This window comes from Microtus pennsylvanicus, chromosome 8 (assembly GCF_037038515.1).
Source record: "Microtus pennsylvanicus isolate mMicPen1 chromosome 8, mMicPen1.hap1, whole genome shotgun sequence".
NCBI lineage: Eukaryota > Metazoa > Chordata > Mammalia > Rodentia > Cricetidae > Microtus > Microtus pennsylvanicus.
In genome coordinates this window covers 99,650,139-99,722,227 of record NC_134586.1, presented here as the reverse complement: position 1 = coordinate 99,722,227, position 72,089 = coordinate 99,650,139, and positions in this window count along the sequence as shown.

Below are 72,089 nucleotides of genomic sequence, written 5' to 3'. Positions count from 1 at the left end.
AATGATAAATGTCACTTCCAGGAGTATTAATATAGGTTTTAAAATAACATTTTTATGAAGATAATAAAAGTTCTCATGAATTATCGCTAATGTAAAAAGCATTTCTCCAGCATCTACATCACTCAGTATTTAACTACAACACATATCTGATGCTGGCAGACGGCTGGCTAAATGCAAGCCCTGTCCCAAGTGATTCATTTACAGCAGTTTACACAGAATTCTCAAGTCAATCCCGGGAGGTGCATGCTAGTATCCCCATGTTTATTTTTTGGTGAAAAAATAAAGTAAAAAGGCTTTAGATATATTGATAGGTAAAATTGCAACTGCTAATAAAAGGTAAACTGAGGCAGAAGAGCGCACAACCTGAACCTTACCACAGAGCCAGCAACCTGCAAAAGACAGTAACACAGGTCAGTGTGTTGTTTGGTCTGTTTGCTCTCTCTTCTCTCTCTCTTTCTCTCTCTCTCTCTCTCTCTCTCTCTCTCTCTCTCTCTCTCTCTCTCTCTCTCTCTCTCATGCACATGTGTGGATGTATGTTAGGATCTAGGGCTCACACTGTGTGTCTTCCACCACTGTGCCCCAACTTAACCTTTTGAGACAGGGACTCTCACTGAACCTGCCTTCCTTTACCTTCACAGTGCTGAGACTGCAGACTGGCACCCCCACATCTGACCTCTGTGTGGAGGTTGGGGTCCAAACTCAGACCCTCTCGCTTGCGCAAGCAAGCCCTTTACTAACTAGTCTCTCTCCAACCCCTTTAATTCCATTTCTAACGTGGCGTATTTTGCAAGCAGGTTGGAATTTGGAGTTACAGGCAAAATCGCCATCATCTGATGCTACAGGCTAGCTTCTGTTCATGCTGACCATGAACTCTCTTCTGTGCATGAAGCTATTGCTGACCTCATCCACTCCACAGCTAACATGCACGCACATACACTCATATGCACACACATATCCCGGGAGGGAGAGGGCTCTCTTTTTCCCATTAAACCATTAAGTCTATATATTTGCTGCCTATGGCCCATTAGATATTTCACATAAAGTGGCAAAATTCTCTTTCTAGGAAATACCAGCGTTTCCCTTTCAGTCTTGTTATGTTCCCTCTGACTAATGAGAATTTAACAGCACAGCCTCGTGGCGCCTGGAGAAGGCCTGTGATGAGCCAAGGACTTCCTTCAGCCCTGCCTTCTACCTCTTAGACCTACTTTCCTGTTTGAACTGTGGGCAATTATCCATGGTCTGTCTGCCCTTTGGTCCAGGCACCTCCCATCTGGCTTTGATTTGGAAGCACTCAATTTATCAAAATAGTTTGTTATGTTAAAAAACTATTTGATGTCAAAAAGCCATATGTCCCTTTTTATGTCTGTGCTGTTCCTGGGCTAGGAAATCAATTTGCCCATTTTAAATAAGGCCGAGGCCCACAGAGACTTGAGTCAGCACTGCATTAACCAACAGGAAAACTTCATTGGAAATGCATACACTCTGCTTGGTGGCCTCAGGGGTACTGGAAACAGAGGGACCCATATACATGGGGCTCTCCTTTACCATAGGCCTCAGACTCCTTGAGGTCTTGGTGTAACAGCCCGTGAGCAGGCAGAGTTTAACTTTCCTGCTTGACTCGTCAGGGATCTGAATTTGTTTAAGTACCAATATCAATTCTTGGAGTCTCTAGACCATGCCATGAGAACCTAGTTTCTCTAAGTATACCGTTCCCCTAAGGTCTTAACCTTTCTGCTCTTCAACTTCCTCTGCTGAATGTCTACTTTGTTTTGTCTTCTGTTTCCCAAGTCTTCTCCTTTCGCATTTTATGCTAAATATACCTGATGCTTTCCCAGTTTAGAGGTCCAGTTGGGTGGAGTCCTTGCTAAACTTCAGTGAGAAAATCCCCCACCCCTGCCGGCGGGCGCTGCTGTTGCTCTGTGCTGAAACAACCAGAACAGAAATGACAGAAGGTGTTCGCTGCTAGACAGTGATCACAGGGAAGGACCTTTCTGCACACTGGTGTCTTCAGACCATCAGCGTGGACTCTGATTCGCTGTAGCAGGTCCTAAGCGTCAGAATATGCCAAAAGTCATGTTCTCAAATGGGTCTTCTGTGGGCAGCTTGAAGCCCAAAACTGTTGCTAACATCCAGCAAGAAATGAACCTGCACCTCTTGAATGCAGAACAAGAGGATGAATGGGCAGAATATACCAGAGCCCCTAGGCTAAGCCCTGCCCTACTTTAGCTTCCAGCTTTGTTGTTGGAAGCTGCTTGTTCGTTCCTGGCTACTCAAACTCAAAACAACCACACAGAAACTATATTATTCACAATACTGGTTGGCCAATAGCTTAAGTGTATTTCTAACTAGCTCTCGTGTCCTAAACTAGCCCATCTCCATTAATCTGTGCATCACCATGAAGTCATGGCCTACTTGTAAAGTTTCACCAGGATCCAGTGGAGGTGGCTGTCTCCTGTGGCAGCTACATGGCTTCTCTTTGACTCTACCTGTTCTCTCTATACATCTTTTTCAGCCTGGCTATGTTCTGTTAAGCTATTGGCTGAAAGCAGCTTTTTTATAATCAATAAAAGCAACATATATACAGAAGGGCTAGAATGTTGAGCTCCAAAGACACTCCACTTGGAGCTTATTTTCTTCTTGGAAAAACTGGCCTTTGGAAAGGAACTACCCATGCCTCGACCACTGACAGAATTCATGGTGTCTGTAATGGACAAACAGGATATAAGAAAAAAGACTACCAAACCTTGCCAAGACAGGGTAACACGGTTTTAAAAAAAATTTCCTGCCTCTGAAAATTGTCTGTCACTTACTATAGGCCTCAGCCAAATTTGGTTGCTCCAACATTACAAATGAGACTTTGGGTGATTGCCCAGGTAGTCAGTTGTCTCTGTTATCTACTGCGCATTCTAGAAGCTGCTTGATTGCACTTCCTGCCTACTCAAGTAATATTATCTCCCTTCTCAGACCTTCAATGGAGTTGAAGATTAGATAGTCGTAGTTATTGTCCTCTTATGATTTAACCAAGCCATTTCTAATACAAGATTTAGACTCCTTAAGATAGAATGATTATTGGAACATTTTAGCATATGTTCCTTGCTTAGTATTTTTTATGCTGGTTGTAATTCTAATTTTATACTTGATATCTGTTCTTATTGAACATAGTTTTTATTAGGTTTGGAACACTCTATTAGACAAAAGGAAGAGATGATGGGGAATATTCTTCAGCCAATGGCCTTTGAGAACCTGCACAAGCTTAAGGTATGGTTTTGGGGTACCAAAGAGCCACAGTCCCACCCACTCACCCCTCTCTTCCTGTGTTCCACACCTGGATGCTGGACCCCTGTTCCTGTTCCCTGAGTTTTCCCTTTTAATAAAGAAAAGCCTTAATATACCCTATTCAGAGGTGGTGTGGGATTGTTTGATTCATGATCCTCCCATCTGAGGCATTCTGCTTCACAGTCCTTTCAGAAGCCAGGGATGCTTACTGATGCAACTGTGCATCTGGATTTCTCTATAGATAAAGCTTCTGCCAGTGTGGAGTGGGGCTTGAGATGAAAACACAATAGATCCTCTAACATAACCTAATCTTGCTGCTTCCTAGGGAACTTTGTTTGCCTTTGTAGACCAGTCTACAATCACAAACACTGAGAAGATCCTACTGTGTGTACTGGGCTTTATAGTTAGTACACCATCTACATTACAAAGTAATCCTTTCAAAGTATGCTTTTGATTGCTCCTTTTAAAGTCTCTGCACCTGCTAGGCATACCATGTGTGTGTCTCCATCAAATCCATATTAATACGTCAAGGCCCCTAAGGCCCACAAGTGTGTTCAACCTGTAACTTGTGGGCCCCACACACAGCATCATGAAACTAAGGCATTAGAAATCAATCTCACCTCAAAAATCACAGATTAAAACATCATGAGGTATTAGTGTGTGTGTGTGTGTGTGTGTGTGTGTGTGTGTGTGTGTGTGAGAGAGAGAGAGAGAGAGAGAGAGAGAGAGAGAACACATATGCAAGGTTGTGTGTTTAGCTCAGTTGTATGATTCTCAAACACGAAGTTCAGTAGATGGCAACATCATGTTGCAGTGTCAAATTGTTGACCTAAAACCCTAGATTAGACAAGAAGAGACTCATAAAGTCCCACCACTAGCTGAGAAATCATGGACTATTGATGGCTGTTAGGAGAAGTAGAGTCAGTTTTCTGCCTGCCCGACACTTCATGTCCATGCTCCACTTCATGGTCCTAATGGACCAGACCTCTGAACTGTAAGTGAAGTCCCTCCATTAAATGTTTTCTTTATAAGAGTTGCATGGTTACCGTGTCACTCCACAGCAATGTAAATCCTACCTAAGACACACTCATAGCAGCTTCCGGTTGAGGAATGATTGCTCCTCAACCAATCACTTGTATCTTGTTGGTCTCTTCTTGGATGGTAATGTGATGCAATTCTGTAAGACTTATTTTTAATTATGAGTGTATGTTTGTGTGCATCAGCATGGGTACCCCATGTGCAGGTGCCCATGGTGACCACAAGATGGCAATGTATCCCCCAGAACTGGAATTAGAGATGGTTCTGTTCCCATGCCAGATGCTGGGAATGGAATCCAGGTCCTCTGAAAGAGTAATGAGTGATCTTAACCGAGAGAAACATCTCTCAATTCCCCCAGTATTTCTTAATCAGCATGGCGATTTCTCTAGCTTCATTTTCAAACTAGTTGTTCTTTCTTTTATATCTAGACTCCATTTGGTAATTCTTTTATATACTGTTGTGATTTTGAAAATAACTACATTGAGTTTAGACATTCATTTGGGAATGACTTTTTTACACCACATTGGAAAAGTATATTCTCTATGACTCTTTTTATCCTTTGATGTATTTTTTGGCAAAGTTTTTGATTTGTCAATCCTTTGATATTTAGGCATTTTTTTTCTGTGATTACATATAGGTTGTTTGATATTATTTGTCAATTCTCATATATTTGGGGCATTTTATTATTACCCTTACTTAGACTGCTTAATGTTTTATTTTCTGATCAGTTGTTTGCAGTAGTGGAGGTAAACTTTTGCATTTTGTGTGATGATCACGTATCAGCAAAACTACTCAACTGTACATTTCTCAAAAGATCACTATTGTCATGCATGTTTGTAAATATTGCATCATGCACAAACAAATTTTTCCCTTCCTGTTATATGTTACTTTTCCATTGCTGTGATAAAACATGGTGACGAAAGCAGCTTATAAAAGGAATAAGTTACTTTGACCTGTGGTCCCAGAAGGTTAGAGCCCATCATTGATGAGAGAGTTAGTCCCAAAGACCACCCCCAGTAAGATACTTTCCTCGTCACAGTTGTGCCACCTCAAGATCTCCCTCAACAATGCCACCAACCAAGAAACAATCTTTCAGATACCAAAGACAACAGGGAACATTTTTCATCCAAACCACCACACCTGCTGAATCATTCTCTGTTATTTTGCTTGTCTGATTATCTGGCTAGACTGTCTGACACACGATCAGATAACAGCAACGACTCATTTTCTTTGAAACTGGAAATTCTGTCTTTGTTGAACACAGCATCAGTTGGAATTTGAGGGGAGAAGTCCTTCACCGATGCTGCAGGTGAAGTTCCAGCGGAAGACTGGGGGCGCAAGCTCGTGGTCAGTCAGAGATACCGTTCAACTCCCGAGACGAGGCATGCAGCAAGGTGTAAAGAGAGCAGCGATAGAGGCGATGAGTACTGAGCCTAGATCTCAACAGACCACACCGAGTTCCCACTCTCCTCTCTCGCCTCCACAGGGATTTTGGTTGCAGAGGTCGAGAGATGAGCAGAGGTAATAGTGGAGCAGGCTGTCGTTGAAGATGCTGGCAAAGCTGGAGTTAAGCCACATGCAATATAGGCTCCTTGTCTCAACAGTAGGACAAGATACAAAGTGGTTTCTTTAGGTCAGGCAGATGATTCCGAGACCAACCAAGACTGTAATTTAAGCCCAATGTTGAACTGTAATTGCATGAATGGTGATATTTCCCCATAACCTGTAGAGATGCAGGAAGTGAAAAAGATTGGGAACAGGGTGGGTGGCATAGTACGTTGATGAGCTCAAGAGGACCCTTGTATGAAATGGGAAAGAAATAGGCAAGTTCCAGTTGCCTACATACAATGGTCAGGCAGAGACAAGGACAGTCCTTCTGGATGCCCTTATAGAGGATGGGGCAGGGGTGACTACAAATCAGATCTCATACCCCTGTCTCATGACATTTCCCAAAACACTTAGAAATTAAAGGACACCCTAAAAAGATTAGTTTTTCACTATTTCACTGAATATAAACGTATAAACAAAACAAAGCTATAGAAAGATAAACATAAATGCAGCTAAAATTAAAACAACTGATTAGAAAACAAATTTGTACCTACTTTTAATACTCAAATCAGCATCTCTGGGTTCATGGGCCACCGTCACCATTTGGCATTGATAGAGCCAAGTCTAGTGACTGGTGTAAGAACATGAGAAGTAGAGCCAGGAAGTGAACTCAGGAGGATTCAAGAGTTGGCTTCATTTTAGCCAGAATCCCCAGCCTATCTACTCAGCCAGGTAGTAAGGCAGACTCTTCCCTGATGGTTTACTCATGAGTGTTCTCCGACCTTCCTTTCTCCTCTTTCCCATGGTCATGCTTGTTCACGGGCACTCAGTCTCTTTGAGGACCATTGAAACAATGGAACACTTGCTTCTCAGTTATTTGCTCAGATTCTCTCCTCCAACCTGGTTTTGTCTTATAAAAAGAGACATCACAGTAATAGTAATAATAATAATGACTTAAACTAACTATTAACTATGGTCATTAAATTTTGGATTAATTACCTTAGTCTCAGGTTACTCTCATGTTATTTGTGTTTGACCTTTGAAACTTTCATATCCATAAGCAATGTATTTTAGTCGTATTATTCCACTGCTACCTCATTCCTCCAAATTCTTGTAGCAATCCCCACTCATGTCCCACCCAACTTCACATCTGCCTTTATTTGTTGTTATTGATAACCTTCTGAGTCCAGTTAGTGATTTCCCATATGGGCCAGAGTGTAGAGCTATCTAGTAATGTGTGGGCAACTTCAGCTCCCAGGAACCAAGTCCTCAGAGGAAAAGGGCTCTTCCTCCATCCATAGCCATCAGCCACCAATACCTCCTCCACAAGGGGTGAGGCTCCGTGGCCTCCTCACCCACGTTGGAATTGTACTGGCAGGGCTATAGAATAACCCTTCTGCACTCTGTGAATAGGTTTCGCTCTCATTGGTTAATGAAGAAGCTGATTAGCCTATAGCAAGGCAGGATAAATCTAGGCAGGACCATCAAACTGAAGATACTGGGATGAGGAAGGGCAGAGCCAGAGAGTCATCAGCAGATGCAAAGAAAGCAAGATAGATACGCTGTACTGAGAAATGGACCAAGCCACTTGGCAAAACATAGATAAGAAATATGGGTTAATTTAAGTGTAAGTGTTAGCTAGTAACAAGCCTGAGCTAGCAACTGAGTATTTGTTATTAATAGGGAGTCTCCACGTCGGTTATTTGGGAAGCGGCTGCAGCACAGGGAAACCTGCCTACAGGCAGGCACTCACAGTTATGAGTTGATGTGTACATCAGCCCTGTCACATCTGGAAGCTGGCATTTCATGGGTATTTTTCCTACTGCTAACATGGTCTAAATTCCAACAGGTGTAGAAAGCAAGTCACTTACAGGATGAGTCAGAACAACATTTTTTATCTCACTGGTTAGACTCACTACCAGACTTTTTTACCTTCATGAGAAAATCTCTAACTGCATCTACAGATCTCTGACTACATCCATTTCAATGACCTCTTCAAATAAAAACATCCCCTAAAAGCTCCAGAGATTTGTATCGGCAAAACAGAAGTACAAGAAAAGACCCCATTGGGAAGCTGGTAGCATTCTACACAGAGCCCTGTTAATTGGTTTAAACTGAGCACAGGGAACACTGTGCAGACCATTTCCACTGTCTAGGGGTATACCAGATACACCTGGTCAAGTTAGGGTCAAGTTTGCATTGCAAAGCCTGAGCCTCAGAGCTCTGACTCCATGGTTTGGGATATGGTAAATTACAAGTGTTAGAAGCTCCACAGTTGAGGCCACCATGCTCCTTGGTCCAGATAGCTCTGTCCCCAACAGATTTAATTTTTCAGAAAATTGGTCTGTATATCAGAGACTAAGCAGACATGAAAAGTCTGAGTATGATTCTGTATCCATTATCCCAACATTCTAAAAAGCCCTGCAACCTTGAAGGACTTTGTATTTGACAGACAATGACCTGGGTTTCAGAGCATACTCACAGTTTCTTCTTTTCAACAGTTTTATATTAAAGGTGGGAGTTAGTGGTTAAAATGTTTAAGTCAAAAAAATATTGACTCCCTAGTGCTACACCAGAAACTCAAGGCAAAGGGCATCTGTAATATGAGGGAAAGTGTCTACTACCAAGATTACAAGCCAGAGAGAATAGACTGACATCTGGGAATACTCAGCTCTCTAAAGATGAGTGGTCCATTGTGTGCATAAAAACCTTGGGGCAGGTTTTCAAAAACCAGCTAAAGAAGACAAGAGAGACCTGCATCTCTGTGAGAATAAAACTCAACTTTAAATAAATGGCAGTTTAGCTAGGGGAGGTCCATGCTAATGCTCATTGAAATGTTATTTTCAGAGCAGAGGAAGAAGGGACAGTCCTTCCAAACCAATGCTCTAACATGGTGGAAGAGAGGGATAGCAAGAGGATTTAGCTCATCTCATTGCCCTTCACAGTTCTGAGGACTTGCTTTCCTCGGGGGTCACCTATATGGCATGTATATGTTTATTATGGGAAAGCTAATCAAAGTAGATTGGTTACCTGTAAAATGTGCTGACAGCTTCCGAGGCAGCTCCATTTTTGAAAGAGGCTCTTGTAATTCAGATGGGAATTCATGGTGTATAAGCCCTTAATGCTGCCTTTTCTTCCATGAAGGATGAAAACGGAAAGAAACTCTAAGGATGACATTGGAAAAGATACTGATATCAGTTTTATGATTTGAAAACCTAAGTGTAAAAGCAATGTGTTAACATTGCCTGATAGTGCTCTTTTACACACCCACACATGGTCATGTGTTTATACATGCAGTAGATATAGGCAGCACTTATATATTTATCTGTCCTGGTGAGATTTATTGTCAAGTTGACACAATCTAACTCCTGTTGGGAACAGAAAAGTTCAACAGAAAAACTGCCTCTGTCAGATTAGCATGTGGCTGTGTGAGGGATTGTCTTTATTGATGATGTGGGAGGGCCCAGCTCACTGTGGGCAGCACCATTCCTGGAAAGGAGGACTTGGGCTGTATAAGAAAACTAGTTAAGAGTGAGCCAGTGAACAAGCCAGCAACAGCATTCCTCCATGGTTTCAGTCCAAGCTCCTGCCCTGGCATCCCTCAATAATAGGCTGTAGCCAGGAAGATGAAATAAACCCTTTCTTCTCCCCTCCCCCATAATTGATTTTTGTCACATTGTTTATCACAGAAACAGAAGCAAACTTGGCACTCTCTGTTGTGGGAGCTCCTTCTGCTCCTCCAGCCAATAGCCACTGAGATACCAGCCCATTGGGGCGTGGTCTCTTTTAAAATGCAGCCATTTCCCTCCTCTCTTACTTCCTGCTCTGCTTCTGGCGACTAGACTCCCTTCCTGATTGCACAGAGGGCTGTTGTCTGGAATGGTGATCTGTAAGTTTTTTCCCCTTTAAATAAATAACCATTCTATTAATCATAATTCTAAACTGGTGTGGGATTGTTTTTGACTTACGCCTTCGCCTTCAACTCTCTGTTCAGTTAAATAGTCCATTGAACTATAATTCAAACTTGGGAAATTGATCACTAGAGAGCAGGGTAATCTTTAAATCCATCTTTGTGTGTTCTAAATCACTAAGTAACAAGACTCAATTTTAAGACTTTTTCAAGAATTGACCAAGAGCACAGATCCATTTAAGAAGTCCTCATCTCATATGCATAAATAAGTAAATTTTAAAAGAGTTTTCAACCAAGAGCCAGATATTCAGGAGGAAGGTAGAAGATCGGTGCAGAGTCTTCCGGTTGTCCATTCTGGGGCTGTCTGGTGGGCAGATGAATGACAGCTGTACCTGTTCTCTCCCCTTTTCTGTTGTGTGAGCATCCTTGGGGGCTCAGCTAATATACAAAGCATTATGAACTCACCCACTCCAACCCCCAGAACATCCCAAGGCAACCACACACTGCTCAGGGAAGTATTGATAGTATAGTAGAGTTGAGTGGGCTCATGTCTAAACAATGACCCATAAACCATATGTTTTCTGTTCAAAACCTTTGAGGTTCTCCTTCTCTAGCCTTCTACTTCCCTCCTTCATCTTCTCAACCAACTATTTCTATTTTTAATTTTTTTATTGATTTTTATTGCTCCCTTCCTTGCCTCTCCCCTCTGCTTAAACCCTCCCCCAAGGTTCCCATGCTCCCAATTTACTCAAGAGATCTTGTCTTTTTTTACTTCCCATGTAGATTAGATCTATGTAAGTCTCTCTTAGGGTCCTCATTGTTGTCTAAGTTCTCTGGGATTGTGATTTGCGGGCTGTTTTTTTTTTTGTTGTTGTTGTTTGTTTGTTTTATGTTTAAAAACTACTTATGAGTGAGTACATGTGATAACTCGTTCTGGGTCTGGGTTATGTCACTCACAATGATGTTTTCTAGCTCCATCTATTTGCCTGCAAAATTCAAGATGTCATTATTAGCATAGCTGCAGATTCAAAGCAGAAATCTGACTGAACACTGACTGACCAGGGCTCACTACAGAGCAAGAACGATGTACACTGTCCTCCCTGGCTGGGAGCTGGTCAGGTGACCCCACGGTACAGTCTAGGAAAAGACAGCTTGGTCCCCATGACTTACCAACATCTTCAGATTGACGCTGGTGATGCAGAAGCTCCTGCTTCATGACGATCGCATGCTGGGATAGAGAGGTAGCCATCATGTGAGATTCTCCACTGGTTTCCATTTACCTGCTAATGTTTCAACCACTAAGGAAGGGGGAAATAACAGAGTTTACAGAGGCCGGACTGTGCGTATGCATGCAATAGGGATTTTGTTATGCTTTTCTTTGCCTGCGATCCTTCCAATTATTTTTTTTATAAAAATGAGATTAAGGAACCCAGGACTTTCAGCATAATTGACAGCTCTGATTTTAAAAAGAAATGACAATATTTTTTTCTAAAATTAAAAAAAAAAGAAATTCATGGTACCAAAATTGTAACACCTTTGTTCTAGCATGATATAAGCCTAGGAGGTCTGAGGCTTTTATTTATTCATTTTGAGAGAAAAAAAATACATTATGAGATAGAAATTTTCAATGCTGAGTTTATTGACAGGTAAGAAACGATGAGCCAGTTTATTCCATAAATGGTAACAAGGCCAGATGGGGAAACACATTCAAACATATTATATCCCACTCAGATCTGGGATAGATTTGTTCTGTCTGATCCCAGAAGGGACACTAGGGAAGTGAAGTCATCCAGCATTTACATAATAGTTGAATGTGCTAGACATGTCCCAAAAATCTCACTGTTCTCCATAATCCTATAATGTGTTGCCATCTCCAGTCCCTGGAGATGTGGAGTCTCAGGAAAAAGGAGGTATCTGTTCAAAGGTGCATCTCTAGTGCATTCTACAGACAGGACCAGGAGTGGGACAAGGCTTGGTGACATCCCATGAAGGCTCTTGTTAGTGTGGTACACCTCTAGGGTGATATACTGTGGAGCTTGTCACATGTGAGGTGCTACAATTGGGCATCAATTCCCTTTTTGTTCCTTGAAGAATGGTTTCCTCTCATCCTGGAGGCCGCAGCCCAATCTCCTCCTCCTCAGATCCCTTTGTTTTCAATCAAGCAATGTTTGGCCTCCACCTTCCTTATCCCTCTCATGTTACACTGTGTGGAGACTCCTGTAAGACCATGGACCATGTCTCTGTTGCCGTTGTAGCTTATTGTGTAGTGTTTTGCCCATGGACGGATCTATATTAGGGTTTCCACAGAAACAGAACCAGTAGGAGATAAACATGAATCAATTTCTCTTAAGCTTTGCCAACTGTCGTTAATGGAGGTTGTGAAACTTTTGTCCCTATGGTGAGGCAGTAAGTGGGAGGGCCTGGAATGCCCTCCAAGGGTGAAGGCCAACGATTTCACCTTGAATGTATTAGTTATTTCTGATTCTGTAATAAAACATCCTGATAAAAGCAACTCAAGGGAGAAATATTCACTTTGGCTCATGGTTTGAGGGTGTAGGAAGTTACTGCAGCAGGAGCTGGAAGCAGTGGGGCCCTTCACACCCGAGGGCAGGAGACAGTAAGGTGTTCACACCCACAGGCAGGAGACAGTAAAGCACTTCACACCCACACGCAGGAAATAAGACTTCACACCCACAGGCAGGAGATAGGCACTTCACACCCACAGGCACAAGACAGTAAGTCACTTCACACCCACAGACAGTAAGCATGTTTATGTCCAACAAGTTCCTTTCTTATACAGTGTGGGACCCAAGCCACCCAGGAATGACCAAGATGCCACCCTCCTTATGGACCATATTCCTACCTTACTTAAGTGAGACACACCCTCACAGGCATGCATAAAACTAACCTAATCTACACAATCCCTGAGAGGTGTGACTGGACACTTGTCTCTTATGTGAATTCCAATTCTGTCAAATTGACTGTTGCACAAATTCTAATTAATCTTAATAATAAAACCAGGAGTCAGATATCAGAGTAAATACTGAAAGATCAGAGAAGCAAAGGGGCCAGCCTCTAGAGAGACTTTTTTCCTCTACAGAATCCTCAGACCAAAGGGGGCAAGATGCTGTCTCCACAAATCCTCATATTGAATGTGCTTTCTCCTCCTACCTCATATTCCTCTCTTTCCCCAGCCATATCCCTTCTTGTGTCCACGTCCTTAAGCTGGTATTAAAGGTGTAAGCCAACACTGCCTGGATTTATTTCTCTTTGAGACTGGTTCAATCTAGAAGGCCAGGGTAGCCTTGAACTCACAGAGATCAGTTTGCCTCTGTCTCCCAAATGCTGGGATTAAAGGTGTACCCCACCACTGTCTGGCCTCTAAGGCTAAGTAGTAACTTAGCTCCACATTCTGATCTTCAGGCAAGGTTTATTTGTTAGATCACAAACGAAATATCACCACAGTTGGCCATCAACACTATCATCATACTGAGGGTATATGCAGTCTGATAACAGAAAATGCTAACATCCCACTTGAAGGCAACCACACAGAAAGACTTCACTCCCTTTAGAGGTTAGCATCTTTGTTTTCCCTAGACTCTCAATTGATTGTATATGACCCATCCATCCTAGAGAGGGTATCTACTTTGCTCAGCTACTAATGTAAATTATACGCATACCTGAACAACGATTTCTCAGAAGTAGATTGGACAGACCACATTACTCACACAGCACTGTGTAGGAAGAAGACAGTTTATAAGAAAGTCCAGACAAGATTGGTGAAGCCTTCCCTCGAGGTCAGATGGTCAGATAAAGTGGTAAACGGCTACTGCAAAAGAGGGGACTCTTCAGCAGACCTGACTGTGTTTAGACAGGGACCTCCAGCCAGGCCTGCAGCTTTCAGTAGTCCCATCGATCCCTAGGCTAGACTAACAAGGAATTGTGTGTGTGTGAGAGAGAGACAGAGATAGAGAGAGACAGACAGACAGACAGACAGAGACAGAGAATGTGAGAGAGAGAGAGAGAGAGAGAGAAGAGAGAGAGGGAGGGAGGGAGGAAAAGAAAGACAGGAAGAGAGAAGGAGAGCTTGCAAACCTGAAACATAACGGACAGACAATCACATTGAAAGCCCTTGCCAGATTTGATCCTAGGGCTGTTTGAATTCCAAGGATTTCAAGCCAGCTCTGAATCTAAGAGCTTCCTCTTTCTTCTCAGAGGTGCTACTGATCTTTTCTCTTAAAAGACGTTCAACTGATTGGATGAAGCACACCCACACCCTGGAAACTAACTTGATTTACTTATAGGCCACTCATTAAAATGTTAGTTGTGTCTGAAGATACCTTCACTGATATCTGATCAAATGGTTTTGACTATATTTCAACCAAACCCACACAATTGATTTTCAGTGCAAAATATTGACCTCACTAAAGAAGCACCAAGAGCCAAGGATTACACAAAACAGCAAAATACCAAATAGAAAACCCAAAGCTAGCTGATAAAACCTCAACCTTATTTATCTTGACAAATTAAGATAACATTAAAATGTATATATGTCCTTCAAATAAGATAATTTTGATCTCTAAAAATGACAGTGTATTGTTATGGTAAAAAAAAAAATAAATGCTGAAGTTCCCCAAGTGGCAGCAGTGGGCAGTTGGCCACAAAGACAGTCAGTCCCAGGCAGGGAGCCATGTAGTGGATTAGAGACAGGGATGAATAGGCATGCCATGCAAAATGAGGTTGGATATTTATTTAGTGGGTTATGGAAGGGAAGGAGAAAGGAGAGAAGGAGGGAGAAGGGGGATGAGGAAAGAGAGACAGAGAGAGAGAGAAAGAGAAACAGAAGGAGGGAGGAGAGGAGCCATGGCAGCAGCTACCTCTTTGGGAGAGATAAGGAAAGGAAGGATTCAGGCTGGAAGCAGAAGATGGCTTGCCTCTGCATACAGGAGGGGAATGTGTGGTGCTGGTCTCTTAAAGGAACAGGGCAGACCATTACATTCCCATCTCTTTTTTAAAAGGAGGGAGGTTAGGCACAACAGGTTAAAAGAATTGGGATGGTAGTTTCTCAAGAGTGCTTCCTGCTTATTTGTGGTATTGTTGGGGGTGGGCAGACCTAAGAAAGCTGGGTGCTTGTCACATCCTGGGCTGGTCTCTTGCTCCTGTCTGGCGTTTGTGGTATGGAAATGTCAAGTGTCTCTTACACCTGTTTAAGGTATTGGCAGAACAGAGGACAAACTTAAGTTTAGGAAAAAAAAAATAGGACCAGAGAATTGAGAGAAGTGTATCTGACCTGTTTAAATTGGATCCTTCAATTCAGCTCCCTGAAACTCATAAGAATTTTTTTTGGGTTTATGAAAACATAAGTTTTAACATACTTATGTCAGAATGACTGTGACAGATGTTTTGCATAATGAAAAGTATCGTTAAGACTATAAAAGGCAGTGTGAGAGAGAATAACTATTGAAATTTGTTTGGTGAGGCTGTCCTTTTAAACAACAAACCCTCTCAGCTGTCAAACTGCATCAGAGATCTTTGAGAAGGATAAATTTTTACTTGAGTTATTGATTAAAAACAACAGAGAACTTATTTTGTTGGCACCGAGAGCTAATCCTCATGGTCCCCCATGGTCACTGAGGGTCATATTTGCCTTTTCCTGTTTAGCACAGGGCCTGCCAGGCTCCAAAAGATCCTGTAGGCTAAGAAATTTGTAGTAAGACAAACCTACCTTGACCTAGGCTGTCGATTCCAGCAATTCTGTTCATGTCTGGAGATCTTCAGTTTAGATGAAAGGAAGTTTCGAACAGTGGTCAGTGCTTGGCAATTGAAACAAATTGCAGATAGACATTGTTTTGTGCCCATCTGTCTTCTATCTTCTTGGGAGGAAATAGAGGGCTGCTGCTAGGAGCCAACCTGTCTCTTTTTGTTATGAAAAGATTTTTTTTTAATAATTAAGCATTTAAATGCCATATTTGCCCCAGATCTCTGAGCAGTTAAGGACTGCTTACCAGATATAGATAAGTTATAGAATTTGCCTGGAGAGCTGGGTCTGAGCTTGACTGTACTGGCTCTCAACAGGTGAAGCAGGGTTGGATTAAATATACAGCATTATTGTAAGAGACTTAAAAGTACACACCAGCTTAAAACATGAGAGTTATTGGGTTTTTTTTATTCTGGAATGAGATGTAATGGACAGTTACAACATTTAACAGTAAACATAAATGCATCTAAGTTATATTATGCACACACCACACACACACACACACACACACACACACACACACCACAATGAACAAGAATTGGGTGAAGTGGATGCTCTTGGTGGGCCCTACCAAAGGCATGCCACTGCACAAAACACACATGTAACAGAGTCAGCAAGAGGAATTTAGAGACAAAAACATAAGTAAACCAGGGGACCAGGCAGGGTATACCTCAGTAAAGATGGCAGAACTTGGTCACCTGACCTGGCTATCAGTCAAAATGGCAGCGGTCACATGTTGTATGGAGAAGCTATGTTTTTGAGCTGAGGGAGTTTTACACATAATAACAAGAGAGACCTAGAGTTGTGATCCACCAAAGGCTGGAATTAAAAGCAGCTGTCTTGTGTTTCCAACTAATCTTGTCATTTTCTGTGGACCCAGCAGTAGTAGTGGCAGGGATAGTTTGAGGAAAGTGGGGCAGGAGGGACACTGGCAGAGCATTCCCAGGTGGGTGGCTGACAGTTTGAGGGTTTATATTAAATAGCTGAAAACATGAAAACAGTGAACTAACACTGCAGGGCCGCTAGAAGAATTTCTCCTCTCTACAGTCAGGGTGTTAATGAAACAGTGACACCACAAAGCCTATAGAAAAAGATATTTTCTCTACAGGCAGGGTGTGGAAGCCTGACAGGCTACAGTCTGGGCGACTTGGAAACCAGAGAGGCTAGAGGCTGCTCAGAAAGTTCTGTCATAGTGGGGACAACTTACAAATGGTTGAAAAGAAAAGAACAGAAAAGAAAAAGAAAGAAAAGAAGAGAAAAGAAAAGGAGAAAAAAATCGAAGGGACTCTGGGTTCCAAATTAAAGGCACTTCACAGTGTGTGCATTGCTAGCATAGGAGGACCAACCAAGTTAGTCCAGTCACGTTTTTCACTATGGAAAGCAACCAGAGATAGCAAAGGTCTCAACCATAGCTGTGAAGGCTGTGGTTGGGGGCCAGAAGGGGAAAACTCACCATCAAAGCTGCTAGTGTACATAGAGGTCAGCATTCAGGCAAATAGAACACAGAGCTGTTGTAAAGAAACCTGATTCCTGAGCCCAGGGTTGCATGCGTCTACAAAATGCAGAAAGAGCCTGGCCGAGTCATGAGCACCAAATGTTATGGTAGGAATAAAACACTGAAGTTTCCCAAGTGATATCAGGCAGTGGGCCATGAGTTTACGGTGGACCATGAAGGCAGCTGGTCCCAGGCAGGGAGCCACGAGGTGGGTGAGAGACAGAGACAGATAGGCACATGATGCAGAGTAAGGTTGGATATTTATTTAGCAGGTTACAGAAGGGAAGGGAGAGGGAGGGAGAAGCGGGATGAGGAGAGAGAGGCAGAGAGAGAGAGAGAGAGAGAGAGAGAGAGAGAGAGAGAGAGAGAAGGAGCAACAGAGAGAGAGGGGGGAGGGGGAGCCATGGTAGCAGCTACCTCTTCAGGAGAGAGATCTAAAGGAAGGACTGAGGCTGGAAGCAAAAGAAAGATAGCTTGCTTCTATGTACAGGAGGAAGTGGGGGGGGGGCTTGTCTCTTAAAGGAACAGGACAGACCATTACAGGTATAATATCAGGATGGAAGATATTTGGTTTTAAAAGTGTCCAGTTGTGCAGGACCAACAAGCTTTTACCAGTATTCACTTCAAGGCTGCACCTGCTTTTTCCAACATGTTCAAGCCTCCACAACACACACTAAAGAGGAAGACAGACTTGAATCTCTCTTAGCTTCTACAGCCAGTTCTAAGAACAGGGACTTTGCAGTTGGGGGCTTTCTCCTCTGCAGAAGTCTGGGAACTCTAGCTAGAAAGAAGGTGTATCTCACCAACATACTCCAGGTGTATGCAGATGAGAGAACAATATGACGATACAACAAAACACAGCCTCTGATCTCTAAAATATACAAAGAACTCAAGAAATTGGTCAGCAAAAGAACACGTAATCCAATAAAATTATGGGGTACGAACCTAAACTCTCAACAGAGAAATCTAAAATGGATGAAAGACACTTAAGGAAATACTCAATATCTTTAGCCATCAGAAAAATGTAAATCAAAACAACACTCAGAGTCCATCTTATACCTGTAAGAATGGCCAAGATCAAAAGCACTGAAGAAAAATTATACTTAAGAAAATGTGAGGTAAAGGGAACATTCCTCCATTTCTGCTGGAAGCCCAAGCTGGTACAGCTGCTTTGGATATCAGTACAATGATTTCTCAGAAAATTAGGAAGGAACCTACCTCAAGATCCAAAAATACCACTTTTGGATATATTCCCAAAGGATGCTCAATCATACCACAAGGACATATTCTCAACCATGTTCATAGCAGCATTATTTGTCATAACCAGAACCTGAAAACAACCTAAAACCCCTTGACCGACTGAAGAATGGATAAGGAAAATGTGGTACATTTACAAAATGGAGTACTTCACAAAGGAAAAAAGATAATGACATCATGAATTTGCAGACAAATAGTTGGATATAGAAAACATCATACTGAGTGAGGTAACCCAACCCCTAAAGGAAAATATAATACATACTCACTCATAAGTGACTTTTAGACATAAAGCAAAGAAAAAACAGCCTACAATCCCAGAGAACTTAGGAACAAAGAGGACCCTAAGAGAAACTTACATAGATCTAATCTACATGGGAAGTAGAAAAAGACAATATCTCCTGAGTAGATTGAGAGCATGGGGATCATGGGCAAGGGAAGAAGGGGAGGGGAAAGGAAGGAGGGGATCAGAGAAAATGTATAGCTCAATAAAAACAATTTTTAAAAAAACATATCCGCTCATTTGGCCAAAGGAAGCTGATGGGCTCAGGGTGGTACAGAATCTGTGGGTGGCTTGAGCATCTCATCAGCATCCCAGTGTATTTCACCTCTCCATCACTGCTGTGGTAACTTTTGTAGCAATGGCAAGGACTCCCTAGAAAATTCCCCTACTCACCATTGGAATTGAGAGATGTAAAAGCTGTGTTAGACTTGAACAATTGTCCCTTCCTAACAGGCAATTGATCAAAATAGCTGTCTTGGGGTTTCTATTGCTGTAAGGAAACACAATGATCTACAGGAACTCAGGGAGGAAAGGTTTTATTTGGCTTAATCTAACATATTGCAGTTCATCACTGAAAAAAGTCAGGATAGGAACTCAAACAGGGCAGGATCCCAGAGGCAGGAGCTGATGCAGAGGCCATGGAGGAGTGCTGCTTACCGGCTTGCTTCACATGGCTTGCTCTGCCTGCTTTCTTATAGAACCCAGGACAAGCAGCCCAGGGATGACACCACCAACCATGGGCTGGGCCCTCCCCCATTGATCACTAATTGAGTTGGATCCCATGGAGGCATTTTCTCAGCTGCGGCTTCTTCCTCTCTGATGACTCTAGCTTGTGTCAAGTTGACACAAAACCAGACAGTACAGTAGCAGAAGCCCCATGAGGACTTGTGGTCTATATGCCCATCATGTTTTTTGACAGTTCATGGCCCAGTAAATGGCGTGTGACCAAGACTTTGTCCATGGGCTATAGTGGAGTACTTAGCCATCTTATCTGGACTTTTGCTTTGTGCTGATTTTAAAATTCATCTCAAAGAGAAGCGTGAGGCTGGCTCCCAGACAGGGATCTCAGTGTACTTGATGAAGGCTTTGAGTTTCACACATTGCTTTGAATAGTGGTTGTAGTAATAGGAGTGGCGGGGCTGCGTCCCCAGCACCCTGGCTGCCCGGCTAGCTCAGTCGGTAGAGCATGGGACTCTTAATCTCAGGGTCGTGGGTTCGTGCCCCACGTTGGGCGCCATTCTGTAGTAATAGGAGCAGCGGGGCTGCATCCCCAGCACCCCGGCCGCCGGCTAGCTTTACCCGAAATAACAACACACAAACTGTATTCTTTTAAACACTGCTTGGCCCATTAACTCTAGCCTTTACAGGCTAATTCTCATATCCCGATCAACCCATCTCTAATAATCTGTGTAGCATCAGTCTTACCGGGAAAGATTCTAGCCTACATCCATCCTGGGACTGAGCTTCATGCGTCTGCCTCAGAAAGTAGAGCTATCGCGTCTGCCCTGGAGCTCACTTCCTCTTCCTCCCAGCATTCTGTTCTGTTTACTCCACCCACCTATGTTTTAACCTATCAGGTCCAAGGCAGTTTATTTAACCAATGACCTTCCTCCATCAAGTGGGCACTGGGATGTGTGATGGAGGACTCTAATAGGAGTTAGACGTGACATAAACACTTCTGTTTACATTGACTTTTTTTAACCTTGATGTGGGATGTTCCGCTTTATGCTGTGAATATGTTTTATAACTATTGGTTAATAAAGAAGCTCCTTGGGCCTATGGCAGGGCAGAACATAGCTAGGTGGGAAATCTGAACAGAGATACAGGGAGAAAGAAGGTGGAGTGAGGGAGACAGCAGCAGCTGCTGGAGGAATAAGATACCAGAGCCTTACAGGTAAGCCATGGGGTACATGGCGATACACAACTTACTAGAAATGGGCTAAGTTATAAGCCTGAACCATAGGTCAAACAATTATAATTAATTTTAAGCCTTTGAGTAATTATTTCTTAAGTTGCTGCAGGGACTGGCAGGTGAGAGAGGGACTAGATAGGTCAGAGAAAAGACTTCCAGCTAAACAACCTCACAATGATTGTTACTTTAAAATATTCTTTGATGTTCCTAAAAGTGACATTTAAATTTTGAATGGTCAAAGATGACCCTTGGGAAATTGTGTTTGTGATTTTTATCCTGACCAAAGTGATTAATGGGTTTCCACTGATGCCTCTTAGGAGGGAACAAACACGGTTTGATATCTCAGTTTCCCATCTGCATCCCACAACACTCAAGTTTATTGCTTTGGTGTGAGACAGACTGACATTCAACCCAGGGCAGCAGAGTCCTTACATGCTCTGTCTCCTCCTCTAAGACTGCCTCCAACATCACATTTTCTAGGAGTTAAAAGTCATTTCCTGCAAGCAGAAGTAAAGAAAGAAGAAGAGAGGGAGAGAAGGAGGGAGAGAGAGAAAAATACAAAATATAACATCAGATGCAGCTCATACATCAAATGCCTGGTGAACATAATGTTCCAAAAAGTATCTTTCGGGACCAGCAAATGTAAAGGATTTTGTTATCTAGAATCTTCTTTAGAAGCAGCATGACATCACAGCTCAGAGCTGTAGTCCATGATTAAACCATGGTGCTAATGAAAATGTTTGCCCTTGCAGAGATGAGAGAGAGAGAGAGAGAGAGAGAGAGAGAGAGAGAGAGAGAGAGAGAGAGAGAGAGAGAGAGAGAAAGAGAAAGAGAGAGAGAGAGAGACCATATGCCAAACTGGCAAAAAAGAAGGCTAATTTTTTTTTATCACAAGTATTTGTCCTTAGCAATCAGAGAGATTAGAAACTAAGAGGGAATAAACATAGGCGAGAGGGAGAGAGGTGAGTTAATAATTACTGCAAGATTTGAATTCTCATTCCCAAAACAAAACTCTTTTGGTATTGATAGAAGACAGGATTTCAATATACCAGTTTCTTTTGAAACTGACCTTGTGACATTTTTAATTTAGCCATGATGGGGCGATATGACAGGGCCAAATTAAGGGTTTCACTACTTAACAGCTCTATCTGTGATGCTTGCTATGTGAACATGTTAACCTTGGTCCTCAGAATCAGACGTGCTTCTCTTGAAATAACTTCCCCTCATTATCTTCCCACAGCGTAGATATGGTAGCCTAGGTCACTGAGAGTGTAAAATTCCCCAAGTGTGCAAACATGAGACATCTATGGATTTCCTTCAGGAATGGGTCTTTAGGACACAGACTTGAGAGAACTTTTACTCCATTGGTTTGATATTTTTTTTTCTTCCTTGTGCCCCACCTCAGCCCTGAGCAAATGTGTTCATCTTTGTTTTGTCTGGAAAGGCATCTGGGACCAGCAGTTTGGACCTGATGACAGATTGATAATTGAAACAAGCTTTTAAAAGTCACATTTGGGTTAAAAGTAACTTCAACAAAGGGGGAAAAAGCTTTTAGATAGTGTGTATTCTTTAAACTCCCAGAAGTGACTTTCCCCAGCTAGAGTCCAGGCCTGCCCCTCCCTCAGCCAGCTTGAACTTCTCCAGCATGGGTGGGGAGTGTCTTCCTGGGGTCAGAGAGGACTTGGTGAAGAGTAAGTCACATGACCAAATGCAGGATTCCAATTTGAGGTGTAACCAATCCCTGAGAAAATGGTCCCTGTGTGTGTCTTTTTATGTGAAGTGTAGAAACTGCCCCTACATAATGTTATAAGGGTGAGCACATCAAAGGCAGGGCCCCAGTGGTGACTCCCCACAAGATTAAGTCCTCAAAAGAGATCTCATCTTATATAAAAGACAGTTGACAGAGCAAACAGCCTTCAGTTCTAGGGGGCTGAAATAATCTCAAAAACCACACACACACACACACACACATGCACACACATATACATACACACACACACACATAAACACACACACATAATCTTTATTCTCAGTTACTCTGAGAATCACATCAAATGTACAGGAGGTATTTCCTAAATTAAAATAAGTAAGGCATTTTTCTGAAGCCCTTTTCTTCTAGTCTCCTAGAAACACAAGAGAAACCATGTCTCCACATCTAGTGTGACCAGAGGACACACAGAACTACCAGGCAGCTCCAAAGAGACCCAAACTTGGGAAGATAAGATGAAAAGCAAAAAGAAAAGAATGGATGGAGGGAATTCTCATGAGGCTATGAAACAGGGAAAAGAGACAAAAGCAGCAGCAAAAGCCAGGATGATGCAAACTCCACTTTCAATTGGGCTGTGAGGTTCCCAACAGCACCAAGAAGCTCCCTGTACTCTGAGAAGTTAATTGTCTGACCAAGCCTTGCTCACAACCGCTTTCCGTTCCTCTAACCTTTGGAGACTTTATGGCTCCAAGAACCATAGCAGCCACAGGGAGAAAATTGTTTTCTGTGCTGTAACATCAGTGGACAGAAATATGAGTGCTTGGAGACTAAATCAAGGGTTACACCAGGCTCACAGGTCGTAAGTTCAACCCCTCTGTCCCTGCTCTGCCTTAGGATGGGTTTTTCGCTGCCCATGGGAGGGCAGTACACAGCACCCGTTCACCCCAAGACCACCAGGGGAATGTGCCCCCCCCAGAGATGCCTTACCTGAAAGGGCCACGGCTGTTCTCTAGTGCATTTGTTTTTAGTGTTTATCAAGTTGACAGGAGCGATTAGTCAAAGACCAGCAGCCAGCTCCCCGGCCATCCAACACAAACAAAGCATCCGCACACTGTCAGGGCCTCCACAGTGTCTGCTCCACTTAAACCCTCCCCTGCATCTCTAGGAACCCTGGCGGTGTGAGGCCCTCCAACCCCTCACGTACTCCAAATGGTTACCTGATGTGTTTTTTTATCTTAAAGGGTAGCATGAAGGAAAGCTTTGCCTCAAAGGTGGGGTATTATGTATATCAGGGCGAGCATGGGGTACCAAAAGGCTTATGTCCTGGTCTCTATCTGCTTCCTGCCTTGATCAGATAATTGATCTTCCCCAAACTACAGAGGCTGCCAGAGAAACTATGTCTGTGATGATGCCCAAGCCCCTAAAGCATAAGGCAGCTAGGAAAAGGGAGTCATACTGCAGCCCGAGCCAGGAAACATTCTGAAACAGATCATTGCCCTAAGCCACGGCCCCTCCCCCCAGGAGGATATTGGCTGAAATGCAAGGCCAGTTTAACTTTTAATTATTTATTATAGGCCTTCCTTCAAAACCTGGCGTGGGACTCTTAATAGTATGAGACATGGGACAAAAAAGAACACAGGACTTCTGTGGCTGGTCTATTCAAGAAAATCTCTGCAGGGACATGTGTACCTCGTTATTTGTGACCAGAATGTGAGAGCCTGCCTTGTTCAGCTCTCTCAGGCTCCTGCCCTCCTGTGTCCTTGCCCTCTGCTCCAATGAAACTCCAGCCCGAGTCCCCAGCCCCTGTCTGTGGGACACAGCATTCTGTCTTCTCAGCTGTCACCATATGCTCAGGTTGTCACACAGTTTACAGATTAGGGAGTCACTCTTGACTAGCATATGACGAGAGGCAGTTGTCATTAGCATACCAAACTCTGTGGACCCAAACCCTCTCTACCCAGGGAGCTAGTAGCCAGGCCTGATCCCCTCTTCTGATTAATGGGATTCTCAATTAAGGGAGCAGCGGACGACCGAGCAACTGGCCTCACCCTTCAAAGCAATTTTGCCTTTGCTCTGAGGTAATGAAGAGTAAACAGAAGGCTGTGATAAACTCAACCAGACAAGAGTCACATGCCCTCCCCAGTGCCACCATTCTTCATCGCTGCCGTTCTGAGACCTCAACCGCCAGAGAAGCCTAACAGCATGCCAGGCGCAAGCGCTGATTAATAATTCTGCAATCTAGACTCCGCAAGACGTGCTCTTTGCATTTTTCCAGGTGTCTGCAGAAGAACGAGACAAGAGTTTCAAAGGCATTAAGTGGATATTTCCACCAGCAGCTCCGTCCGGTCCACCTTGGGTGTTCTTTGGATTGGCAGGTGTCAAGATGTAGGCAGAAGAAGACACGGTTTACATTTCAAAACCTGTCCTTCAATCATCTTGGTGTGTTAAATTATTTCATTGAGTTAGTGCCTCAGACTCTAGTGGAGGAGAGAGAGAAAAAAATTAAAATGCTCGCCAGGGCAGGCAGCCAGGTGGGAGTGCTGTGCCTTTAATTTCTCATTCATGCAGGGGTCAGCAGGGTAATTTTCATCCATCTCAGTTGAAGTCAGACACCTCCCCCTTGTGGTTCAGTGCAACCAGTTCAAGCCTCTTAGAACCTTTGTTCAGGTAAATGGCTGCTGTGGGCAGAAAGCTTACCATAGAGTTCAATGATCCCAGTGTGAGTGTCCTTCGCAAGCAGACGGATGGCCTTGAACCTGGTAAAAACTAGTGAAGAATAAAGAGAGAACTATACTTCAGGCACATAGCTAATTTCTCCCAAAAAGGTTAGTTTCATGAATGAAGCATTTTGCATACTTAGCTACATGTTATGAGTTGTATTGTCTACAACATGTTATTTGAAAGATTGAAAACTATGCTTGGCCTGCACACTTAAAAAAGTATTTGTATCAAGAATATATAAAGAGTATCTACAAATCAATGAAAATAGTTTACAACTTCATAGGACATTGAACAGAGCCAACGACCAGGGGTTACACAGAGGAGGAACTTTGTGACCAATCAGTACATTTTATGGTTTATACTGAGGCCAGAGGTGGCTCAGGGGTTAAGAAAACTAACTCTTTTCCAGAGGACCCAAGTTTCTTAGCACCTACTTGGGGGCTCACAACAGTCTGCAACTCCAGATCAGAGGAATCTGACGCCCTCTTCTGGCCTCTACAGACATTTCTCATGTGTGGTAAACAAGCATGGGACTGAAACAGCCCTGAAAATAAAATAATTTTCTTTTTAAAAAATAACTTCTATTAAAAAGTTAACACTATTAGGCAGGAGAGGTGACCGTGTGGATTGGGAGCACTTGCTCTTCTTCCAAGGGATTCAGCTTCAGGTCCTAGTACCCACATGGCATCTCACAAGCCTCTCCAACTCAAGTTCCAGGGCTTCTGATACCTCTTCTGACCTCTGCAGGCACTGGATGCAAATAGTCCCTAGGCATATATACAGACAAAATATACTCAAACACATAAATAAAAGTAATTTTTGAAAGCCAGGTGCCATGGCACTGTGCCTGTCATCCCAGAGCTGGAGAGCCTGATATCAACAGATATCTGGAGTTCACTGGTCAACCAAGCCAATCAGTAAGTTCCAGGTTCAATGAACAACCCTATCTCAAAGTGTAGGGTGGAGCATAGTAAACACCCAACATGGATCTCTGCCCTCCACACACAAGCACACAAACCTGCGCGCACGTGTGCACACACAGAAAAAGAAAGGGTCATGAAACACAGTGCATTCTCCCATGGGAGAATTTATTTATTTATGCAATGTACTGAGAAGGAAAACCTTTAAAACTTGGCAAGAGGAAGCATCTAATGAAATTTTATAAAGAACCTGTTAAGATGAGCTGACTGATGAGTGCATCCCACAATAGGGATGCCAATCTCTTGGGGTTATGGTAGCAAGTAAGCAAGCAGCTTGTAGCTTCAATGGAACATGGCGGGGGGTAGTACATTATGGTTCTAGAGACCAGACATCTAAAATTGCCTGGTGTGGGCAGAGCAGAGCATCCTCTGATGGTGCTCAAGGACAAGCAACAAACTCTTCCAGCAGCTGGACTGGTGGCATCATCAAGCTGCACGTCTTTCTCCTCGATGGTGGTATAAATGATGATGGAACTCATTAGCTCATACGTTTGACTATCTTAGTCCTAGATGACAGAACTGATTGGGAGAGCAAGATTGGGAGGAGGAGATGTGTCGTTTGGGATGAGCTTTGACATTTCCAAAGCCTCTTGCCATTCCAGTCTCTTCATTTTCCATCTCCTGCTGTGGTTTGAGATGTGAGTTCTCAGCTATTCTTGTTGCCATGCCTTTGTTCTGCCAACGTGGAGTCCAATCTCTGAAGCAGTAAACCTGATTTTACATTTTCTTTTATAAGTTTTATTTGCCATTGTGTTTTGTGACTAAGACACCTGACAAGCCTTTACCTCTCCTCTTTGGGGCTTCTTTTCTGTCACTCACAAGGAGACTTGTTTAGAAACAGGTATTATGATCTCATCTCATTATCTTTAGCTCATCTTTACAAAGACCACTTTTCTAAATAACCTTCCCCATATAGTAAGGATGGGTGCATGGGTGTATCTTCTGGGCCATATTACAGCTTGACTGAGAAATGTCTCCCATAGGCTCCTGCATTTAAACTCAGTCCTCAGGTGCTGATGGCTTTAGGAGATTGTTGAACATCTGAGAGTTGACTCTGTCTGTTTTCACTTGATTTTATGCCTTGTTGTAACTGGCTACAAGCTCTCCCACCACCAGCGCTGGTGCCCCAGATGCAATGTTTTGTTTTGTTTTTTTTTTAAAACCGTGAACCTAAATGTAAATGAATCCTAAAGTTGCTTCAATGAGTTATCTTGCCCCAGTGAGAAGAAAAATAAATAAGAGTGTCATTCCACACAATGCTGGGGATGAGACGTCAACGTTGAACAGCATAGCTATAGAGAACACCTTGGCAAAGAGCTTGCATGTGTGGTGGGACATGGAAGGAGCACAGCAGGCTCGGTAAAGATGCTGAGGAGATGAACAGGAAATGAGAGACCCCGCAGGAAGCTGTCACGTTGAAAGGGAAGAGGGTGAGTGTGTCCAGGGAATGCAGTGATATGCTGCTATGTCAAGAGACTTGAGACATTGTTTGTGCAGTCTGTCTTCCTGATGCTGAAAAATACAGCAAGAGAAGGAAACTGTAATTGCTCCCTGGTCACTGGTCCGAGCTGACAGCCAACAGGATACAGGAAAGCAAAGCCTTGGAGGGAGGCAAAGTGGGAGGAGTCCAAAGCTCAAGTTGAACATAAGAATATGAAGATTAGCCATAGCAAACTGGTAACGTAAGAGAACCAGTGAAGATGAACACAGTCCAAACACTTTGATGAGTTCTTAGATCTTCAAGCTGTTATTGAGGCTTGTTAAGAGATACTCAAACACCTGCAGTAAAAAGAGAAGGCAGACTGGCCAAACTTCCCAGTGTTGTGACAAATACCTGTGGGGACAATTTAAAAGCAGGAAAGGCTGGAGTCACAGTTCCAATGTTTCTAAGCCTGTGGTAAGATAGAACATAAGGACTCAAAAGCTTGGGGAAGCAGAGAAGCATATTGCAAGTACCTCCAAAAGTGATGGGAAACACACTCTGTTATGTTAATACCACCCTAGTCATCTTTTAAAAGACAAGGAATGGTACCTGGGCAGCATATATTCTTATCAACTAAGTTCCTTCAACCAGAAGGCACCGCCTAGTCTTCCAACCCTCCCAACAATGCCACCTTCCTATGAACCCATCAATGGCTTAAGCAATTAATAACACCAAGGGCGTCAGATCCTCTTCACTTTCCAATAGCCCATCAGCTGTCAACTGAGCTTGACTGTCAACCTGGTGGGTCTTAGCATTTCCATGGAAACAAACCTTTGGGAATGTCTATGAGGGAGTTTCTAGATTATTTTATTGGCATGGGAAGAACCACCTTAAATGCATGTGTCATGACTCCGTGGTCTGCAGTCCTGGGCTGAAGAGTGCACTAAGATGAGCACCAAAATTCGTCTCTCTTTGCTTCCTGATTGTGGATGTGATGTTAACTACTGTGTCTCATGCCTGCTGACAGCTCATCTCTGTCGTAATAGACTGTACCCTCCAACTGGTAGACAATAAACCCATCCTTTATTGGCCTCCTTTTGTAAATAATCCACCAAATAGCACAACCTAGAATAGTAGATGCAACATAGATTGTAAAAGGTGTGATGTGGTACAGTGTTACAGGTTTTGAAAAAAAAAAGTATCAAGTTTTACATGCAAAAGATGCCCCACATTGCAGGTACTTCCAAAAGTGATGGGAAACACACTCTGTTATGTTAATACCACCCTAGTCATCTTTTAAAATGCTTTCATAGTTTTCCTCAGTGATAAGTAAGAAAAACAGGAGGAGATGTATCTACCCCTGTATATAGGCTAGGGGTGAACTCTCACCCACGTGATCCGTTCGTTTGTTTTTCCTCAGACTCATTTATCTCTAGAGTACTCTGAAGTGCCAGCCTTCTTTCTTTCTCCTCCCTCAGGCTTCCAGACACATCCCATCCTCCTCAAAGTGAAAGAGAAACACCCTCCGCCCCAGGTATTGCCTGGGGAACCCTTTCACTCTTGTTCTGGAGATTGCGATTAACCATTTGGGTCCTAATAGTCAAGGAACTGGGATCACCCTGTTTCTCTACCCACAGGCTTCTGTTTTAGAGTTTTCACCACTGTGTAAATCCTTACCATCCCTCAAGCCTGGAGATGGCTTTATGCTGCCCACATACCTGACAGATGTTCTTGCTGGATGTTGAACATAAATCTAGCACAATCGTTTTTCTTTATTTGTTATTGCTGGTATAAATTCTAATGGCATTCTGAATCCAGGGCTGCTTAAGCAGCCTTTTCCTCTTCTTAGGGATTGTTTAGAATTGTTGTGTCAGTGTTAGACACATTCTGATAGCCTGATGCAGCCTGCTGCTTTCTTGATTTTCAGAGTTCTGGCTTGTGCCTCTGAGAACTGCTGTTGAGTGATTTCGCAGACCTTCCTTCCTCTCTGTGCGGAAGGACTCATTCCTGTCAATCACTCCAAAAGTGTCTCCTTAGAAATGACCTCTAATTTTATAAGGTATCCCATCACCGACCTCTTTATGATTTTCCACAGTTTTCTGGCAGTTTTCCTTATTTTTTTTTCTTCCAACCCGTCTAGTAAATTTCTTCCTTCCTTCCAAATCCTTGCAGCCACTTCTTTACAGATTGGCTCTAGTTTGTGAGAACAAGGACTCACTAGTTACCTTGGGAGAGCCGCCACCACTCCTTACCAAAAGTTCCTTCATGTTTGACCCAGAACACCATGAACTGTGAAGTGGTAGAAGCCATCGGCTATCAATTCTGTGTCAAACAAGTCCTTTCCAGATCAGTGCTGTACGGGTTATTTTTTCTGTTGCTGTGATGAAATTGTGACAAATGTTTCATAAGAAAGGAAGCATTTGTTTTGGCTCACAGTTTGAGGGTACAGTCCATCATGGCAGGAAAGGTATGGCGTCAGCAACACGGGGCAGTTGGTCATGTTACATCTGTGGTCAGGAATGGGGCGGGGGGAAGAGAAAGAGAGAGAGAGGTGAGACCTATTCTTAACCACTTTTTTTTCTCTTTTCACACAGTGCAGGACTCCAGCCTAGGGAATGATGCTACCCACCTTTACGGTGTATCTTCTTCAGTTAACTTAATCAAGAGAATTGTGATATGCACTGGCCTAAGCGCTTCACAGGTATTAATGGCAAATGTCTTGGTTAGTTATAACTTACTCAAACCCGGGAGCAAAAGAAAAGAGCACCCATGCAGAGTATTTCTATGGCTATGAAACCTGGCTGATTACCGCTGACTATATGAGCAGACATTGGGCTGAAAAGGCTTAACACTGTATAAAGAAAACCCAGAGGCTGGGGAGATGGCTCTGCCTGTAATGTGCTTGCTGTGCAAGACGTAGGGCCTGAGTTTGATCCCAGGCACTGAGGCAAAAGGCCTGGCAGAAGCAGGGGATTTCAGAGGCTGATTATGAATCATGTATTTATTTATATGTTTGTATACAGTTGTGTGCACACAGGTGCACACACCAGTCAGTCTTGTCTGATGGATGAGATGCAGGCCCCCAAAACAAGATGGAAAACAACTAAGGAATGATACCCAAGCTTGACTCCAACTGCCATGTGTACCTGTGTGCATACCAATATATAAATAAACACATGACTCATAATAACCCTCCGAATTTTCATGGACCCCAGCAGGAGAGAGTACCCAGAAGGTCCATGATTATATTGGGAATGGGACATGGAACTTTTTCTATTTTCTGAACTTCAAATCTCTTCTTGGACTTCAAAAATGAGCAGACAAGTCTGTTTGGCTGGCCATGGGGAGTAAATCTATTCTGCCTCCTTAAGCCATTTCACTGACTCTCTAGATAGTATCAGGGGTCTTCATGGTGTATACAACAAGGTTGCTAATGGAAGATGGCCATCCAGGCACCTCACGTCCACCCAGTTTCCTGACCACAACATCAGAGGTGTGTCTGTGCCTTGTGCCAGTGTCAGAGATCATTGTGGGATAAGAACAAACCCCAAGTCATATCTGTTTCTTGTCTGTAGTTATAGAAGTTCTTCCGGCTTCACCCCCTGGTGTGAGCTTTCACAACCACAGCGTCTTTGATTCCACTCTTTCCTGATGCCATTTCTTGGTCACTCTCACACAAGGATCTGTTGGTTACAGAGTGGCTAAAGAGGTCTAGAAGGGTCTTAAAGAACTGAGGGCAGACCCGATGCCAGAAGAGGTTCTGCAGGTGTATAGACAAGATAGCAACAGCCTCCTCACAAAGATATCAGAGATACTCAATGCCGGGTCAAGGCAGAGATGGCTCAAGTCTGAGTCAAGGCCCGAGATCCCTGGATCTGATGACTGGCGATAAGCGCAATACTAATCAATCTCCTACAGCAGCAGAGGCGCTGCGGAGCCAGAGTCCTGGGGATAGCCGGTTGTCACCTACGGCTGCTGAGGTGTGTGTGCCAGAAGGCACGATGCTAGGTGGTGAGAGTTAATGAGCCTTAACCTTAAGATGTGCTTGGTTTTATGTGGTGTGGGTGAGGGAAATCTGGACCGTTTGATGACTCAAGTACCTGTTCTGCAAGTCCCTGCATTGCTGATTTATTGCTACTAAGTTACTCAGTGGTACTATCTACCTTTTATGGAGAAAGGATTCATCAGTCTCTGCATCACGGTCCATGCTGGGCAGCTGCTGGCTGCTCTCTGGCACAAACAGGTTGTGGCATAATTGCAGCCTGCATTCTGCCTTATGGAGCCACCCGGTGTCTTGGAAGTGTCTTTTGCATGTTGTGCAGTAACTTGGCGTAGTTTGATTCTACGAGGCACAACAGGCTAGCTAAAACAACTTAGCATGGACACGTTCTCCCTGGGTTTTCTGTGTGGTCAGAACACTTTGTTTTCTGTTTTCAGATCTTCCTCTGTACATAACTGACAGATGATGAGACAGATGAATGGCAAACAATGCACTCAATACAGAGAAAATTTGGAAAAGACAAGAAGCAGAGTCTTTTCAAAGCTCCGAATATGCCTCCCTCCATTGTGGAGATGCTATCTCTCTCAGTTGGGTCTTCATTTTTAAGGCTTATTGGAGTAAAAATCCCTGAACTGCCCTTGTGGATTAGTTGAAGCAATAGTTCCCTATAGACTTAAAAGCCTCCTTTATTGGAAGAAATAAAAGGAAAATGACCCAAAATCACAATCCTAGAATTATCACTCTATTCAAAAGCCATAAAGCATAGCCAGTTATCTGTAAAATTCATGCATACTTCAATAATGACCATGTCACAAATACTAACTTTGAAAAATGAACAGACTTATGCATAATGAATGGTTTTTTTTCTTGTAAAAGGAAAAAATAAACACCCTTGTGTGGTAGAGTGGGAGGTGATTCCTTTCTTCGAGGTACTTGTGATTTCAAACACTTTCTCCTGTCAGGGTGTATCCCAAGTCTTAGATGAAAATGGCCAAAGCCTATGCACGTAGAAGCCACAGACTCTTCAGAGAAACCTGCTGATGTTTAGCCCAATGGGCATGCAGCTAAATTGTCTTCTAAACAGTTTTGTCTATTGTTGCAGAATAACTCTGCTTGCAGCCTTACTCCAAGAAGTCTTCTCAACAGTGGAACCATAGTCAAAACAGGGACTGCTGCCCACATTTATGGGCATCTAGTTTTAACCCCCAGAATCCACATAAAACTTCCAAGCATAACGACACTTGGTTGTAATGCCAATGCTGGGAAGGGAGAATCAAATGGATCCCTGGGATTCCCTAACCTGGCAGTCTAGCCTACTTGTTCAGTGCTAGGCCTGCAAGAAATTCCATATTAAATCAGGAAAAAAGTGGGCACCTCCTAAGGAATTGTGGGAAGTTAAAGCCTACCAGGCCAAAGGGACCAAGCCTGGAGTCTGCCCAGTGCCATTGGAGATCCTGATAATGCCTAGCCAATGAGGGACGACCACACTATGTCAACTGTCAGAGAATCAAAATGCCTGGATGCTGGTGCTGAGGGGGTTTGGAAGTCTGCCCTCCACCCTGTTGTTAAATAAGGAAGTCTGCTGTACACCTTGTCTCTGACTCCCAGTGTCTGAGACATTGACACTGCGCCTTCTCACTCCCTCTCCCAAGGAAGATATTAGGGCCCAGCAACGTCTGGTACTTGGAACAGGGACTGCTATCACAGGCTTTGAGCTCACCTGGTCAGAGTCCTTTTTTATTGTTGTGGCTGTAATTGTGTTTTGCCCCAAATAGGTTCTAGTCATGCCCTCCTCACTCACAGTGCTGGACAGAGCCCCCAAGACAGTGTATTTTTGGTGAAAAGGCCCCTCAGTCCCTTCTGCAAGTAAGTACTGGAAATTCCATCCTTTCCTTCTTTTGAAAGGTCTCTTGGTCCCTTCTGCAGGTAGGCGCTGGGACCCACATCCTTTCCTTCTTTTGAAAGGTCTCTTGGACCCTTCAGCAGGTAAGCGCTGGGACCCACATCCTTTCCTTCTTTTGAAAGGTCTCTTGGTCCCTTCAGCAGGTAAGCGCTGGGACCCACATCCTTTCCTTCTTTTGAAAGGTCTCTTGGTCCCTTCGGCAGGTAGGCGCTGGGACCCGCATCCTTTCCTTCTTTTGTGTTGTCTGTCATGTTTGCCTGCCCATCCAGTCATGAAGGCACATTATTTTCTGTTTTGGTTCATGCAGCATCTCCATATGAGGGCTGATCCCCTAGGAGGTAGATCCATCCCTCATATCATTCTGGCCTTTTTGGATTCCAATAAAAACTCAAAAGACTGAGCACTGGTACCTATCACATACTAGAACTCACTACCTTAGCATCTGTATCTCTCTACTTCTCAGGAAAATTGTTGTCCTGACTCAATTAAAAATCAAAGCTGGCTTTGGATTTGGAGGATGGATCTCTCTTTCTCTAAACCCAAGAATATTGTGAAAAGAAAAATTCAGAGTTTCTATCACATGTCAGAAGAGCCACCTGGTGAAGAACAAAAGAAAACCAAAACTCTGGGGACTGTTGTCAAAACTCTGTTATCTCTCTAAAAATTTTATTTCTCCTTTTATTATTGACTCTTTAGTACCTTTGTTTGCCTAAGAAACTTAAGTATTTATTGACACACTGATAGGTAAAATAAATATATAAATAGACAAATGATAGAAGATAGATAAAAGACTGATGATAGATAGATGGATAGATATATAGATAAATGATAGTAGGTATGGTATATATATTCAGTAGAAGATTATTACATTTTTAATATGTCTATGTATCTACATGTATGACCTTGCCTATACCTCTCAATAATTCAATGACTTTCTGGGGTCCTGGAAGATTCCTCATAGCACAGGCATTGCCTACAATCTACAGGGACAAGTCATTGTGGAGAGGACCAACTGAGCTCCTAAGGAGCTGTTGGCCAGGACTCTCTCACCAGAGGCTAGGAGAGATCCTCTTCTGGCCTTAACAGAGGTCTTTTGCATATGAACTTTCTCAGTTTTGTGGACAAGGTGCTCAGCACAGCTTACAAGCACTGGGCATCTCTACCAAGGAACACACCCTGTCCCTGGAGAGATGGAGAGATTCTATCTCCCTCCAATGGCAGCTACCAGCCTCCCTGACAACTCATGGGAGAGGGTATGCTTGTGCTTTTCCTCAGACTGCCACAATGCCAATCTGGGTCCCAGTAAGAGATGCATGTCCAGCCATGGATCAGCCTGCTTCTACCAGGCAGGAAATAACCCAGGATGGGTAATGTATATACTCCCCTTTCTTACTCCATTGCACCCCCAAATAGATTTATTTATTAAGGGCAAAGGTTATGGCCCGTGACTCTTCATTTTTTTGAGAAAAAGTATGGCATAATATCAAAAGGATATTGGATCCCTCCTGGATGCTCACATATGCATTAATTGATGGGTGGTATTGTTAATCTTTATTCTTTTTTAATGTTTACTTTGGCAGATCCAACATCAGCTGGCAGCAGATAAGGTGACTCTTCAGGTGTTAATGGCTCTCAGGCATCCTTCTCACAGTCCTCCACAGGAGGCTATACCTGCCTCATTACCTGTAATTCAAAAGGCTACTGCCTACACCCCAACCATAGCAGCTCCTCAGGAATGAATGCTCTTCTAGGGCTGATAGTCAATAATGGCTTGTAGTAATAGAAGCGGCGGGGCTGCGTCCCTAGCACCCTGACTGCCTGGCTACCTTATGCCCCGAAATAACAACACACAAATTGTATTCATTTAAACACTGCTTGGCCCATTAGCTCTAGCCCTTACTGGCTAATTCTGATATCCCGATCAACCCATCTCTAATAATCTGTGTAGCATTAGTCTTACCGGGAAGATTCTAGCCTATGTCCATGCTGGGTATGAGCTTCATGCGTCTGCCTCAGAAAGCAGAGCTATCACATCTACTCGGGAGAGGGGAACATGGCGTCTCTGCTCCAGAGAGCAGAGCTGTCAAGTCTGAGCTCACTTCCTCTTCCTCCCAGCATTCTGTTCTGTTTACTCCACCCACCTATGTTTTAACCTATGAGGGCCAAGCAGTTTCTTTATTGCTTAACCAATGAAATAAACAGATTGATATATGACACTCCCACATCAATGACTAAAAGCTTATTTGGCAGGTCAACCTAAGACAGGCACTGTTCAGTTGCTGAGCCTTCCTAAGGCGGAGTCAACAGGGCCTGAGCAAAGATCTCTGACTCCCTCTGAGAGTCCATGTAACAAATAAAAAAAGGGTAGATATGTAGGAAGTTAAGGCCTAGCAGGCCAAAATGAGCATAGTGGAGTCTGCCCAGTGCTGTCAGAGGTTCTAATAATGCTTTGCCTATGAGGGATGACCAAGTGATGCTTCCTGAGTACCTAGCAGTAACAGATGTTGTCAGAGATCCTGATTGTGCCTAGTCAAGGAGGGACAACCACACTATGTCAACTGTCGATGAATCAAAATGCCAGGGTGCTGAGAGGGTTTATAAGTATTCCACCATTGTTTGTAACATGAGTGACTGCTTGTTGGGGTTTCTGTCCCACCTGGTCCCCCAGCTGTTTATTCCCTGAGAAAATTACACAGAGGTCTATATAAGTTATAAAACTGATTGGCCCATTAGCTCAGGCTTCTTATTAGCTCTTATAGCTTATATTAACCCATTATTCTTATCTATATTAGCCACATGGCTCAGTACCTTTTTCATCGGGGCAGGTCACATCTTGCTTCTTCCGTGGTCTACGCAGGACTTGGGGAAAAGCTTCCTTCTTCCTAGAATACTCCTGTTCTCATCACCCCGCCTCTACTTCCTGTGGTTGACCCGCCCATACTTCCTGCCTGGCCAATCAGCATTTATTTAAATCATGATTGACAGAATATAGACAATTCTCCCTCACCAATTGTTAAATAAAATGAGTCTACTGTATGATTTCTACCTGACTCCCAGTGTCTGAGACATTGACACTGCACCTTCTCACCCCCTCCCCTGAGGGAAGATGCAAGGGCCCAGCAATAAGGAATGACACCTGAGTTTGACTTAATAATCTCTACACCAAAGTGCACATATACGCAAGTATGAGCACATACGTATGGGCATGCACAACATGAACACACACATACACACATATGTATAGATATGCACGCATACTCCAACCTATTAGTTAAGGAAAGTCTAATCCACAGAAACCTAGAGCAGAGAATGACCAGCTCACCTGCAGCCTTCAATGAAAAGCAATAAAAATCCAGTGTGTTCCTTAATTGAAAAACCACACACTACCCCAAACCTTGGAGGAAGAGGGTATACCATGTGACTCCTTTTCATTCTGTTACTGTAAGACCGCAAAGCAAGGAGTGACCAAACGCACTCAAGAGTTATAAAGTTAAAAATGAATGAATTCCAGTAACCTATATAGCAATCCTTCATGCTGCCTCTGGAAGGTTGAGCACAAGAACAAAGGTCTTTAACAATGCCTGCTTAAATATCCTCATCTGCCCTTCTTTTGCTTATCACATGATTAAGTGATTTGGACATACAAACTTGAAGTACAGATGCTTAGAAGTTTACCTTGCCCAAGGTCCTGAAAATACTTCAGATCTGAGGGTGCCCCCAACTGAAATCAGTTTGCTATTTATAAGTATAAAATGTGAACTAGACACCCTACAACAAAGTTGAACCCAGAACTGCACCTGCCGCAGGATCCCGAGCATTCAGTCTCTTCAATCTTTGCACTACATGCGTTTACCTATTTTGAATCCAAAAGCGAAACTGTTTTTGTGTGCTAACTATGACACCGCAGTTACTGGTAATTGGAACCACAGGCTTACTGTGCACAAGGAAGAGAGTATAGAAACATGCAAATTTCTCCCCTCAGATTCTAGAGCTCCAATCTCATCCCTGCCAGAGAAAATATAGGGTTGTACCAGCAGTGTTTTCCTGGAGATCATATGATTAAATATTCACACGGTGTTTGCCTCAGTCTGCCCTACCTAAGGCATTTTCTTCCACACCAAACATCACATAGGCTGCTTCATTTCCACTTCCTCCCTTCCTTCCTCCCTTCAAAGGTGATACCTTACCCTCAAACAGGAACATAGATGCTAAAAATGTTGCTCATACCTAGTAGTTGAAAGTAGAGCATTGATCAACAGAGTCTAGGGAGAGTAGGGAAGAAAGTGGTGGGGAGAAATTGGTCAATTTTCACTGTCACCTTGACTGGAATTTAGAACCACCTAGGAGGAGCACCTTCAGGTGTTCCAGGGGATGTTTAGCTGTGGTGGGAAGACTTGCCCAGAATGTGGGGAGTATCACCTCACACAGAATGAAAGGGCCAAAGAAGGCAGGATGCCTCCTGCATTCATTCATGTCTTACTGTTTGGTGGTTGTTTAAGATGTGACCACCTCGCTCACACAACACAGGTGCAGTCACAGTTAAAGGGAGCAGGCGTATCACACAGTAGGTGGCCATAATGGCTCACACAACACAGGTGCAGTCACAGTTACAGGGGAGCAGGCGTATCACACAGTAGGTGGCCATAATGACAGCAGAGTGTGCATTTCAAAACTCCAAGAGAAAAGATTTGAAAGCTTTCACCATAACCAAATAACAAACATTTGAGAACTTTTAAACCAGGTCCAAATGGCACGAAACATGCTTGCATAGGACGTCACTGGGAGCCCATTAAAATGTATGACTCTTTTGGACTTTGTCAATTAAAATTCGTTTAAATTAAAAAAGTAACAGACTAGGAAACAAAAAGAAAAAATAAAAGTGTTAAAAAAAATCAATACAGTGCTCTAGGGCCCATCAACTGAGAAGAGTTTTTCGCTTGGTGTGCAATTCTGTGTACGTGTCCTGAGCCAGCTGAGTTACGCAAATGGCTCTGGGTGTCTGTGCATCTGCAATCAGAGGGGCAGCTCTCCCCCTGCTTGATTCCCTGCTGGCAGTAGCCCTGACCTTTCCCATCTGAGAACACACATGGTGACCAGAGCCTGGGCAGGAGGAAGGTCAAGTCAGTATCCTCACCCTGAAGCTACAGTAGAGGGTTGGGATGGGCACCCCTGCTCCTTGCAAACCATTGGGATCTTCAGAAAAGGCCTCAGGGACTGTAGCAAGCATGAGGCTGAAGCCAAGCACAGGGCTGTGGATCCAGGGCTTCAGACCATGGCAGCCTTCCAGACAGGTGGAAGTCGACACATCAGCGTTCTCAGATCTCTCTGTAATCGTCAACATAACAAAGCACCCCACCAGTCTGGCTTGGTTATTGAGATGAGATTTCTGCAGGGCCCCATCTGTACTGACATGACCACATCACTCCGTTTGTATCATGTATGTTTATGCAGGGCCCCATCTGTACTGACATGACCACATCACTCCGTTTGTATCATGTATGTTTATGCAGGGCCCCATCTGTACTGACATGACCACATTACTCCGTTTGTATCATGTATGTTTATGCAGGGCCCCATCTGTACTGACATGACCACATCACTCCGTTTGTATCATGTATGTTTCTGCAGGGCCCCATCTGTACTGACATGACCACATCACTCCGTTTGTATCATGTATGTTTCTGCAGGGCCCCATCTGTACTGACATGACCACATCACTCCGTTTGTATCATGTATGTTTCTGCAGGGCCCCATCTGTACTGACATGACCACATCACTCCGTTTGTATCATGTATGTTTATGCAGGGCCCCATCTGTACTGACATGACCACATCACTCCGTTTGTATCATGTATGTTTCTGCAGGGCCCCATCTGTACTGACATGACCACATCACTCCGTTTGTATCATGTATGTTTATGCAGGGCCCCATCTGTACTGACATGACCACATCACTCCGTTTGTATCATGGATGTTTATGCAGGGCCCCATCTGTACTGACATGACCACATCACTCCGTTTGTATCATGTATGTTTATGCAGGGCCCCATCTGTACTGACATGACCACATCACTCCGTTTGTATCATGGATGTTTATGCAGGGCCCCATCTGTACTGACATGACCACATCACTCCGTTTGTATCATGGATGTTTATGCAGGGCCCCATCTGTACTGACATGACCACATCACTCCGTTTGTATCATGTATGTTTATGCAGGGCCCCATCTGTACTGACATGACCACATCACTCCGTTTGTATCATGTATGTTTCTGCAGGGCCCCATCTGTACTGACATGACCACATCACTCCGTTTGTATCATGTATGTTTCTGCAGGGCCCCATCTGTACTGACATGACCACATCACTCCGTTTGTATCATGTATGTTTCTGCAGGGCCCCATCTGTACTGACATGACCACATCACTCCGTTTGTATCATGTATGTTTCTGCAGGGCCCCATCTGTACTGACATGACCACATCACTCCGTTTGTATCATGTATGTTTATGCAGGGCCCCATCTGTACTGACATGACCACATCACTCCGTTTGTATCATGTATGTTTCTGCAGGGCCCCATCTGTACTGACATGACCACATCACTCCGTTTGTATCATGTATGTTTATGCAGGGCCCCATCTGTACTGACATGACCACATCACTCCGTTTGTATCATGTATGTTTATGCAGGGCCCCATCTGTACTGACATGACCACATCACTCCGTTTGTATCATGTATGTTTATGCAGGGCCCCATCTGTACTGACATGACCACATCACTCCATTTGTATCATGGATGTTTATGCAGGGCCCCATCTGTACTGACATGACCACATCACTCCGTTTGTATCATGGATGTTTATGCAGGGCCCCATCTGTACTGACATGACCACATCACTCCGTTTGTATCATGTATGTTTATGCAGGGCCCCATCTGTACTGACATGACCACATCACTCCGTTTGTATCATGGATGTTGCTCACTAGCAAAGTGCACCATTTCCTATTTCCTACATATTCCGTTCTCTTCTTATCACTAAAATAGTTAGGTTTATTGGTGTATTTATAGAACCCATTTGAGAACTTACAAGTTTTAAAGGAATATTAAGCAAGAGTCTTTTAAATGAAGTCAATTCATTCCCCCTGGCCCCACCTTGTAAAACTGTGGAAATAAAGGGCTTTTAAAAAGGTACCCAGATATAACAGAAGAACATCTCTGTGGAACAGGGATGCTATCCATGCAGTCTGACTTCTCAGAGGCAAAGACTGTACATTTCTGCTCATCGACACAGTCCACTGTGTCAGGTCGCTGTGCCAGGACCCGCTCTCCTGCTTGGAGGCTACTGGAGGTGCTTAGCAAATAGTGCAAGGTTGGCTCACCCTCCTTGAGACAGAGGGGCCATGAAGCCCTTCTCTTCCTCTAACCCCACCCTGGAGCTGCCTCCCCCACTGCATTGGAGCCCTATTAACTGCACATCAGCACCCCCTCCCCTAAAGCACAGGTGATCTCTTCCTCACTCCGGCTGCACTTGTGACCCAAGAGATCATGGCACCATGTCGTGCATGTGTCTCTTTCAAAATCTGGTTACATAAAATAAATAAACTATTAGGCATTAGTACATAGAAGGTGAAAGTAAAACTTCAACTGGGTCACTAATTGTCATACACCTTCCACATATTACAGATATACACAGGTTACACACATGCAGGTATATACAGATAACACACACATGCAGATAAACGCAGATCACACACATGCATACCATATAAAACATACATACATCATGAAAAAGTACATAGACTTGATGGATACATAGATAGATAGATAGATAGATAGATAGATAGATAGATAGATAGATAGATGATAGATAGATAGATAGATAGATAGATAGATAGATAGATAGATAGATAGATACACACACACAGAGTTACCCCCCATCACAAGTACGGGCACCATACACATTCCATTTGCACACACAACCACACAAACTATACAAAGGCAACACACACCCACACTCTCTAGGGTGGAATATTATCGAAGAGTTGTAATAAATGAGAGAAAAGAACCTTAAATCACATTAAGGGATCCTGGACTTTGTTGCATGTGATGTTTTAACCTGTTTGTGTTCTGCTATGATAAATCTTAATTATAAAAGAAACTGAACCTACAGAGCAACCTCTGCTCTGTGTGCATCATCCAAGGATCTGCAGGAACCTAAGGTCTTTCCAGCAAATCCTGATAGTTTCTTTTTTTATTTTTTATTTATTTTTATTTATTTATTAAAGATTTCTGCCTCCTCCCCGCCCCCGCCTCCCATTTCCCTCCCCCTCCCCCAATCAAGTCCCCCTCCCTCGTCATCCCAAAGAGCAATCAGGGTTCCCTGCCCTGTGGGAAGTCCAAGGACCACCCATCTCCATCCAGGTCTAGTAAGGTGAGCATCCAAACTGCCTAGGCTCCCACAAAGCCAGTACGTGCAGTAGGATCAAAAACCCATTGCCATTGTTCTTGAGGTCAAATCCTGATAGTTTCAACACTTCTAAATTAAATGAAAGCCACGAAGAGAGCTTAGCTAGTTAGTATTTAGTCTCATCTAACAAATATAGTATGTATGTGTGTGCGCGCACGCGTGTGAGTGCGTCTGTGTAGGTCATACAGCTTACATCAATTTATTTGCAGTAAGAAGAGATTTTATGGGTTTATGAAGAGCTAGGATTATTTGCACATGAAAGTTGCTGACTTGTCACGGAGAGGGCACATATATTTCTTGCCAGCACAAGGGTGGTATCAGGTACAAACTTGCTGCTCGTGACTTGTTCCATTATAAATGTGATTGTCAATGCTTCTCTAGTACTAACTGCAATCACTAATGTTTTTAAAGATGTCAGAACCAACCTTGTTCTTCTAAGGGCCAGAGACTATATTATACTTACAGATGGGATTTAGCATAGGAAAGACTATTTTCTACCTACAGACCCTCATATTCTCCTCCCTCCAACTCTTCCTTGCTTGCTTCCTTCCTTGTTTCCTTCCCTCTTTGCCCCCGGTTCCTCATAAATAGAATGCACTCATTCCATTAGCAGAGTGGGCATAACATGCCACTAGTGTATATTGATTTCTCACGCAGCTATCTAATCAATCACTTTAACACAAATCTTTACCACTCCGTCACGAGGAGATAGAGATAACCTCAGACCTGAACCCTGCCTTCCAGAAATGTGCAGCTAAACTAGAACGCAGATCAGCCTGGGGTTCTTACTATATCACATCCCTGAGGTAGGTCATTTCCTAACACCATCTTTCCCTCCACAGCAATCTCATCTCTTGGCATCAGTTATGACCACTCTTCCCTTGGTTTGTTCATTAGAGTATTTTAAGCTAACCCCCACTAGTTTGCCTGTTGTTGTAACCAAACTTATGACAAAAAGCAAAGTAGGGGATTGTTGTAGCTTACATCTCAAAGGGATGTTGCCCCTCAAGGCAGAAAAGGTATGGGTGCGGGAACCCGAGGTGACTGGTCACATTGCATGCACACTTAGGAAACGGAGAGTATGAAGGAGGGCTCCATGGCCTTCCCAAGCTGCACGCTCATCTGGAAAGCGAGGATCCAAACACGTGAGCCCATGGCAAGTACATCACAACCACATTGAAACCACAACGTTAGTTAGATGTATCTGTTTCTGGAATACAGTGTGATCTCCTCATGAACACAACAGCATGTGATGGCTGTAGGTTTTAAAACAAAACTCAGTAAAATTTCCAGTGTTCGGGATAGTTTCTGAATTCGGGAAGGAGTTGCATGATTGAATATTTGGGTTTGCCCATGGAAACCACACACCTTGCTTGAAGCGTGTAGCCGTTACTATTTTAGCCTTCACTAAGCCTTTGTGTGGCCAGCCGGGCAGTTCGGGTGGAAGCGAGTTTGTGTCTTCATGTGTCCCCAATGTTGTCCCTGCTGTTTCATTGTAGCTTCAAAAAATAGGAGCATGTTGGTCCATAGGAGTGCCTGATGCCAACAGTAGAGAAAGTGTGGTCACAGTTCCACTTCCTTGAGGATCTACTCCTAGAAAAGCTCATGTAACTTGGTCTTTTCCTGTGGTGGAGGAAATCTCACAGTTGAGAATTCTCTAAAATAAGCTCCAAAGAGAATTCTACCGGATATTGTGTGATTCTGTCTAAATGTTTAATAAAAGGTATCGAGCTGGTTAGTCTTTAACTGCCGACTTCACTGAATTAAGAAACACCCACCCAGGAGACTGAAAAATGTACTTCAGGGTTTGCCAATGAAGCTAGCTCCAGAGACTCTTGAAGCTCTGATTTCAATTAATAATGGAATGAAAACTCAAATAGAATGTAGGAGGCAGAGGAACTGTGGAATGTGGAGTCTGATTGGAATAAGTCCCTCACATGAGGCATGCCCTTCCTTGGGGAGCTCTTCTTGACCTGATCCCTTCCTGTGTGGTTCCATCCACTTCCTGTATCCATGAACTAAAGCTGTAATGACTCCTGTCACTGTGATGTTCTGCCTGAGCTCATAAACCTAATCAACCACAGACCAGATCCACTGAAAGTGTGAGCCAAAAGCTCCTCTTCTTTTCAGTTGCTTTGCTCTGGCTTTTTGTCACCGTGAAGAACAGGAAATAATCCAGGTGCTTCCTACAACTGTGTTAATTGTAGTTGACAAGTTGTAAGAAAAAAAAAAACAGAGCAAGCACTTAGAACTTGAGTCAGCAAAGTACTACCACACTGAAAGACAAATTCTATTGCTGACATTACTTAGAATATATATATATAATCATCTTAGTTGGTGTTCTATTGCTGTGAAGAGACAGCATGACAATGGCAACTCCTATAAAGAAATCATTTAATTGGGCCTGACTTACAGTTCAGAAGTTGAATCTGTTTTCATAGCAGGGAGAATAAAAGCAAACAGGCAGCAATCTGCTGGAGAGCTGGTTGAGAATTCTCCATCCAGAATCACAGGCAGCAGGAAGACAGAATGACATTGGGCCTGGTTTGGTGCCTTCAGTCCTCAAATCCCACCCCCAGTGGCACACTTCCTCCAACAAGGCGACAATACATAATCCTTTCCAGGTAGCTTCATTCCTGGATGACCAAGCATCCAAGCATATGCGCCAGAAGGCAATGTTGTCATGTGCCTGCTGGCCCATACCCAGCTGAATCCTTGTGGAACAAACTACAAGGTCAAGAGAGACAATCACAGGGCTGTGCAGTACAGTCAGCTACAACTGCAGATGTCTCTTGTTCAACATTGACCCCTAGTAACTCTGAGAGCTAGCCATTGAACCATAATTCTGCCTACAGCAGATAACATGGGAGCTCATGGAGGCTAAACTTGTAGAGCATCTCATAAGAAAGGAAGGCATAAGACAGAATTCCAACCCAGGAACGTGAGTCTAAGGTTCTTTGCCAGTCCACCGTACCATTTCCCTAACATTACTGCTACCATGGTCTAACTTTACCAAGAAGCATTGCAACAGCGAGAGGGCTCTGAGGCTAATGACCCCACCCTCTGGAAATAAAAAGTGCATTTGTGGCTAAACTCCCTATGGTTTTAGGCTTGTTTGTTTGTTCTTTTATGTCTAGTGGCTGGCACAGAATCCCCTTTAACTACATAAATGAGCTCTGGAGTAAGATTTTTCCACTAAGGAGATAAAGGGGGCATTTCTGAGGACCCAGAGAGTATCACATGCTGAGCCAGGGATACACAAGTATCATGTCATATGACTGTAGCAATGTTCGTGAAGGCTTGGAGTCTTACAGTTCCTTTTTCAACCATTAGGAAAATCAAAAGGCAGAAGCCTAAGTGATTAGTAGGTGTTTCTGTACCTAGTTAAAAAAAATACAGGGGCAACAAGAATCAAATCTTTCTGGACAAAAATACCCAGGTTGATCTGGGGTCATCAGGCAACTCTGAAGTCAGGTACGTGGATGGGAGCCACACTGTTCCAGATCTCCCAAAGTCTGGAAGCCTGAGCCACCCACTGGCAGTCGCCTGTCAAAAAAGTAGCCACAGGATGCAGGCGTTGTTCAGAGCACCAACCATCAGGTGACCCAGCTTTGGACTGACAGAGGACCCAGGAGAGGGAATCCAGTTCATGCTAGAGAAGAAGAGTGATGAGCACCAAGTCATGGCACGAGGCATACGGTAGCTGAGAGGGTGAAGAAAGAGAAAACTCTGCACTTGCCTAAAGACTGGACCATTTCTCCTTTCCTAATTCCCTACACAGGTAGTCTCACTCTTATATGGGACAAGAAGTCAACATTCATATAGGAATTAAAAAACAGAGAAAATGGTCTATGATGAACTAGCATTTTCCAGTTCACCCAGTGTTTAATTAATAGTCATAATTGCTAATCAGCACTTAAATGCCATGTGTCTCTAAAGCAACACTCTCTCTTGAAGGCGTAAGTCACAAACAATGCCACACCAATTTGGGATTATGATTAATAGGGTGATATTTATTTAAAGGGGAAAAAACTTACAGATCACTGTCAGCCCTCTGCGTAACCAGGAAGGAAGTCAAGTCACCGGCGGAGCAGGAAGTGAAGAGAGCGAGGAGAGGGAAGTGGCCGCTTTTTTAAAGGGAGAGAGACCACACCCCAAGGGGCTGGTATCTCAGCGGTGATAGGCTGGAGGAGTGGGAGGACCTCCCGTAACACTCTCTCATGACATTCATCCTTTGGTTCCTTTTTAGACTCACCACAGCGTATGTTTACACTAAAACTGAAACCTTCTTTGAAACTCAGAAACCATGAATTCAGTATCATGTCTGTATCTCCCACTCGGGCAGAACAGTTGAAAAAATGTCTATGTATTTTCTCAACTTCCGGAAGGACACGGTACAGCTCTTTCCAGTATATAACTGAATCACAGATGTGGAAATGTATGTAAATGTTATCCATAACTGCTCAAGTATCAAATATAAGTTTGCTTAATCATCTAAGAGGAACGATTCAAATCCCAGAAGAGAGAAAGGGGACAAGTGGCATGGTTCAGAGAATCGGGGAACCTGTTCCTGATCAACCAAGCTGTTCCATGAAATATGTATGGAGAAGGACAGATAACTAGCAAAAGGGTAAGGAAGGAATACTAGGCACATGGATCCTATAGAGACATGGAGCTTTACATCAACTGCAAATGCCTTACAAGAGGCCATGGTTAAATTCTCAGCCGTTCTGCAAGCCAGATGTCAAGCACCGTCATTTAAAAATGATGATAATTAAATATGTTTGTAATATATTTAGCAACATATTCAGTGGCAATTAAATAAATTATATTAAGAACAAAGGTAATAAATACTTAACACTCACTCTCCAATTATGTTTCTAGAATTCACTTCTGTCTGTGATCCTTATGTTATCTCTGCTGTGTTTAGTGGTAGAAATACCATACATCATGGTACTTGCTTGTACCATGATTCCACATTAAATAGTTTCACATAAAATGGCGAACAGACCAAGGTGGGAGCCTTTACACCATGAGCATAGGCTAACCTCACAAATGAGGACTTGCTTTATGGTTCTGTTGATGACACAGATTTAAAGTGATAGATAAAAATTAAAAAGATGCTGATCATACTTAAAGGTTTGTAAGCCAATAGGTGTTTCATGGACACACAGACAGACACATAGATACATGCACGCACATACACACACACACACATATATATACATATATATATATATATATATATATATATACAAACACACAATAGACACAAATGCAAAAACACACAGAGAGACAAAGCAGCACACCTAGACACACACATCCATAAGAAGATATACAGATACAGAGAAAGGTCTACAGATACAAACACATGCACACATCAATATTTATCCCATCATTAAGAACTTGTCTCATGCAAGTCACACATCTTGGCTAAACCAATGGAATTCCCATCTATATCTACAAACCTATGTCTTAGATTGATTTATCATCCTTGTTCTCTAGACAACAGCATCATGCTGGAAGCTCATTCATTTGTGAGTGCCTTCACTTTGCTATGGAATCAAGGCAGTAATCAGATGTTTACCTGTGGTCTGATTTGCTCAAATCATCATTTGATTGCACCTATGATTGGGTGGCCAAATGTTTTTCTAATGCAATAAAAGCATTCTGGGAGAATCAATTGGCACGTTGGAGTTAAAAATGACTATCTTGTATGTTTTATACTTTGACTAACTCCAGAATAGGATGGTAAGTCCCTGTTACTAAAAGCGCTATGCACTTTAGAAACTGGGTCTCAAGATTCCTGAGCTATAACTATTCTGAACACCTCCTCCTCAGGATTAGTTTTGGTGTACCCAAAGGTGCCAGGCAAGCTTCCAAAGGAGGAAGACAACAGCAGTCCTACCCAGCTTGATGCCTATGAACTGCACCAACATTGGTATGGCATGATAACCCTAAGGGTTCAGGAGTGGTGGTAACCAACAACTCCAACTGAACTGAAGACCCTCTCAACAAGAGGGAGACTATGATTTTCCCTGGAAACCTAGCTAACTACTCATTACTAGTGAAGTCATGTCTATTGGAAGAGAACTTACAACCACTACTTTACTGAACCAGTACAATCTGTAACAACAATCTATAAGTATTTGTCCTTTATACCCACAGATAAGTGGAATCTTAACCTTCATTAAGGAAACTTCTCCCTGTAATAGATGAAGACCACTACAGAAAACCACAACCAATTGAAACACAGTTGTGTTACCAACCTAAAACTATTTTTTTAGATTTTAAAACATTTTTTAGATAAAAACTTAGGTTTTTATGTCTCTCAACATGATAAACTTTATAACCCTTTGTAACTTTTTTTCTGAATTTGGTAGCAAAGAAAGTGGTATAACTATTTGAATATAAAACTTTGGAATCACCAAGAGAGGACAGATAATAGCATATAATCTGTGATTTTGCCAAATATGAATGTACTGGACACTTTGACTGCCATTCTTACCTAATCATTGTTCTTATTGTATATAGTTTTACTGTTTTAGAGTTAATTCTTTTCCTTTTTATTTAGACAAAAAAGCCCTTTTTATTTAGACAAAAAAGGGAGAGATGTTGCTGGATATTTGTACACTATATAAAGATGTGTCATTGTGAATGGTTTCATAAAATTCTAAATGGCCAATAGCTAGGCAGGAAGGATTAGGAAGGACTTCTGGGCAGAGAGAGGAACTCTGGGATATCTGTGAGGAAGAGAGGGATTAAGCCAGTGAGACATGGAGAGAGTCAGTCATACAGCATGGAGGAGCAGAAAAGAGCCATGTAGCTTTTTATTAATTAATTAATTAAGCTACATTAATAGAAATTGGCTAATTTAAGTTACACGGGAACTAGCCTAAGCTAAGGCCAAGCTTTCACAATTAGAAAACAAATGCAGAGTTGTAGAGTTGAGTCACAACCAATACACCTGCAAAACACTCCTGCAGCTAAGGCTCGGGGAACATTGCAGATGAGAGGGTGGACAGATTGCAAGACCCAGAACATCAGGGAGTTTTATGTGAGATTATGTCTCCTAGTGGTATCGGAAGCTACAGCCATAGAATCCCACTAGCATGACTTCCCAAATGTGAGACACACAAGAATGACACCAACGAGCATGCCAGAGTGGACAGAGAGAAGCCCGTGAGACCTCAACCCTACAAAAAGAACCAGAAGCTAGTGAGGAAGGCTGGCGAATGGGAGCGCTGGACTTTTCAGAGGAAAGCATGCCAACTGATTATTTGGTACCAAACGGTCTGCCCTGAGAACATACATAAAAGTGGTACTATACAGATAAACAAGTTATATTTAGGAATATATATGCATCTATGCATGTAATAACAAGTCAAAGAGGGTTATGGATTTGAAAGAAAGTAGGGAGAGGTATATAAGCATTTGAAGGGAGGAAAAAGAAGGGAAAATGAACTTAAATCACCTCAAGAAGTAAAAGAGAAAAATGGTATTTTGTATATTTTATAATTTGAAAATATAAATTTTAATGAATATATGCATATACACATACATTTTTCCTAAGGAGCCGCTCATGAAACATGTCACTGAATAGGAGAAATTATGATGATATGATGGGGGGAAAAGATAAAATGTGGGAAAGATAAATAGGGAAGAAAATTTCAGAGAATGAAGATTCCAAGGAGAGTCAGAGCCTACAGAAAGAGCAGAAACTAAGAATTTTGTAAAACCAATAAAAAAAAAAACACCACTTTGAGCAATGGCACGTAGTCTGCAAAACTTTGTCTTAAATATACTCTAAATGCCCCTGAAGATAGAATCAGGGTACCAGAGAGTGTATTTGCAGGGTCTCCCATAGTCCAAAGGATGGGAGGACCAGCAGACCGCAGATGATGGTAACCAAGACAGCCACAAGTGGTCCCAAGACACATGTTAGGCTAAAACAGAGGCTTGATACCCACTCCTCCGACAACAGAGCTTGGTCCGTGTGGCTTCTTCTAGCTGGTGATTCAGCCCACACTAGTAGTCTTGGCTGGGGTCATAATTTTGTCTAGCAGTAGAGGAAGAGTAGAGACTAAAACAGAATGCATGGAAGTGGCTACCCCACCATCACCCAAAGCAGTTACACAGCACACCTGTCCCTCTTCTTGCATGGTTTCCTCTGCTCAGCTTCACCTTGTGGATAAGCCTTCCTTCCCATCGCTGTAGAGGCAATCTTGCAGGTTGAATCCGTAGCCATTTCCTACTAAATTTTCAACAACTTCACTCAAGGAAACCCTAATCAATGAGAGGCTAGAATGTGGTGGAGGTTTCTAGCTAGCCACAAAACATTTCAATTTGCGTGTGTTTTGAACATACCTAGTTACTCTCTATGTGGTTCTAAACAACCTTCACCCCATACTGGTAGTCCTCAGTTTTGAAGTCACAATATAGGGAAAATATTGGTTTTTCGGCTATGGAAGGGTCTGGAGAAACCAGACAAATACACATGAGATCCATTAGCAGGCTTAAGTATTTGTGTAGACACATGTGTATGGCTACACGCATGCCAAGGTTCTCATGTGGAGGCCAGAGGGCATCTGCAGGCATCTTTCTCTCCTTCTAACTTGTGGGTTCCAGTAACCAAGCTCAGGCTGTCAGACTTAGTGGCAAGTGTCACAACCCACTGAGAAATCTTGCCACTTAGTGTTAAAGCTACATCTAGGGACCTGAAATTTCAAGGGACTATCTTAAAAGAACTCTAGATACACTGATGGGAACAGGTCATGCATTCACGACAATGTGAGGGCACTGTGATGTGTTTGTTTAGGAATATACCTCTTGTTCTGCTGAAGCAAGAACAAAGAAGATCTTACCTTACCCAGTGGGAGGACCCTGCAAGGATGTGAGCGCTCTGCATTGAGAGTGTGTTGCGCCAGCTTCCTGCCTCTAGGCATAGTTGTTAGCTATGCACTGCATATAGCTAACAGAATGGCTAAATCACTACACTCAGAAAACATATTAATACATATTTCTACGTAGTGCTTGTAGTATCATGGTGTGTAGAATAATAGAGGCGGGTAAGGCTGATTTTTAAATGTCTTTCAACTAGCATAAAATGTAGTTGACCACAAGTTTATCCAACTGAGAACACCAGAGTATTATTGGTCTTAAAAGGGTGCCCGTGAGAACTGGGAATGTGGCTTAGTCCGTAAAGTGCTCTCTGTACATGCAATGAAAACTCTCATTCCATCCCCACCACCCATGCCAAATAAAAAAGAATCAGAGCCAGAACAATGACATACAGCTTTAATGTCAGTGCTTGGGAGACAGAGGCAGGAGGATTCCTGTGAGTTTAACACCATCCTGGTCTACATAGTGAGCTCCAGGACAGCCAAGGCTACATAGTGAGACCCTGTATATAAAAATAAAAATACTAGAAGTGCAATCCAGAAATCCCAGAGATGAGCACACAGAGGCAAAGGGACTAAGGCCATCCTGGTCTACACAGTGAGTTCCAGGATAGCCAGGGCCACATAGTAAAACACTGTATCAAAAAAAAAAAAAACAACAGCAACAACAAAAATCCACTAGCGGTACAATCCAGTAATACCAGAGATGTGTAGATGGAGACCAAAGTAACACTGGGTCTTGCTGGTTATCCATTCTAACCAAATAGATGAGCTTCAGGTTCTATGAGACTCCATCTCTGTTTTCAAATATAATAAATCAGAGACTGATTGATAAAGACATTCAAGGCTGTTTCTTGTGGCCCCCATGCACAAACACATACACATACACACATTAGTAACTTCTGGCTACATCAAAAGAGACATACTATTATATGTTATATGTATTTTTTTCTGGAAAAATAGGAACATTTTGAATTTCCTCAGCCACTAGTATCCGCACACTTCCTTTCCCTCTGTACACATCTACAAGTCTATCATTCTCAGCTACTTTAAGCATGCGTACTTTATACATATGTCTAGACTAGCCTCTATCACAACTGCCCCACACAAAGATATTCCCACTGTAAAATCTTGATTCGCCCTCCATTCTGTTTGCAAGAGTCTTTGCATGTTCTCTTGAACACGCAATATACCAAAGCCCTGATTGTGCTTCTTCCTACGTTCAGATTGTTTGTGTCTACACTCACCCTCCCAGCTGCTGACTTCCCGTTAAGTGAAACAAGACAGGCACTGAGAAACCCACACAGATTCTGTCTTGGGCTTGTCTTCTGGGCTCTCTCCAGAAGGATAAATGCCCAGACTGGAGATGGTCTCCAGGTCATATCATAACCGATTCTGAACCCTTAATCAACAGACCCTTTTGAACAGTTAGAGAAAAACCAAGACTGTAGGAAAAGATGTGCTTTTCCAGAATATTCCCCAGAAGAGTTACCACAGCAAGACATCTCTAATGGTGCAATAATGGTGCTCATTTTTTGGTGGAAGCCAACAGCAGTCTAATTGGACTTAGCAGCAGACTCAACAAGAGGAAAATCACACCTAGTGCTGGAAATGTAAGCAACTCTGGTGAGGCCATGAATCTTAGAGGAACATCTACAATCAGCACTTTATTAAGCCAGCATGATCTTTACTGCACTCGAAATAACTTAACCTTATACCCAAACAAGTGTGGTCCCACTCCTCATAGACGAGGCTCCTCTCTGCAGCATGCAGACACTGTTAAAGAAAACTCCAATTGATTAAAATGCAGAGAAAAGCTGATCCCAAAGAACCCTACTCCAGTGGATACAACTATGATTTTTTTTAACCAAAGTTGCCTTCAAATGATTTCAGCAAATTGCTAAAAATTGACCCACAGGGCATTTTGGATGAGTCCTCCAGCCCCACAGACTGCCCTAAGGTCCCAAGGGGGTCAGAGCACTGTAATGTGGCCCCACCCCACTGTTGGAGAAGCAGGGGGTGGGCCCACATGGCTGAAACCGTGACAGAGTTTATCTGGCTCACACTAGTTGAAGTCTCTTCCTAAGAATTGCTGTTCACTGCTGTCTTTGAAGCTCTAGTCATGAGACACTGCCCCTGAAGACCAAGAGTCATCGTCTTCTATAGAGGGTTTAAGATATCACAGCATACACCCGAGGCTAAGCTGTGCCCATGTCCCTATACAGCGCCTGTTAAAATCTGTAGACAGAGTGCTGCCGTGAGCAGCCTGTCCCAGCAGTAACAATTTGACATTTCATTAGCGTTTCTTTCTTCCTGCTTCAGAAAACCCCTCAGACAGACACCATCAAAATTCCAAACCTCTGAATACACAATTAGGCCATAGGTCCAGGTGCACACCGTTTTGCTCTGTATATTGCCCCCCTCATGCGTTCTACTGTGCTGTTCCCAAAGCCACCAGCTGAAGCTGTGACTGGGCGCCAGAGGAGCAGCCTTAGAAGATGACAAAAGCTCACTAATGTGGCCGGCCACATGTGTCTTTATAAAGGTTGTTTTGCAGGAGGGCCACGCAGGTTTTAGAAAAGTCCAAGACTCCCAGATAGAAAGGAAGATAAGAATTGCCTCAGGAATGAAAGCGTTGGACTGAAAATCACTCAGAAGATGAGGTATTGGCTGCTGATGCATGAAGACTGGAATTTAGACCCCCAGAACCATGGGAAAGCAGACCAGTCATGGCAGCCACCTGAAATTCCGGCACTAGGTAGGCAATGACAGGAGCTTCCTGGGGCAAACTGGCTATCAACTCTACTCAAAAGCTCAGGAACTGGGGATACAGAAGGAAACCCTGCTTTGGTAGACAAAGTGGAGAGCAATGAAGGTTGATATCAATATCAACTTCAGGCTAGCACATGTACTGACCCACACACATACAGATCCATTTACATACATATGAACATGCGTGCTTCAATGCACATACACACAGCAGTCACACATAGGCAATAATAATAAAGAATGGAAACAAATTCTCTTGTCTGGCAAAACCTTCAATGCACACAAGACACCACAACTATAACATCACTGGTAGCTTAGTTATCCACAGTGAACTTCGAGAAAGATTGGAGCCATCTGTCTGGGAGCTTTGGGGGTCATCTCCCGACTTCTGAAATTGCAGTCTGAAGTTTCCACACCCTCTGCCATTCAAGGACTGCAGCACCCTCCAACTGTGTCTGCTGGCTTCGTTCCATCAAACTTGTCACCATCCAAATGTGACAACCACACAGTGGATGCTGTGGGGGACTGCCAGCCAAATATTTCTACAGAGCTGTGGTTGGCTGCTTGGGATGTGAATTTACCAGGCAGATGTTTTGCTTCAGCGTCTTTGTGTCTCCCTGCCTACCTCCGAGTTAGTCTGGTGTCTAGTGTAGATATTTCCACTTTAAATTCAGATTGCTCGTTTTTCCAGTGCTGAGCTCTCTACCTTTCTTGGTGGTGTCACAGACATGTCTGTTTCCTGACAGCTTTAAGTCTAGTATTTGCAGATATGTGAGGAGGGTCAATGATCAATGAGAAGACCACAAATACATTGGTAGTGATTGAGGCGTGGCTCAGGATGAATAAGACATCCAGCCCCCGGCAGACCTCAACAGAGCTAGCACAGAGGTTCCAGCCTTTCCCCTTTCTTCCACCATAAGTGTGTCCCTATTACCAGAGTTGTTAGTGTCCAGAGTTCTTAGTTGCCTGAGTTCTGGCAGCCCAGTAAATCAGGCTCAGCCACTCATCCTCAAAAGACTAATTAAAGGTACCAGCAAATAGTAAAAGGCAATGAAAGGAGATTCGTTTAATGTGGCCACATTGTGAGGGGAACAAAGAGGTCCAGTGATAGGCCACATCTATCTTGAGGACCTGAATATGAGGTATTTGTTTCAATGAAAGCCAGAGGCATGCTCAACTAGGTGGACCGGGTCAATGTGTGATCTGATCCATCACTCTTTTCTGAGTCCCAATCTCTCCAATAAGGTGACCAGAAATGGGTGACACCTCTTCTAGGAAAACAAGTCCTTTCTCTGGCTGGCACCAAAGACCCCAACACTTTGTTCCTCCCAGCATGGGATTTCTGGGTAAATTACAATTTCTTGAGGGTCCTTTGTTTCAGCAGTCTGATAATGAAAGGGAAAGATACAATGTCTCTTTAGAACATCTTTACTCCGGAAAGAAAGATTCTAGGCTTGACAGAAGGTAGTAGAGCACTCAACATGTATGCATGAAGTCTAGCTGGGTTACCTTCCTAGCTAGTTTTAACAGCCAACTTTAGCCAAGAGTCACTTGAAAGGGGAGTCTAGGTTGAGGAATTGCCTAGATCAGATTGGCCCATGGAAATGTTTGTGTGAGATTGTCTTGATTGTTAATTGATATGGGAAGAGATAGCCCACTGTGAGCAATACCAATCCTGAGGCAGGTGGTTCTGGGAAGATAGTAGGAGCTAAGAATGAGCCTGTACATGATCCAGCAAGAAGCTGTACCTTCACAGTTTCTTAAAGTTCCCACTTCAACTCTTGTCCTACCTTCCCTCAGTGGTGACCTGTGACCTGGAAGTGCAAGCTAGGCAAATCTTCCCCTAAGCTGCCTTTTGTTGTAGGCATAAAAAGGAAAGTAGAACAGTGGCCTTCGGGATATCCAACATCAGTTGGCTTTCTCATGGTTTATATGGAAGTAATAGCACCTTTGTAGGGTATCACAGGAAAACACATGCAACTCTTGTAAAGTGTCAACTTACATATTAACGAATAGTTATAAGACATAAATACAACAAATATGTGGGTAGAATATAAAATCTTGCCGGGCGATGGTGGCGCACGCCTTTAATCCCAGCACTCGGGAGGCAGAGGCAGGTGGATCTCTGTGAGTTCAATACTAGCCTGGTCTACAGAGCTAGTTCCAGGACAGGCTCCAAAGCCACAGAGAAACCCTATCTCGAAAAAGCAAAAAAAAAAAAAAAGAATATAAATTATTTAATGACAGTTTGCTGCTTTTGTTGCTGACCAATCCACAGCTGTACGGCTCTCCAGGGTCTGCCATCTGTTCTTTTCCACCCAGACTCCCTTCCCTTTCTCCACCTATCCACTGCTCCCTCCATGCCACAGTCCCAGGAGTCCAGTCACTAACATCTGGAGAAATAGGTTCTTTCCCTGATCTGAAGAAACACAGAGAAGGTAAGCTCACCATTGTTATGTGGATCTGAAGATTCTAGATTAACACAGATTTCCCTAGAATTTCTGAAAGTGTGGGTAAAAGTCGGGAGTGTGTGAAGTGTTCACGCTAGGATGAAAGAGAGTGAAGAGGAAGGAAGTGCCTACCGAATGCTGAAATCCACCCAAAGCAAACACAATGGACTTTACAGCAAGGAGCAGACCAACTCCCAAGCTCTTAAATGTCCCACCCTCTGCCAGATAGCTATGGTGCTGTTGTTCCTGCTCTTGCTCCCCACTCCCTCCCTCCCTCCCTTCTCCCTCCCTCCCCCCTCCCTCCCTCTCTCCCTCCCTCCTTCCTTCCCTTTCTCTCTCCCATTCTCTGCCCCTTCCTCTCTTCTATACAACCTACAACCAACTACCATGGGTTAGTTTTCAAACCATCATTTCTGTCACTCATGTTAAAATGAGTGAAAAGTTGGAAAACTCCATCTGCGAGCACCCCAGCGCACAGATATCCCCGTGGGGCCAGGAAATGGCTCTGAACTTGCCCTTGGGTCTGACGTTGTTCTGATAACATCTGTGATGCTCGGGAGAGTGGTTTTCACATCAAGGACATGACAGTCCCAGGGACAGATAGAAAGGAGCTTACCATAAAGCGGAACCGGACACAAATCGAGACGCAGACTAGTTCTAAAGTGAAAACCAACCTTGACCATGGAGCAGAGCCCCTCAGGACCCAGTCAGATCATACAGCTGTTTGCACATCCCATGTATAAGGCAACCCAATGAGGACAGAAAGGCTGTGATGAACTGGAGATTGCCAGTCCTAGCTGAGACTGTTAAAATTCAATCGAGTACAAGGTCCAACAGCTCACACCCACCTGTTTAAGGCTAGGGCTCGAAAACTCTCTCATGCAGAGTCTCAGCATCGCTGGTGCTTTCCCAGTTTTCTCTATCCACCCATCCGCCTCCTCTGCTGACTTAGTTTCTGATGCTCCCTGATCTTCCTGTCCTGCATCAGGACATTTCTCAGCGCTGTCTTCTTCTGTTTCTGCTACCTCCAGGCAGCACGTGCTTCTCCTGGATCACAAGGGATGTAAGGAGTGATTTGGGCAGCGAAGTATAGCTTGGTGTCTTGGCTGCTTTCCCTGCTGCTGTGAGAAAACGCGCTGACAAAAGTCACTTAAGAGGCAAAGCACTCACTGTGACTTATATTTCCAGAGGGATATTGCCCATCGTGACACAAAATACACCCCCCCCCCCAGGCAGGGAAGGCCTGGCTGCAGGAACATGAGACTGGCTTATGAACATTGCGTTGGTGTGCAACCAGGCTGGGCATATCTACATTTAGGAAGCAGAGAGTCAACAAGGGATGGGCTGTATAGTTCTAAAGCCCACCTCCAATGACCCACTGAGTGAAGCCCTACTTCCTAAACATCCTAAGTGCCACCATCTAGGGACCAAGTGTTTAAACACATGAGCCCGTCAAGGTATTTAACGTTCAACCACCCCATGGCTTGGTATTAGGAGAACTCCAGATCTCCACTCTTTTAAACATAGCAAGAAGAATTGAATGTAATCGAATATAAAAAATATCACCACAGATTGTAGGAAGAATGCAGATAATGGTTATTTCAAGTCACAGTCAGTTGCCAACGTGACACAAACCTAGAGTCTCCCAGAAAGAGGGTAGATAGACTGTGGGTGGGTGCTGCCATAGCTGGGCAGCTGAGCCTGGGCTGTGTAAGAAACACTGAGCAAGCCAGGCAATGAGAGCCCACAAGCAGCATCCCTTCATTGGTTTCCTCTTCAAGCACACATCTTCGGCTCCTGCCCAGCTCCCATGGGTGACAGATTGTAAAGGTGAGATGAACTAGGCCCTTTCCTCCCAAGTCGCCTTTGGTCGTGGCAATTCTCACAGTGGCAGAAAAGGAAACTGGAACAGGGGCCAAACACAGCTGGGATTTGATGACAGGTCTTGGGTGGTAAAGTGTTCAGAATGCTGGCTCTTTCTCTTTGTTTTTCTGAATTAACACAAGGATGGGGAAAACTATATGATCATTTGATCCTGAGTCCTCTCACCCTATAACAAACTGAGCATGTTGAGTCTTGGTGCATGTGGAAGTTCCAGATATCTGTGTGAAATCACAGATTATCACATAGACATACAGATTGCTACAAAGGAGTCACCAGCATTAACATAGGAAAGCTGTAACACTTAATGTCTATGACCCTTATGATAGGCATCAGCCCATTATGACAATAAAACATCAGCTGGCCATGGCAAATTACTCTCATTTAAGCACTCAAGAGGAGGCTGAGGAAGGAGGGTCGTGAGTTAGAGTCCGAATGGATACACAGCAAGAAACCATCTTCTAAAGCACGAAGTTAATTAATTGAAAATAAATACATTGCCGACTCTGATAAGTAAAATAAGATTTTTCCAGAATTGGGTGGCGTAACCCACTGTTCTGTGAAGCAACACAAGCCTGCGTCTGGAAGACTCAGCTGTGGATAACCTTGCAAAAAACGATGCTCCAAGTTCTCACTGCAGAGCTGCATAGATGTCAGCGTGTGTGTGTGTGGGGGGGGGGATAACTATGTGTTATTAACACTTGCAGCTGCATATCTGAGATGGAATAAGAATTGCTCCAAATATCCGGGCCCAAGGGTAAATAAATAGTTCTAGCCTGGATTCCCAGATCAGAGAGGGCTATGGTCTAGTCGCAAATTGATTATCTGTTTTTTCAGTCTCTCCTTTGAACAACCAGCAAACAGACCAGAAAACTCTCGTGTGTGTGTGTGTGTGTGTGTGTGTGTGTGTGTGTGTGTGTGTGTGAAAATCTGTATTGGACAATCTATAAACACATGAAATAGTTACATATACTAGGCAGGTTTCTCTAGAGAAAAAGAACCAATAGAACCAATTATTTACATATATACATATATATAATACTTAGACATATAATACTTATTCACATATATTTATATGTATATATACATACATATATATTATTAGCAGGCATCCATCTCTGTGTGTGTGCATATTATAAAGGAGGTTTACAGATTACCTTAGAGAGTGGTGGCTTTCTTTGATGGCTACATTCTGGAGAGGGAAAGAACCAGTAGCTGCTCATTCGACAAAGTGGGCTGACCCAGCATCCTCAGCCAGCTCTGAAAACCTGGAGGCCCCTGAAGAATTGCTGGTATGAAGTCTGTGTTGGGAAGGTTAAGGAACGGATGTCTGACGTTAGTGAAGGACAGCATCAGGGATGGATGGACTGAGGCAGAACTGAAGGCAGGCTGGTGACATAAAGAGGCTTGATTGAGGCCTCTTTCTATCAGGGCCCCCCACTGGAAGGCATCATCCACTTTAGGATGGATCGTCACTCTTCAGAGTTCATGCATTCTGTAAATACCCTCACAGACAGCTCGAGATGTGAATCTCAACCCTGTCAGGGTGACAATTAAGACTAGTTGCCACAGTATGCAGTAGTTCCAATCATACAGAAATGACAGAGTTGGTGCAAAGTTAAGGAACATGATTCAGAAAATTATAATAATGTATTAGTCAAAACAAGATCAAATAGTCCCTAAATAATAATTTTAGGTAACAGGTGCACTCTACTTGATTTACCAATTTTCCGTGGCCCACCCCAACACACCCACTCTCCAGGTAACTTCCACGTTCGCTTTTCTTGTCCACTGTCACCCCATCCATCTTTAGAATGCACTCTAAACCCACGAGCTGAAAATATATGAGCACACATCTGCCACCCCGCACAGATATGGATTTAAAATTCTAATACTGTAAATGGCATTTCACAAATGAATTCAAAAAGTCTGGAACTGTTTTCAATCAAGGGAAAATATACCTCTAACATTGAGAAAGCTTTGCTAAATTACCAATCAGAAAATAGGTCCATGCTAATTTAAGATTAATATTCAAATGAGAGGTATAATCAGCTCCCGGCTAAATTCCGTGTCAATCTGGATTAATCATCCTTCATATCAGGTTTTGAAAAGTTCTTTCCATTTGACATGTGTAGAGATTATGTGCTCTGTCATGTCCATAATGACTAGTTTTATTGAACCTGACAGTTATAATCAGCTAATTTGATCTTAAATTTTAAGACGAAAACCAGTGTAAAGGATGTAAGACGCAAACGTGATCGATCAGTAAGCTGAGCAATTAGCTCATAAAGCCCCGGAGCAAGGATATCTCAAATTCTGTTTTAGCTGGTTCCTGACTTCTCATTATGAAGTGTAGCATTTTGAGTTTCTAGAAATCATGATATTTTAGGTCAAACAGCTAAAATGAAATAAGGAGAAATTAATCTTTGCAACTAACTTACCTAGTCCAGTTTGCTTATTTAGTTTCTACTGTATTGGTACTGGATACCAGGAAAATAAATGATTTTTAAATAGTCATTTTATCAGGAAGCATGGATGTGCAAGGTAAGAACCGGAGAGTAAATACATGCTTATGTCACATGTTGGACGTTCTGAGGGATGAAGAACCTCCCAGCAGGAGAGAGGAGGTTGTTCAGGAGTGTTTTCTCCTGGAATTTTTCATAAAGCAAGTATTGAACACAGAGGTAGCAGAAAAAAGCTAAAGCTCAGGGAGGCATTTCTTGAGCTGTCAGAAGGGAAGAACCTGTGCTGATATGTGTGAGCAGAGTTGGTGGCAAAGGGTGGAAATGTAGAATGGGTTGGAAGACGAGGATGGACAGCAGGTATCCAATGCTTGAGGGCGATTGTGGGAGCTACAAGAGAAGACACTTGCAAGAACATAAAAGGCCATGCCGTATTTTCCCTAGGAGAACAAGATGTTGGAGAAGGCAGTAGTGTGAGCTGAACCCAGGCAAGCTAATTTTTAAAAAGTAATCAAGACGGGCAGTAATTATTTTGAAGGAAAGGTTTGCTGGCAAAGGGGATGACATGGGATCAGGACTCGGATTTTAAAGATAAATATTTTCCAGGTCTGCTAGTAAGTTGAGAGCAGAATGAAGGGTTAGACCATCTTTCAAGTCCTAAACGTTACCTAAAGGATAGACTTGAAATGTACCCTTGGGTGGAAGATTGGCTGCCAAACCCTTGAGCATATTTCCAACTCATAGTCTAAGAGGTCAAGAGAAGGCATCTTAAACCCCATTGCAATCTGGCATGAGCTCAGAATGGGAGATATAACTGTGTGTGTATTCATGCCAAGCTGTAATATTGGGAGCCTTTAGACATGGCAAACACAGTGTTCCTTTAACTTCTGAATGTGATTCAGTATGAGACCTGCTGGGCGTGTCAACTGTAAAACATGTGCACAAAGCTATAGTTTCAAAGATCATGCTTCGTTTTCCTTCAGAATATTGCCATATAAAGAACACTAAGTTGGTTCCAGGAGGAATGAATGGTAAAGCTAAAACTAAAAACCAACAATGAAAACACAACTGTGTTCCCAGTTATTTGCACCACGAGTGTTCCTTACACATGTACTCAGGGCATGATCAGTTCTCAGTTGAAGTTGCTTGTTTTGTTGTTGCTGGGTTTATCCATGTCATAGAATTGTCCATAGTCACACAACACGGCTTCCTGCTACCACAATGGGCTCCCTGTGTCACCAAAAGGGCATGCCATCCTCTTCTCCTATTGGCCCTTCCTGTGGAGAACTGTAAGCCGTGAGCAGAGATGGAGAAAAAGAACACGTGCACACGGGTAACCTTCATCATGGGGAAAACAGGACCAAAGAAAGTGACGGTAGCTGCACCCGGCCACGGGTTCAGCAAGCCTCGAGACCACCATCTCCACCCCTTTTCACTCTTGATTTAGGAAGAGGAGCGATTGCATGGGCTTGTCTGTCTGTGCAGTCTCAGGTTATTCTGAGTAAGAAGCAATACTGGGTCTCTTTGTAAATAATCTTCAACAAATTCAAATCCAATCCAAACTCTCCCCTTTATCCCTCTTCAATAATTACATCCCACGTTCTCACTAGCTCTCCTTGAATCAGCTTCCCTCATAAAGGATTCCTTCCTCCAACTCCAGAGGATTCAACTCTGAGGAAAGTTTGGGGTGGGGGGTGAGAGAGGGAGAATCCAAAATAAATGCGCAATGGATAATAATTACAGAAAAAGTGTGTATATATATATATATATATATATATATATATATATATATATTTCAAAACCTGCACTTGCAAAATTTCATTTTGGAAAGAAAAGCCTATCAAAGCATATCATTTTAATTATACTTCTATTACCAGGGGACTATGAAAGTGTATATTAAATTAATGAAATGGATTGCCTCGGTTCCACAGTGGTTATTAGCAGGAAGCGTTCCCAGTTTTCATATTATGTACATCACTAACTTTAATTGCATTAGGCTGGGCTGGGAGAGCTATTTTTAGGAAATATTTCATCCACAAAACAATTTCTGTTGGCTGTCTGCCTACTACAGCTCCGGGATGGAGCTCTCTCATAAATGCTAACTTATTATTTCTGTCAGCCATGCTGAAGCATGTATGACCTTATTAAAACTACCCCAAGCAGCTCTGCTCTCAAGACCGTTGGCTCAGCTTCCCAGGAGGGCACAGAGAAGTGGGAGAGGAAGGCTGGCCAACAAACACACACTTGGGATGCAAGGGCATCACAGAGAACAATCATGTGTGTAGGGGCCCTCTACCGGGGAATGCAGTGCCTGCATTGTCCAGAACATAGAGATCTCATGAGATCAAATTTGTAAGCACTAGGTACATGAGTTCTCAGGTCTGCACGTCTGGCTGCTTCCTGAAGTGCCTAGTTCTAGATTCAAGTTGCAGCTGGCCTGTAGAAGGGAATCATCCAGCCTTGCACATTAATGCAGCAACAATACAAAGACGGCACCCCGCCTTAACCTAAGAATTATAAAGTTGGAAGATGACTTAGAAATCATGTACCCTGAGTTTGCCCATGACAGAAAAGTGCACCGTGGACAGCTGGCATGGCCTTTATGAAGCAGGAGCCTGGTAGTTTGAGAGCACATAAGACACCCACAGGGCCTTCCTGATGTCTTATCTGGTGAAAATATAAAAACATGTACACTCCTAGATGTGTGTGACCAAACTTCTCTTCCCACCAACACTTAGGCCTGTCAGTCTCTCGACAAGCCAAAGCAACCCCCTGCTCAGACTCTGAATCTGTGTTCTTTCCCAAGAAGATTTTCTCAAACTCTTTGCTTTCCTCCCCTTTTGGGCCACTAACGTCATCACACCTTCAGAAATTCCTTTGCTGAGTCTGAAAATCCAAAGTCAAAAGCCATGTTTTATTCCTGTGCCTGCTTTAATATTCTCCACAGAGCAGACCCCTCTCTAGAGGGATCTTTGTTTCTGTGTTGGTATTTTGTTGTGCTTCATCTAAGGCAGCTTTGTACTAAGGCTTATTCGATGTTACAGTCTCAAGATTTCAAGAGATACTCAGTAACTCATGAGAAAGATGGCAGATATCCCACCTTTCCTGGCTAGGAAATTAACATTGTATGCATATTGCTTAGATACCAAGGTAAATTCTAGAACTAACATTGTATGTGTTGAAACTTGGCTGTTTCTTAAGAAGGAGGTTGAAGGTATGCATGCCTGAGCAATGGTGTCTCCTTTTTCCTTACTTTTTACTGTTGGGCAAGCTGCCATTTTAGGGTTTCAGTTTTAAAACTTCAAATAATTTAGGAAGTTAAAGGCATTGAAAGCATGTCCCAAGTTAGATAATGATGTGGGATGTCTTTCTGTATATGTGTTGCTTTTATTGGCTAGTAAATAAAGTTGCTTTGGCCTATAGCAGGGCAGAATATGGCCAGGATGGAAAAGTTATAAAGAGAGAATAGGCAGAGTAAAAGAGATGCCATGTAGCTGCCGAGAGAGGCAGATGCCTTGTAGTTGCCCAAGAAGCAAGAGGTAACAAACTACAAGTCTCATGGTAAAATATAAGATAATAGAAATGGGTTAATTTAAGATGTAATATGTAATAGCTAGGAATATGCCTAAGCCATACGTCAAACAATGTTGTAATCAATAAAGTTTCTATGTGATTATTTGGGTCAGGATGGCCAGAAAATGAACAAGCAATCTCCATCTGCAAGATCATCATGTACCTTCCCTCTTTGTTAGTCTTTCATCTTTGCCTGAATACCTTTCTTTCTCCCAGATGAAGCGGGCACAGATGTCTTTTAAAAGCTGAGGCCCTCTTTAACCACACTAATCCCGAGACCCCAATATGTCTGGTATGGCCCCAGGGTAAAATTTCTACACTGGGTATGGTGGAATGAAGGCAGGAGCTTGCCTGAGAATTCCCCTGGAGGACCAGCTGCAGCTTAGTAAGTTTTTGAAGCCTCTAAAACTGGCTGGGGGAAATGAAAGATATATTGAAGTTCTCTAGTTCTAGGTTCCACATATCACACACTGTCTGCAGGCAGTTTAACACTCCACAAAGAATCAAGCTGTCAACATGCAGATGTGAAAACAAAATCTCCACGACATTCACATGGGAAAAAATGTGTCAGTGTGACCTTAGTAAAGTCCAGAACTTTCCAAATGCAAAGAGGACCCCTATTCCAATTTAACTCTTATCATTTGTTTGCACACACACACACACACACACACATACACACACACGGCCCTAGTCTGTGTGTTCTCTTTGGTCTCCAGCTAATGGTGGCATGTGTGTGGATTTAAACAATGAATTGCATCTTCCTTTACCTTCCATGTGTCTTTGACAAGTTGTTAAACAATGTGTGATAAGAGACAGGACAAAAATCCACTTTAATTGATACACTAGACTATTTTCTTCAGGGACTAAACACTGTATTTTCCCCCTCTAGACTCTATTTTCTCAAATGTAGCATGATTAATAAAAACCCAGAGACAGATATCAGGGTTCAACCTAAAGGTCAGAAAAACAAACAACCAACCACTGGCTCATACCTCTACCTCAGTCCGAAATGGCGATCCTGCCTCCAGAAATCTCAGAATGCCACTGTGTCTAAGAACTGTCTCCTCCCATCTTATATTCCACTCTAGGGCTGGAATTAAAGGCATGCACCACCACCACCTGGTTTCTGTGGCAAACTAGTGCAGGTACTGGGATGAAAGGTGTGTGATACCACTGCCTGGTCTGTGAGGCTGAACAGTGGGGCTGTTTTACTCTCTGATCTTCAGGTTGCTCTTTCAGCAATATCCAGTCACCCTCTGACAAATGGGTATCCTCTGCCAAAGAGCATGAGAGAGCAAGACTGGGGTTCAGTTTGGTGATCAAGCAAGGAGAGACAAACAGGCTTCACCAACGATCCTACTGTCACACAAAGCCACTCATGCCCCTCCCTGACACTCAGCAAGGAGTCTTGTGCCCATTTTGGTATCTCCCCGTCTTCTCTTGACTATTTTGTTTGTTTGCTTTGTTTTGTTTTATGAGACAGTGTTCCTCTGTGTAACAGTCCTAGCTCTCCTAGAACTTGCTCTGGCAGACCAGGCTGGCCTCAAACTCACAGAGATCTACCTGACTCTGCCTCCCAAGTGCTGGGATTAAAGGTGTGTGCCACCACCACCGGGCTCTTCTTATGACTCTTGAAACACCGTTTCATGTGCATGTCTGCTTACATGATCAATTCCTCTGTAAAATTGACTCCCAAAATCCCACCCTTTCATTCCATTTTTTTTGCATACAACACTGCCCGTTTTTGTGTGATGAATTTATTATTGTCTCTTTATTTTCTAAAGTAGACTTTGTTCTCCACTAAGGTTGAGATACCATTGATTTCCATTCTCAACAGGGCCCAGCACCTAGGCTAGCAGACTTGGGAAAAGTTTTCTCTGTGAATCAAAGAAAAAGGCAGATTCAAGCAAAGCTACCAAAATGACATCCTTGTCACTAGACGTACTAAATACACAACCAGCTGCAGAAGGCAGAGCCTTGTGTCGCATCTTTAAATACTGCCCCCATTTGTTGTTCATGTCACTTCTCTCATTTCATTCCACATACTCTGTTAAGAGTCAAGCAGAATCACAGAAATGTTGTAGGACATGTCCCAGGTTACAGGCGGGATATGACAAAGCCAGGACCCCTTGGTCTGTGGACACCCAGACCTGGTGCCTTCTCCAAGGAGGTATTTGTTTTTTGCTTGTAACAACATCCTGTGGAAGCTTTATCAGAGTTCATTGTTTTTATTTGAAACACCCTCCATCGGTTCACGTTTGGGGCACTGAGTGAGTTCCTAGTTAGTGGCTGTCACAGGTTCCCACCTCCATGAATGGCGCCACAGCTTCCCTGCTATAAAGGGTGGGAACTGTGAGCAAGGGTAGGTTTTCTCTGACATGGTTCCTGTTGGGTATTTTATCACATTCATAAGAAAAACAACTGATCTAGTCAGTGTGCTTTGTTTACAGAAATATCAATATTTACTCCAAACCATCTGACAAGTCTAAGAAAGATTCATTTTTTTAGGTGATTTCCCCTTCCCTTCCCAATGACTTTTGCTGTATGAGATGGTATTCGGCCAAATAAAAACAAAGTACTACTTGAAATTAGCACTTATTATATATCAATCAAACACTGAGCTATATTTAAACATGAGTCATTCACGCTTGGATCAATTAGAGATAAAATGTTTTAAATGGATGCATTATCATCTCACAGTAGACCAGACATCCTCATAGGTGTTCCTGATCAGAGCAAGGCTAGCCTATAAATCCATAGAAGGGATAAGGCCCAACTGGAGGTCCCAGAGCTGACTTGAGAACACAGAAAGATACCCTATTTACAGAAAGATACCCTAATCACAGTATGGATTGTGGAGTCCCAGGGCTGTGATATATAAGAGGGTAAGAAGCTATATATAGATTTGGGACTGCAATGACCTTCAAAGTGATATCTGCATTCCTAGAGTTCTACCATAGCCCTTGACAAAGGAACTGATCTGAGGATAAATTTGTGTGAACCTGGAGATCCTTCTGATGGATGTACGTGTGGGCTCTGGTTTGTACATGAGCACTGCATACATGCACAGCTCATGTGTGGTCAGAAAGCAAGCTCAGGTGTCAGTCTTCAGAAACCTCAATGGATTTTGTTGTTGCTGGAACAGGCTCTCTTTTTAGTCTGGAATTTCTGTCTCTCTGTTTTAATATGAGCGGTGGGGCTGCGTCCCCAGCACCCCGGCCGCCTGCTAGCTTATGCCCCAAAATAATTACACGGACACTGTATTCTTTTAAACACTGCTTGGCCCATTAACTCTAGCCCTTACAGGCTACTTCTCCTATCCCAATCAACCCATCTCTAATAATCTGTGTAGCACCAGTCTTACCGGGAAACATTCAGCATGTCTGACCTGGCTTGCTTCATGGCGTCTGCCCGGGAGAGGGGAGCATGGCCTCTGAGCTCACTTCCTCTTCCTCCCAGCATTCTGTTCTGTTTACTCCTCCCACCTATGTTTTAACCTATGAGGGCCAAGCAGTTTCTTTATTATAATTAACCAATGACCTTCCTCCATCATCTCTGTCCAACAGCTTCCAGTAATCCACCTGCCTCTCTGTTCCCTATCTCTCAATGCCACGATTCCTGGCTTTGCCAATGTCCCTGACCTTGCACCTAGGTTGTAGAGATCTGAGCTCCAGTCGTCTTCCAAGGAAAGTGTTTTAGTGATTAAGTTGCATCCCCGCTCCAGTAATAGTTCCTGATTTAAACCCACCACCAGCCCGAAACATACACCACAATCACTGACAAGACCCTCTTTTCTATGATGAACACCCTATCTTGCTATGATAAACACCCCGTCTCCTGGCCAGAGAGCAGGCTGGAATACGCCCACTTTCCTTTTAAGAACGGAGACTTTGACAGCAAGTCACTTAACTCCGTCCAGCAGCAGCTGTGTGGGTTTTGCATAATTAATTACTTATACCAAGGCAGCCACAGTAATTAACAGCCAGATGAATATGATACTCTGATCAGAAGCACTTTGCATTTCAGCCATCCCTCAAGCAAGTAACTGTCAAAACCGGACTGTTTGACAGAGTGGGGCCTGCCAAGCCCCTTGTAGACATCTGCTCTGTAACAGAAAGAACAGATTCCCCGAGCAGAGTGTACACACTACCGATTTTAGCAGGCAAGGAATAGCTCTGATTACCTTCTCACAAATGCTGGTCGATTCTGTCGGCTTCCAAGCACATCTCCCAGCATCTCCCAGAAGGACTGAATTTTAAATGGCAAAAAAAAAAAAAAAAAAAAAAAATCTATGTTGTTCTGAATGCCAGCCCTGCAAGTTCAGTCAGATGCAAGACCCTGCTCCGTGGCTCTTCAGATGTGTGAAGGGACCCAGCAGGAATCCACTCCATCCTACCCCTGCTGGAGAGCCAACTGAACACAAGAAATACCCTTAACAACCGAGCGGCTACTTGACACCACATTTCCCTACCATTTGTATAGGAAATGGAAACCCATGAGCCATAGGAAAAAGCTGAGGGTTTGCTGGAAATGGTGGAGAAACACCCTCCCTCCCATCCAGCTCTGTCTGCATCTTAAAGCAAGGCCTCCTACCCGGGGTGGGGGAGGGGCAGCGGAGGCAGAGCCGCTTCCCAGCCACAGTTAGGTGGAATCCTCCACAGCCATTTTTCAATGCAAAGCAGAGTGACCATTGCCAAGAAATATAATTCCTGCTCTGGGCCTGTGATTGTGACCAAGATGGGTTAGATTATTTATAATCCAATTAATTATTTTGATGTCAGTCAGCAAATATGGACAGAGAACCAGGAGGTAGGAATAGCTCTCCGTCCTGATGCTGTCCCTCAGGACTGCTTTCACTGAAGTATGCGGCTCTGCCTTTGTAAATATCAGTCTCCTCATCCAAAACAAACAAACAAACAAGAACAGCTCAGTTGGTCTAGATGGTAAGAAGTGTCTCTGAGACCTTTTAAAAATCATGAAATGTCTGTGCTCAATTAAATTGGAATTTTGTGTAAATCTTAGCATATCACATATTATATATGAATTATATATAAATGCAAGGCCCATCCAATTATTGAGAAATGTTTGTATATAATTTATTTCTCACCTCCCTGGAATTCAGAATTGCTTATCTGCGCTCTACCTCAGTCATTTGCTTTGGAGGTCTTTGAGAAAATGCTGTCTGGCCATGCATGGGGACTTACGTGGTTCCCATCCCTAGGCAAAAGGAAAGGGTGTCATGTCCTTACATAAACACATATTTATAAATGCAGAGCCCTTCAGTTCACTTGCTTTACACAAGATGCCTGGCTCTGCCCATGCTGTTCTGGCTGATTTGTTCCAGGGTACTGGAGGTTATGATGGCATTGCCATGGGAGAGGCTAGGGACAGAACAGGGGTGCACCAGAGAGATGTTTAATGAGTTATCCAAATCAGACACACTTTTGTCTTGAATTGTACTATTCAAGCAGTACTAATTAGTACTATTATTAATGGAGAAAGGCATATAGGATATTGTATATGTAAAACCCCAGCTCTTTTCAAACACTCAGGAATAGAATTACCCCCTGATGGTTTCTTCTACCTAAAGATCAATTAAGACCAAATAAACTGAAAACTAATACAAACAGGAGAAGCAATAATTAAAACGTTATCAAATCAAGACTTGATTAACCGCTAAGAAGACGCAGCTTTCTTTTAAGAAGATGGGTTACGAAAAGAGGAGATTGTATTTCAAGGAATGTTTGTGGGATATTTGGAAAGGCATATCTCAAAGGCAGCAAAAAAAAAAGTCATCCATCTGTTTGCACAGATAGACATACATACCACATGAACCTATTAGTAGTGATTGTGAATTAGGAGAGACAGGAAATGAGACATCCACTGTGGGGTAAGGAGATTGTCATGAAGAGTTTTGCAAAATAAGACCTCCAAGGGGGTGGCCTTCCAGTGGGAAGAAGATGATTGATGATTTGGGTTGAGTGTCTGAAGACCTTGTGTTCAGAACCGCCAGCTCAGCTTTGATAAACGCACACAAATTATTTTCTCTTGGTGGTCACCCATTTTCTTCTTCTGTAACGTGAAGCCACGTGTGAAGGCTTTCATGGCTCTTTGACCCTCAAGAGCTCCAAACTCCTCATTCAGGTGTGGAATTCCCATTCAGAATTTTCAGTCTGTGTCTGAGTGTGGATCCAACTGACTACCTCTGAAAAGGAGTAAGAACTCCTGAAAGAAATTACTCCTGTGTGAATAGGCAATTGCTAGCCAATAAAGAGGCCCAAGAACAGGGAGGTGTGGGAAGAATGACAGCAACGCTCTGGCAAGCCTTCTGCTGGGACACTATGGAGAAGGTGTGACATGGGATAGATCATTTCACCCACGAACCTCTGTGATTCCTTCCATGCATGAGAGACAGAGCCCATCGGATCCATCTCTGTGTCTCTTTTCCCCTCCTGACACAAGCTTTTGCCTTTGTTTCCTGGTGCATATGAACTTCCATCAAGTTCCTTCCCATAACTCCAGCTCGCTGATTATGTTCTAGAGTCTTCTAGACTGCTGTCAGAGCAGGTTTGTGGCAATCATCCTGACTGTCTATCAGTCTCCCAGGCAACCCTGATGGAATGCAACATTCTGCCCAGGACTGCTGACATCCCAGGCCCTTTGTAGCCAGATGGAGATGGAGGAAGACTGTGGGAAGACTGGAGAACTTCTCCCCACTGGTTCTGTTTCCTACTGGCTGTGTGACCTAATAACCACAGCTATTCTTTGCCATCACTCCTGCAGTACGTAAGCACACCAGCTCTTATACCTCATTCACAGGATGACAAAAGAATTTACAAAGCCAACCCTTGACTGCTCCTAGCCTCCAGTCTCTCATGTCAAAGACCTTTTGTTCACCTTGTTCTGGGCTAGGGTTAAAGTCTGTATCAAGGTCAAGAAGAACCAGGCAGAGGAAGTTGAAGAATAAACTGAATACATGAAATTAACCCCTTTGCCCTGGCAACCTTCCTGCTCCTATGCATTCTACATAACTATAATTTTTTTATATAGAATTTTCAAAATTTTGGTCCTCCAGGTATCCATACTCCACAAGGTCACTGCTATTTTTCTTCTAAACTCAGTCCCTGGCTCAGAAGACCCAAAGAGCGAACCTCAGCGAGCTCCTCCTGATTCAGCACCTCACCCTAATTGGTATCATTTCCCTCAGTCATTCCTCCTTTATCAACTGATTTTTCCCCTCTCTTGGGACTGGAAAAACACTTTAGTCAAGCACTGCCAGTAAGATATAAAGAGGTGGGTTGCGGCCACCGAAAACACCCCTCAGTTGTGTTCTTCTTTATTGGTACGACAGCTTTACAAAGTTCTTTGAGAATCCCCAGATGAAGCAGGCAGCCATGAGGCACACATGGCGTATGGCACCGAAAGAGATAACAGGACGGGAATGAAAGAGTTAGGGATTTCTGAGCCTCGTCTGGCGTCTTCACCAAGCACGGCTTTCCATACTAATTTAGGAGTCTAATCTAGAGAGCACACTTCTGAGACTAAAACCTGTGATTTGAGAGACATGTGACTAATCCTCTCACATGCAAATAAACACATGTGCAGGGAGAGAACTGCGTCTCGCAGCCCCAGCAGCTTGTCTGGGGGTTGCCTGGATGCCTCACAGGCAGTTTTGCTGTCTCTGCTGAGAAAGCCTTCTGTGCTCTGTGTCTTCGATTCAATGGCGCAAAATCACAGATCAAGTGCTCTGCTCTGACCTCTGACGCAGGAACCTTCTGGGTCTTTACAGTGAATTGGTCTGGCAGTTTTTCACCATTGCCACCCGGAGGATAAAAACCAAAGAGGTGATTCCTAGTGACTGTATCATGCTTATCAGGTTCAACAGGAAAATCGTTCGGGGGGCCGGAAGAACACAAGCTCAGTGCTGGTTTGACTGAGTATACTCGGCAGTCAGTAACTCACACACCTGCTAGGCCAGACTGTCCGTGCTCCTTGGGGTCTTTTGTTATTGGGGATCTTGAGGCATGGCTTCCTCCTTTACCAGGTCTTCTGGCACACTGAGAGTACCCACACATCTCTTTACATGCAGGATGGCAGATTTTGAATGTACTAATTGTACAAGTCAATTTGTTAAAAAATCAAAAGTTGGACCATATCGTAATGGAGTTAATGTGGAGAGAGCTGCAGCTACCTTAATGTCTAAATCTAAACTAGAATGTGGTGTTATCTCCCAGCCTTGTAAAGGCTTTGTTGTCATAAAACAAGAGCCAGAGAATTAGAGACACAAAGAGAGAGCCTAATTCCTGCTAATCACAGGTGGGATTAAGGAAGAATTGTGTATATATTGATCACTAATTACTTCCAACAGGCAATCGAG